This window comes from Amblyomma maculatum, chromosome 4, assembly GCF_055883805.1.
Source record: "Amblyomma maculatum isolate TAMU_Amacu chromosome 4, ASM5588380v1, whole genome shotgun sequence".
Lineage (NCBI taxonomy): Eukaryota > Metazoa > Arthropoda > Arachnida > Ixodida > Ixodidae > Amblyomma > Amblyomma maculatum.
Window position 1 is genome coordinate 183,815,933 of NC_139347.1, and position 72,089 is coordinate 183,888,021.

The following is a 72,089-nucleotide window of genomic DNA, read 5'->3' on the forward strand; positions in this document are numbered from 1 at the left end:
GGCTAGCGTAAGCAATCACCCGCATCAACACCATCTTGACACTGATCGAGAACTGCACCGAGGCCAATGTTACTGACGTCGGTATGCAATTCTGTGTCCGCCTCCTAGTGGCCAAGTACGGGCGTTGTTTGGAGTCGCTTGCAAAGCTCCTAAAAGGCCCTTTGCGGCTCGCCGACCCAGATGAAAGATTGTTCGTCCTTTGCTAGACTAGTCAGTGGTTCGGCTACTCGGGAGAATTCGTGCCCAAAGGGTATCTAATATGCAGCACAGAGGTTTATAAGTGGGGGTCGGAAAAGCAGCTATGGTAGCCGCCTTTTCTGGATCAGGAGTGATACCCTCATTTTTCACGACGTGGTTGAGAAGCTCTAGTTGTTGGAATGCAGAGTGGCGTTTTTATAGTTTTAGTGAGAGGCCGGCTCAAAGATAGCTATTAGCATGGCCGTTAGCTATTAGCAAGCTATTAGATAGCTATTAGCAAGGCTATTAGTAAGCAGTTGAGATGTTCCTCGTAGGTCGCAAAGAAATGACAATCGCGTCAAGGTGGACGAGACACGTCTGCCATTTGAGACTGGCTAGGACACTGTCCACCTTTCTTTGAAAGGTTGCGGGAGCAGAGAACAAGCCGAAGGGAAGTATTTTAAATTTGTACAGTCCTTCAGGAGTAATGAATGTGGTCTCGGAATCACGTTCGTCTGCCAATACCCACTGCGTAGATAGAGCGATGAAAAGTATCGGTCATGGCGGAGTCGGTCGAACGAGTCGTCGATGCGAGGCAAGGCGGGTAGATGTCCTTTTTAGTAATTTTGTTGAGCGTGTTGTAGCCAACACAGAATCTGAGTACTCCGTTTTTTTGGCGAACAGCACAACTGTCGAGGACTATGGACTTGTGGGCGGCTGCGTCCTATCATCGCGGAGAATTTCAGCAACCAGCGCCCGAATAGCCTCTCGTAAATTCACCATCACTCGGTAGGGGTGTTGGCGGGTAGAGCGCTCGATGGGAGCAACTGTAATTTGGTGCTTTGCTATGGACGTCTGTTTCACTTGGAGGTGACGGTAAAGCAGTTATCGTAAGAGTGCATAATTGTTTGCAGGTGGCGTTTCTGGGCACGAAACACAGCATGATTCATGTCAGTTTGAAAAGTACGTATGTCCGGTGCTATCGGGAGTGGCCTTGTTGACCAGCGGTAAGGCACAGTGGGAGGAGGGCGCACAGACTTCGTCACATTAAGCGACAGCAATACCCTGCGGTAAATAGCGGTATTGGGCACGAAAGTTCAATAAAAGCTGTTCAGTTCGCCTGTTGTCCACGGCAAGAACCCCCCGATCGAAGCAGACTTGAAGGCTCAACAGTAAAGTCACGTTCGTTTCCGCGAGGTCTAAAATAGTGGGTGGGTTGTGGCATTGCACTGTAACAAAGAAGCTGCTGCGTGGAGGTAGAGTGACCTTGGTCATCGCACACTCTGAAAACAGACCTGCCTTGTGGGTGATCTTCGGCAATTGCGCACTGGGTAGAAAAAGGTACCATCAGGTCATGGAGGTCGATGATCGCGCCGTTTTCCTGAAACATTAAGACCGAGAATGAGGTTTTTGGAACACTCTGCGAGCTCAGCGAAGCAACCCGAGATTCACTCGTAAATATTTATGCTTTATTAATGATGCGCCCCTAATGGTACGCACACTCTCAAGCACCCTTAGAGTGAGTGGGGGCAGCTGCCCAGTCTCAAATGAGATGCACTCGACTTGCGTGGCAAGCTCAGCCAGAAGTCAACTACCTTGTACTCACAGAAGAGGGCGGCCGTTTGGTGCCCAGCTTTCGCCGGTTCAAGCCAGAGTAAGAGTCGGGGTTAGAAGTAACAAAAAAAATTATACTTAGCAAGAAACGATAGAGAGGAATACAAACATGGTTCAAAGAAGCATTGATGGTGATTTATTCTAATTGCCTTTATTTTGCTTGATCTGCTTTCCAGTGTGAACTACGTATTGCACAGTGAGAGACGAACCCTCATAAAGTCAGCGCTTTCGTACCATTTGTGAAGTTATTCCTTCAAGTTGTTGGCCACAGATCATACTGCCTGTCGCGTTCTGAAATTACACGTAGCGAAAAGTTCTCGAAGACTATTTACGTAAGCTTGAAAGTTATCACCGGGTAGTGGTTTGTGCTGTCGAAACTGGTGACAATCCACCAGGTCATTTGTTGCCATTGGGAAGAGAGCATCCAGCGGTGCGACAGCAGCATTGAAGCGGTCCTCGTCAGCACTTGACATGACAGTTGCCCAAGGACCTGCGGTGCTCCTTGTTGCGCCGAGGCTATGGTACACACGCTGGCCTTTTATTCCGAGGGAGTTCCGAAGTATTACATTGCGATGCTTGGACTGTGGCTCGTCGCCTCCGACCGCTTAAAGGAAGTTCAGGAAGACCAGGTTCCACTATTACCAATGTACTGCAGGTTCGCCTGGCGTACGCAGGAACGGTGGGGATGGCCGGAACGATCCGCCGGACATAATTCCTAAAACGCAGTTCTCGGAACGGAAACTATATTCGTGTCCTCGTCGCCAGTCGCCATACTGTGGTGTCCGATACCGGGACGGAGGGAGCGAACATGTGCAGACGGCAGCTCATGGTAGACTGTTTATTTACAACAGGGATTGTGAGCGTGTGGGTTCAAGAGAAGACAGGAAAACGTGGTGATGATGATAGCATGGCCTCTTTAGAAAACAAAACTGAAACTTCTGGGGCATACACCTCAGTTCAGTCGTTCAGTCGTGTCCTACTCTTCGTGACCCTATGGACCATGTCACGCCACACCTTGGCATTGAAGTCAGCCAGCTGCACATTATAAATTGTCCATACTTTCGCCATTGATGATTCTGTGTATGCGAAGAATATTTTGGCTGCCTGGTCATCATAACTACATTTAGGCGCATACGCCTGTACAACCTTCACTTTATGCTAATTTAAGATGTATGCAACTCTTTCAATACTGATATAGAGGTCATCTATGATATCAGATATATACTTATTTACAAGGAACCCTACTCCTAGTTCTCTGTTGTCCTTTAAACCTCGATAACACAATATGTGCCCGCTCTTTGGTATAGTATATGCATTACTTGGCCTTCTAACCTTACCAGGCCCTTTGATATCCAATTTCATACCCTCCAGTTTCTCTAAAAGCACTCCCAATCTATCCCAGGGTTCTAGCATTAAACGTTGCCAAGGTCAGTATTCAATCGCGGCTTGTCCGGAGCTAGAAACGTTTAGCTCTCTCCGCTGCGTCGCAGGTCTGACCGCGGCAGTGGTCAGTTGCTCCGCAGCCGCTGGAAACTGAAGCCGGGCATTTTAATAGAGCATTCATATTACTGCACAAGGGTGCCCAAATTCTTTTCCGATGAGGGAGTGAGCTTCCGAAGGAGTTTCTTGGATTCAGGTTGCACCACAAACCAGTTTATGTAAATTCCATCGACACGCGGATTTTCTTAATCCGAGGAAGAATTGCACGACACTGGAGTTCAAACCACGGTCCTCTTCAGTGTGAGGCGGGTGTTTTATCTCTACGCCATCTCTGCTCACCGGTAGTTGGACGGTATTTTGGATGGTAGATTTTGATAAATTCATGGTCAGCTTTTTTAAACAACAGAATAATGTTGTCAACCTTTAGAGCGTGAGAAAACACGCCACAGAAAAACTTTTTATTGCGATAGCGATACTACGCCAGGTTTCAGCCCATCGCGTAGTCCCGGGAAGGGCCACGTTTGACCACGAACAGCCGCAAAGAAGACTAACGCGAAGAAAGGCCGCCCTTTAATCAGCATTAGAAATAACCTCTGATTACGCATCCTCCATTGGCATTCAACTTTTTGCGTGTAAAACAACATAGATGTCTGTCGCCAACCGCTGGGGACGCCGTAAACTTACTTCATATCCCATTCGTCTTTCTCTATCAGACACTCCTATAGAAGAAAGTCCGAGGATGAAACTTCTAGGCCTAACAATTCACCAATCAGGATCAGCGACTGCTTGGCTTTCTCATGCGAAAAAGCAAGCACTTCAGACTATGAGTTTGATAAGAAGCATTGTGCCTAAAACGGGTGGCGCTGGCTCGTCTGTTGCACGCCAGTATGCGAGGGCAATTCTGGAGCCACGTATTATCGAGCCCAGCTCAAGCATCTCACAAGACCACAATGGGATCGCCTTGAAGCCGTAAACCGAGAATCTATGAGGACCATAACATGCCTTGCACCACTCCCTCCGGTAATAGCTTTACAAGAGAATGCGCAGCTCAATACCATCGATGAGCTGGTGCTGCAGCGCCGTGATGCTCGCAGACTCAAATCCGCTTTGCCCCATTCCACGCAAGTACTGAGGACATATGCAACGTCACGCAGTATTCTTCCGCCACCTGCGCTAGTTCTTCCTCCCTGGAAATTTGTACAGTTAGGAGACAACAAGCCAACTGATATCCGCAGACCAACGTCTGCCAACTCGGCATCGTTGCTTCGCAAGAGATTTGAAGAGCAAGATACTCACCTGCTTCAAGGGTTCATTGTCGAGTACGTGGATGCAAGCCTGCAAGGTTGTGAAGCCAAACCGCAATCCATGCAGAGCTAGCCATGCAGAACATAGCCTGAATCAGACCTCTACACTTCAGCTTTCGGAACCACTTACATCTTTCTGCGCTGAGCCCGTGGCAGTTCAGGAGGCGCTCTGCTCCATGGCTTCCATAACCATGCTCCCTGCGGCGCACATTTTCATCCGCATTGACGCACTTCAAGCATTACGTTTACTGCGACGTGTCAGCTGCTGCCCTAAAATATGTCAAGACATTCACCAGCTTGCCGCGCATCTTGCACTCAGTACGCATTGAGTGGGTCTCACGGGATTTGCTGCTTTCCCAAAGTCAATCAGATTTAGTGACCCGCCTCGTGAACCAAAGCTTGAAGTGGACGACACTACCCTCCTTTTATCAAGAAAGGAACACCTCCGGCACCGCACACGTGCACTTATCCCTCCGTGTGCAACAACCCTTCCCCGCGGTCTCACCCGTGTAGAGGAGGTTGCGCTTAGGAGGATCCGGGCAGGTGTCGCCCTCACACCAGCTGTCACTAGGACGTGGTCTCACTTCCGACACTTATATTCCCGCCCAGGTTGCTCGATCTGTAGAAACCAAAATGCTGAAGCCGACATTCACCCCTTGTTGTGGGACTGCCCAGCACTGAAACCAACATGAAACCAACATGAACCACCAGACGATAGCTGGCCTTTCAGCAACCAATCCTGCCTCATATATCGCTTAGACGCAGGGAACTCATCGTTGCTCACTCCTGGAATTCATAAAATCAGCTAACCTTTTTTCATTCATTTAATCATTTATTCATCCCTCATCTCATGCCCTTCTGATAGCCTGAGGCAATAAATGTCAATGAAAAAAAAAGACGAACACGAAGAAGAGGAAGAAGACGAAGGCGAAGTAGACGAAGAAGAAGGAGACGAAGACAAAGAAGACGATGAACAAGACGAAGAAGACGACAAAGAAGAAGAGGAAGAACGCTCGGTCACCTTGAGCTAATGCTTTCGCTCCACATTCGGTTCAGCAGCACTGAACCCTTCTCATTTACATGTGGACTGGTAGCTTATGATCTCGCGTCCTACTCTTAAAGCATGAGCTTAAGTGTCCCCAATAATGTAGCACCTTATACCGATAGGGCCTGACAGTGGAATAATGTAGCAGGCAAAAGAAGCTTCCGCAGTTGCTATCGCAATTCCACTAGGGTGAACCAGAGTTGAACCACAACTAATGTTTTTAACCATTACTGCTAATATAGGGGAAACGTCTGCCACAAATGTTTCTTAAAAGGGTAAATTCAGTCTGACCCTTACTCCTTTGCTTTAAGCGAAAAAATTACTTCTTAGACTTCATCTCTTACAACTAAATCTCGGCTGCTATACCTATGAATATACACGCAGGTTTTTCTACTGCTGTATAGCTGAAGTAAGCTCTGGCGTTTTACTCTCAGGTCCTATTAAGCTCTGTAGCAATGGCACGTCCCAAGGATCAATCCGCTCCCCTTTCCTTTTCAACCTTGCCTTGGTCATGCTACCTCCTAAATCGAATGCTACCAGAGGCCATCCCATACCGTATACGCGCACAATATCACCCTCTGGAATTCAACATATATTGATGACGAAATTGAATCCATACTTCATAAAGCGGGGGATGTCATTGAACGCCACGTAGCTGGAGCAGATCGTTCATGCTCCCCTCAGAAGTCTGAGCTGCTCTTGATGCGAGGCCCACGCAGCTTTGACGATCATCCTCCCATCTGCATTAGAACTAACGGCCAGCCCATGCCGGAGTATTTTCCATTAGGTTTTTGGGGCTTCTTATTTGGAGCAAACGGAAAAAACACCGACACTCTAGCTAAACTCACAGCCGCTGTCTCGCATACTGTTCGTCTCATTCAGAGCATTGGTAACATAAAGGCATGCGGGAGGCTGACTTACGACTTTTGGTCAGGCGTTTGCTATCAGTAGTTTAATATATACCCTGACTTACCCTTACCTTAGCTGCCAGGAACGGGACCGCTTTGATTGCCTTAATCGACAGGCATACAAAGAGGCTCTTCGCCTCCGTCACCGGGTCCCCACCTGCAAATGCATGACATTAGGGGTCTATAAAACTGTAAAGGAGTTCATGGAAGATCATCTTACCTCTCAGTACAAGCGCCTCACTCACACCCCCCGGAATGTCACAACCTCCACAAGGTAGGATGAGGCTTCGAAGCGACCTTTGCTGGTAAGGCGCAGCCTCCACCTCTTATCCACAGTAACATCATTGTAACCCCGCTTTCTAGGAACCTGCAGCCAATGTATCATATCGTTCGCAGAAAGGTTGGCTAAGTCCCTGCAAAAAATATTCCACAGATTGGACAGCTGTCTGTGTCGTCGTAGCAGAATACCACAATCATGATTCTATTTCGCTTGTTGTATTAAACCACTCTGGATGCAATAACGTTAGCTGTTGGGCCAGTTGGTGCATGTTGAACTTAATTCCGTCCGTGTCTACCTCCTTGTTCTTGTGTACGCGTCTTTGTGTTTCTGCTGGCGCCCCTGTGATTAAGTTCACTCTGAATGGCCGTTGGTTGCGTGCTTCATCGCCGCCAGATTATCTGAAAGGCCAAGGAGGTGGTCATAGCCTGGCGATAGCCTCCACCTTTGCAAAGACCATCTTCAGTGGCTCCAAATCTGCAACTCGTAACTTCGCCAAATGCCAAGTCTCCCCCGCCGTCTTATCCCTCCTCGATTCCACCAATCTAACTCCATCAGATGCAACTGGTCTGTGTGCCAGCGCACTCATCCCATGCAGGGAACGAGACGGCGAACAATTGCGCCCGAGGATTCGTCGACCGGGCTGTGGCGTCACCTGTTATGCGGACGGTGAGAACCCGTATGCTACGTTTCATGGCATCGCTATTCCCTACAGTTGAGGCAGACTTATCTAACCCTCGCACATATTTCCTTTACGAAACCTCAAACCGTTGTGTGGAGGAAACTCCAAACGAACACGTTACCAAACCCCGGGGGGAGATGGCTGCTCCTGGCCCTACAGGGCTGGGACTGGTAGGTCAACGCCGCTTGTGGTGGGGGCTAGTCTGCCACAGGATTTGTATCAGTTGTAGACCGTTATTGTACCTGCCACCGCTTCCGTGGTGAATGACGACTGTTGCGACGCGTGTCTTTCTGTCCCTCTTCTTTTGCTCTATTTTCTTTATTTTATTTTATAATATTTATTTTTTATTAGCTACAGAACCAGTAGCAGGCCTGTGCAGTTCTGTTTCCTTCTGCTTACAGTGGCAATAATAACAAACCCCCCATATATTCTAGCATATATCCTGAGGTGGTGGTGGTGGTGGTAAGAACATTTATTTACACAAGGGCCAGGAGGTATGTTCGGATCGGCCCATAAGGGACCGATCCTTACAAGCACTAGGTGGAGGTCCCTAGTTGGGGACCCCAGTGGCGGTTGCCGCCGCTCGGGCGCGTCCGACTAAGGCTTGTTGGGCCTGTAAGTCGTGGCAGCCGAGCAGGACCGCCTCCCAGTTCTCCCGGGTTGGGTTGGGGATGGGGGGAATAGCCGGGTTGGAAGGGCAGGCCCACACCATGTGATAGATGTCAGAAGACACCGCTCCACAGTGTGTGCAGCTGCCACTAAAGGAGGGGTCAAAATGTTTTAGGGCTGCCGGGCACAGCAATGTATTGGTGAAAAGGCGGAGAAGGAGCCGCTCATCCGCCTTTTTGAGACCTTTACATGGGCTGGGATAAAGGCGATGACAATTTTGATAGTACGTCGTGATATCTTTGAAGGTGTAGGCCGGATTAAAATCGGGTTCCTGATCGGGTAGGGAGGAGAAAACAGACCGGTGAGAGAGCGCGCGGGCGGCTGCGTCTGCTGCCTCGTTTCCTGCCAAACCCTGATGAGCAGGGGCCCATATAAGGTAGCGGTGTGCGGGTTCCGTATCCCGTATGCAATTTAAGTAAATTTTATAGGCTAGTAAGGGAGTCCAGCCTTGTCTGACGTTCCGACAGGCTCCTCGCGAGTCGGTAATTATGTATTTTGAGTCGGAATGAGAGGCCGCGAGAGCAATCGCCACCTCTTCTGCGTGTGTTGTACTTTGTGCTCTGAAGGTGAGACCGTTAATCGTTTTGCTGTTGCGAACTACAGCGGCCGTGTACCATCCCCCGTGGTGAGGGCCGGAGGCGTCTACGTAGTATACACCTGTTTTGTTGCCATAATGTCGGGCTAGGGCTTCCGCTCGTGCCAAGCGCCGACCATTATGATCTTCGTGTGACATATTCGCTGGCAGAGGTCGCACGCAGAGGGCGCGTCTCCACAATTCTGGGATGCGAAACCTGTCTTCTATGAGTGTGGTGTGTTGGATATGGAGTCGAGCAAGAAGGCGGCGACCCGACTCCGTTTGCGACAAACGCGTGTACTGATTTGTAAGGTGCGCCTCCCGGAGCTCCCGGAAAGTATTCACCACCCCAAGGGCCATAAGACGGCTGTTTGAAGTAGTGATGGGTAGGTCTAGGGCACGCTTGATAATTTTGCGAAGGATAACCTCAAGGGCATCCTCCTCTTGTTTCCGTAGGTGGAGATAAGGTGTCGAATATAGAATCCGACTGGTCACGAAGGCGTTTGCCAGCCGCAAGGCATCCTTACTTCGCAACCCCCCGCGTTTGTTTGAAACCCGGCGGACCATGCGGCCCACCTGGTCCCCCACCTTACGGAGTTTGGCCAATGTAGTGTCTGACCGTCTGTGTTTGTGTATGTAGAGTCCGAGTACCCGTATCTCGTCAGCTTCGTGTATGGGACCACTGTCTAAAGAAAGAGTGATTTGAGTTGTGCACTTTCGCGAGGGGCGGAGGTGCACAAATTCTGATTTTTGTGGGTAACACTGAAGACCACAGCGACGGGCGTAGCGGTCTACTATCGTCGCCGCTGTTTGCAGGCTGGTTTCAATGTCCCCGATACTGCCATGCGTGGCCCACAGGGTGATGTCATCGGCATACAGGGCGTGCTGCACACCAGTGACACCATCGAGCTGGGCAGGCAGGTGCATCATAGCCAAATTGAAGAGCAGCGGGGAAAGTACTGCGCCTTGGGGGGTTCCCCGCGTGCCGAGTAGGTAAGGACCATGCTCATTATCTTGGATGCGAATGTAGGACTGACGATCCGTGAGAAATTGCTTGATGTATTGGAATGTGTTGAGACCACAGTCGGTCTGGCTTAGGTGGGTGAGTATAATCTCGTGTGTTACATTATCAAATGCCCCTTTGAGATCTAAGGCGAGTACTACCCGGTCATTATGGGGGCATTCGAGTGGGTCAAGGACTTCCCGATTGAGTTGCAGGAGGACATCTTGAGCGGATCTGTGTGGGCGGAATCCGAACATGGTGCCTGCGAATACATGTTTTTGTTCAAGATATTCAGATAGCCGGTCTCGCACCATCGTCTCCATTAGTTTGCCCACACAGGAGGTGAGAGAGATGGGACGGAGGTTATCTGTGTCAATTGGTTTCCCTGATTTAGGAATAAAGGTTACCAGAGCCGTTTTCCAGTCGCTTGGCAGGGGGGTGTCCCCGCGCCAAATCGCATTGATGTAGTCAAGGAGGGACTGGTATGCCGAGTCGGGCAGGTTCGTCAAAAGTTTGACGGTGACATTATCCCTTCCCGGGGCAGTGCCCCGTTTCATTTTGGCAAGAGCCGCCCGCAGATCATGGAGTTGGAAAAGTTGATCCAGCTCTGTGTTCTCTCTGCCTGCATAAGAGTATGATGATCCACGGGGGTCTTGGGCTGTACACAGATACTGGTCCCGGAGTTTCTGTGCCAGTTGAGTAGTGTTGCCAGAGAAAGCATGTATGGCTCTCTGCAAATGTTTCTGTGTTTCGGTTCGTGTTTGGGTTGGGTCGATGAGGGCTCGAAAGAGGCTCCATGTGCTGCGGCTAGACATTTGTCGCGCGGCCGTGTTGCATCTATCCACCCAGTTGGAGTCGGCGAGATGGGCCGCGTACTCAGCCGCTTTCTGGGTGAGCTCGGCAATTCGAGCTTTAAGCTTTCTGTTGTGTTTCTGGCGTCGCCAACGGCGGACGAGGCTGCGACGGGCTTCCCAGAGGTGTAGGAGGTGGTTATCCACGTCCGTAACCGCCTCTGAGAGCTGGATATGTGTTTCATGCGAGCGAAGGTGTGTCAGCAGCTGTTGGGACCATGCTGAGTAGCCCTGCTCGGAAATGGGTGTGTTATCAAGTGAGTCAAAATTTTGCCTGAATTTCGTCCAATCTGGGATACGGGCTTGTGTTGTGGGACGTTTGAGCGGGCGTGTGTGTATTGTAATGTTAAGGATGCAGTGGTCACTACCGAGGGTTTCCTCGGTGTTGAGCCAGTCTGCGTGTCTTATGTTGCGAGTGAAGGTTAAGTCCGGACACGTATCCCGTGTCACGGAGTTTCCTAACCGTGTTGGGCAGACCGGGTCAGTGTGGAGGGTGAGGCCCAATGTGGACGCAAGTTCCGCCAACTTACGTCCGCGCGACTCCTCCTTGCGATACCCCCACAGCTGACTGGGAGCGTTAAAGTCGCCCACGATCAGGAGGAGGTCGGCTTCTCACCCTGTATACTACCACTATAGTGCCTAGAATATACTAGGCACTATAACTACCACACATACCTTGAGTACCTTGAGCTTGCCCTCAGAACTCCCCTCCCGCCGGGCGTAATTCCGTCTCCTTAACGGTAGGGACCCGCAATTTCTTTCTCTTCACTGGTTGCCTCTGAGCGGGTTAAACGGCAATTGTTACCGAGAAATGTGTGTGCACGCAACCTAAAGGGAACCTACACTCACTGAAGGCAGGAGATGGCTACGGTGAAGGTAATTGAATAGTGTTACCGTTGTCATGTCCACTCACTGAAGGCAGGAAATGGTTACGGTGAAGGTAATCGGCTGACGTTAAATGCGCTCTTATTCATTTTTACAATATTTCCGCTTTCTGTCGCCAGGTGACGCTGCTCGGTGGACCCTACCGTTGAGAGAACGGAATCACGCTCCCGCAGGTTTATAGCTTTCGAATCAAGATTACTGGGAAGCCACGTTGCTCACGTCTGCCTAGGACACAGATCCTGGTCCTGACAAGAGCGCGAAGTCGCCGAGCGCGGAATAGCTTACGTGCACTTGGTGGGGCTATAGCCCCAGATTATATTACTACTTCCTGTCGACGGAAATATAGTGCATCCTCCTCCACGCGTAACACTAAATTGCGTAACACTAAATTTAGCTTCAAGTTACCTTAAGTGTGGCTGTCCCCGATGCCATAGCCTCCACCTAAAAATACACTGCAACTCCCTTCCCCAAAATCTAACTTGAGCGGTGGTGCAATGGTAAGACGCCAGACTACTGCCCCGGAGTACCTGGGTTCGATTCCGACCACCGGCGGCTGCGTTTCGATGGATGCAAAACGAAGTGGTGTCCGTGTGCTGTGCGTGTCAGCGCACGTTAAATATCCCCAGGTGGTCGAAATTACTCCGGCAACCTCCACTACTTCAACTCTTTCCTCTACTACTTCAACTCTCTCTCTCTCTCTCTCTCTCTCTCTCTCTCTCTCTCTCCGTTTTCACGCCCACCTTCCGGTGTCCACAGAAAAAAAGTGAGACAGTTACCGCGCCTTTCCCTTCATATAAATCAATCCCTTTCCTTACGTCGCAGCACAGGTGTCAACAGAACAAGTGTGGCAGATACTGCGGCTTTTCTTTCCATTGAACCAATTACGAAAACAGAGAGGCAGCTCATTGCTGTGCGCTGTCAGGACACGTTAAAAACCCCTGGAATTACTCCGCAGGCCTTCGTTATGTGACGTGTTTCACTCCCACCATCTACCTACCCTCACACGCATTTCAGGTGCTCACTAGGAGTCTCACAGATACGGCGCTTTTTCTTGCTTTTAAACCAGTTTAACTTTACAAGAACAATACCCCAGCAGCACACAACACGGGGCCCCTAGGACCCTTGGGGCAACCACTATCAAGCGGGCAAGCGGGCTCGCCCCTGTTTAACCCATTTGGGCATCATAAAGGGGTGGCAACGGCTAATTGGGTACGTATTCCCACATCATGCCCTCAAGTCTATCTCGTTGGGGATTTTTGGGCAGATTGAAAGCACACTTGGGCGTAATGTAAAAACAACCAGCGATAAATAAATGAGGCTGCCCTGCGGCGGGGTATGCGCACACGCTACTTACGTGGGTCCATTGTGGTGAGCTTGAGAGAGACTGGACGGAATTGTGGACTTCATGTAGAAATTTAAAATAGTATAGACTTCATGTAGTATGTAGACTTCATGTAGACTTCATGCAGACTTCATGTAGTATAGTATAGACTTCATGTAGAAAACCAAAACCAAACCAAATGAACCAAAACCAACTAGCCCAGCAGCAAGTGCTTCATGTAGAAAGTTCCTGGGCTATCCTAACGGGGCTGCCCACTCCAAAAATCTATAGGTTCTGCCTGCGCAGCCGCAGGGTTTAAAGCAGTCATGCCCGCTTGATGACGACATCGGTCTTTTTCCGGGCACCTCAGGACAGATGCGACGCAAATGTAGGCATTAAGTAGATAGAAGATGGGCTAATCCAAATTGGGCTGCCCAGTCCAACCCGAATAGGTTCTATTGGGCCGCATGACTCTAAACACGATGATGTGCGCACGTTGTCCGCACGTTGTCCGCACGACGTTTTGGGTCAATTGCGGGCAACTGAAATACATGTTAGCGCTCAATGTGGCACAATAAGATCAGCCTAATTGGGGCTGATCATTGAAGTCCGCAGTGGTTCTCTAATTGTCCGTAGCCGGCCTTAACACTCCCCAAATCCTTCATCCTATATTGAAGGACGGTATTTATTTATGTAATTCATATTATACGTGCTGGTAACTGTCTCTTTTGGAGTTTTCACATAACACTTCTAAGCATCATGTGGTAGCTAAAGACTACCTTTTTGACTCTTGCAACTATGTCAATTGTGCAGTTTTGATATGCACCAGTAATTTTTCCGCAATAAGAGTGTGTACTTAACTACCTCTGAACCTTCCCTACGTCATTATTCTTCGATGTGGAGCGCCTAAAAAATTTTAGACCAGTGGAAAATGTGGCATAGCCCATATTATAGCGTTGAAAATCAACTCCTCCTAGGTTGCCCAGAACAGAATAGCAGATAAAGAATTTGTGCACAGTGCTTCCCCATTAGTTATTGGAACTTGGGCAGTCCCGAAAATATTTGCTCGCACATGAGGCCCACAAGAGCCCACGCCTGTACTTTTTGGGTATTGGAGGGGTTAACCGACAGGAACATTAAAACGGTGGTCATGCAGCGGAACTCGCTTGTACAAAAGTAGCGGTTCATTCGTGATTTGGGTATCCTGGCCATATTCGGCTATCTGGACCGAATGTCGGCAGCATACCCGAAGTTAGAGTAGTCACCGGTTTATTATCCGGTTACGTTAATAAGCGGGTGTGTATTCGGTGGCGCTCATGTCTGTTTTAAATTAAGATCTTCACTGTGCCATGTCATGGTAAGGTCACCCTGCGAAGCAGGAGTCGGTACCGCGCATGCACCGAGCAACAGGTGCGTCGCGCTTGACCTCATAGTTGCGCCGCCACCGACCCAACAGCCACGCTGCTCCATATTCTCCGTGCTGGAACGCTAACGTGGACATGAATGCTCACTTTAATTTGCTCATATAGCTAGATTCCAGCCATGAATAAACCTGCACCCTCTGGATCCAATGGAGGCGAAAAGTAAAAGCGTCCGTGTGCTGTGCAATGTCAGTGCACGTTAAAGATCCCCAGGAGCTCGAATTTACTCCGTAGCTCTCCACTACCCCCTTCTTTCTCGAGATAAAGAAATATAGAGAAATAACATTTATTTGCAGGCTCAAAAGGTCGACCAGTCTCCTAGGCTCAGCTCTCTCCCAGCCACGTCATTCCCCTCAGCCATTGACCTGGATCTACAGCGGCCAGGTCAAGACGGATGACTTCACGTTGTCCTTTTTCGTCCTTTTTGAGAAGCAGTGGCTCTTAGGACTCATCTGTTTTGTCAAGTTCTCCAAATCTAGGACACTTCTATATCATGTGGATCATGTCCGCTATGCCCTCGTAACGTGTGCACCTGGGGATAAACATTTTCGGGTGCGACTTGCTGTAAAGCAGGGAGATTCGGGTATACTGCAGTTTGTAGCTTACGCCACATAACCTCCTCCCTTTTAAAGAGTTGCTTACAATGCTTTTGGAAATATTGATCTGCCTAATTTTTAAAGATTAAAGATATCTTGGTATATACGAGTTGGCAGTCCGACGGAGTGCTTGCTCTGGCGCTATCATGCTGCGTCTTTCCTAGGAAAAGGCCATCGCTGTTCACTCTTCGGCTAAAACCGCGCCCTGGGCTTCTTGCTGTGCTGAGCTGGGAAGAATCGGATCACCTAGCCACGCATGCGCGGACACCGTACCAGCTCATCGCTTTTGCATGGACTACGCCCCCGGATGAAGCTCTTATCTGGGACACACCAAGCTATTTAAGCAGCTGCACCGGATTGGCCGGTCGCAGTCCGACGGAGTGCTTGCTCTGGTGCCAACATGCTACATCTTTCCTAGGTGAGCATTGTTGCTTTCATTGTGAAAATTCGGTTTCTGCACTTCGCCGGACTGCGATAGTGCCTATTTGGTGCCTATTTATTTCGTTGATTTTTCTTTTGCTTACCATCATGTCTGCTGCAACCAGTGATACAAATTGTCCTACTTGCTCAAAACCAGTGCAGCGGGGCAAACCGAGCTTACAATGCAGTGAATGTAAATGTGTTTACCATACGGGAAAGTGCACTGGCGTGTCTAAAAAGCAGATAAAACAGGATTGGATATGCAACTCATGCGTAGATATTCAGTCATCTGAGCTTGAGGAAGAGGACGATGACTCTCAGCAGCCGACTCTTAAACAGGTCATATCCGCAATACGTGCATTGAGCACCAATCTTTCAGAAGTCAACTCACGAGTCGACAAGCTTGATAAGACCATACAACAGCAGTCTGCTAAAAATGACACAGTAATTGAACAGATCCAAGCGGAAGGTAAAATTATTGAAGGAATTGAACAGTCAATCGATCTGCTTTCAAATAAGTATGATGAGATGAAGACTGCTCTCAATACTCACAAAGTCGAGGTTGCAGCACTTGATAACCGTGCAGCAGACTTTGAATCTTTGCTGACTGCCAAAAACCAAGAGTTAGCGGAGCTTCACAACGCATTTACGAACCTTGACTCATGCTCTAGGAGGAACAATGTAGAGATACATGGGGTTGCTCAGACAGACAAGGAGGAGCTCCCTGTCGTGTTAAACGAACTAGCGTTGAAACTTGGCGTCTCTTCGAACACACTTGATCAGGTTGATTCAATGCACAGACTGCCTGCTCAGAAGAAAAAAATACCTCCCATAATCGTGAAGTTCAACACTCGGGCCCCTCGAGATGAATGGCTCAGTAAGAGATACACGTTAAGTTCAAAATATATTTTTGTAAATGAAAACCTACCGCAGTACACGAAGCACATGTTCTGGAAGGCGAAACAGACAGCTAAGATGCTGTCATTTAAGTTTGTTTGGATCAAAAACGGCAAGGTCTATATGACGAAGGCGGAAGGTCAGGGAGCTGTTAAGGTCTTAAATGAAGGGGACTTGTTGAACCTACACTAAAGATGTTCAATACATTTGATTCATTTTCTAATTGGACTGAGGTAAGAGCTGAACCTAGTGTTCAGAGAAAACAAGTACTGGACCTCGTTCACGTGAACGCAGAAGTATTAAACGTCACTGGAACTTACTAAACACTTACTTGGCTTAGCCACTTACATATCTGGACATTCTGTTGCTGTCTGAGGCCAATATAGATCAAGCTGAATCTGAAACATTTAGACTTAACGGCTTTAATTCCTTTTCGCGCTGTCGGGAATCGAGTAAAGGTGGAGGTATCATGGCGTATGTTAGAAAGAAATGGCTTACTGAAATTATTCCATTTGAATTTACCGCAGCTGAAGCCATCGCTTTCTCAGTGAGCAATTCTGAACTGAAATTGTTTGTCATTGCTATATACAGGCTGCCCCCAAGCTCCGACCTTCACACATTTTGCGATGAACTGTCATCATTGATTGGTTCGTGCGGAACGAGAACTTAGTGATAGCTGAAGATTTAAATATAGATATCAGCCAAACTCGAAAACGTGGCACTGCCGTTTATTTGGATTTACTTAATTGCGAGCTATGGAACTGAAAACAACATTCACAGTTACACTAGATAGGAAATCATGGGCAATAGGTTGACCAGGTCGTGTATTGACCACATAGCCTCGCGCTCTAATACTTTAGAAATATCTCCTGGTGTTATACATCAAAAGGTTGCTGATCATTATTTTACAGCTTTATCCATTTTTGACAATTCTCATCAGGATAGGAGGGAAGTAAACACAATAACTATTTTTGATAATGCGATAGTGGATGAATTAGTTCAGACTTCGGACTGGGACGGTCTAATTAATTCGAGTCACACAGAGGCATACGAGGGCCTTTTAAGGACTTTTAATAAAATATTTGCCATTACAACGCGTCAGGTCAAGATAAGACGCAGGAATCCGGAAAAAATGGATAACCAGTGATGTTTTAAAGTTATATGAAAAGGGCAGATTGTGGAACTCGTGCAAAAAGAACCCAGATGACTCTGCTCTCAAGCAGGAGTACCGTGCAGTTAGAAACAGGCTCACCGCTATGTTAAAACTTAGGAAAAAACAGTTCTTTACAGCTGAATTATCGCATTGACGGCGTAATGTGCTAAAGAAGTGGGACACTTTGAACGACCTGCTGGGCAGGCCCAGTCAACAATCTTTAGATGAAAAACTTATTAGAGCATTTCCACGTGAATCGCATCAAGATATCGTGAATTCATTTAAGGTTTCTTTCACCGCTTCGATAGATAAACTGAAACAGAATGCCCCTAAACCCCATCCGGGTTATATCGAATTGCCATTGCTCAACTTTGCTTTTCTTCCGTCAACTGATACAGATGAGCTGCGCACAGTGCTTGCTTCCTATTCTGCCCACAGACCTCCGGGACATGATAAAATTAGAGGGCGAGATTTGCTAAAAAACTTCAACAAAATAAAAAAAGTTAGAGCCATCATGCGTGTGGCGCACGGAATAAGATGGTCAGGGCCTGGCCTCCGAGATCTTCATAGCGCCGGCTCGGATCGGCAACGATGTTGACGATGAACTGCGACTGTAACTTGAGGCCCGCGCGTTTCGGCAAGGTGGCTGGCAGCACTTCTACGTCCCGGAAGGATTAATACAAAAAAATGACTATAGCAAGTTGCTCGATAACGCTATCGCGTTCCATTCTTAAAGGCCAAGCTTAGGCGTCCTCCAAATTTTTCAAGTATATTTTTTTGTTTGAAACCTAGTTTCGTTTCCTGTAAACACAAGGCTACGGGTAAGTATGTGGCTAACATAACTCTCATGTCACTTATGTTATGTTAAAGACCCCTGAAATTCCAGTGAATGAAAGCCATTGCGTGTTGTATATGCCGAGTAGGGTACATTTAGGTTTTACTTCAGGCCCCTTGAATTGGGGCTTCTCTCTTTTTGTCTATCTAAAGAGCGCCGTCGCCGTCTGATGTTGACGGTAAGGGCTACTTTGGTTGGTCTACACTACATCTTCAGATGCGGTGGACATTCGCGTAAAACACGTGTAAGTGCTTGTGTTTAGCGTCGCCGTGTGGTCAGAGGACTTGGAGTCCCCTTGGCTGGAGGTGCGTGCAGCCTGTTGTGCGGTTGGTGGCACAGGGACGCCACTGCCACTATGGGCAGAGATGGCCTTTCCCCAGGTTCACTTTTCGTGACCTGGGCAGGTGCATAAGGCTGTTGTGGTGCCGTGCCCTCTCGCGCCACAACAGAGTAGGGAAGTGTTTAGATTAAACCCGCTGTCGTGTTTCCTTGAATGTCATGTCTTCTTTTACTTTAATTTCAGTTTCTTATCTTGTTTCCATGTAGGATCTGACCACGAATACGCAGAATGTTTGCCTTCTCAATTTTCCACAACGGTGTACTTCAGCTTCACATTTTATTGCGAGAGCAGTACTACGTTAGGTAGAACCGTTCTTTAGCGTGGCCTGTGCTCCGTGCTCCATCGCGCCGTGCGCCACTCAGCCACAGCTGGCGCGCCGTCGCCGTGGCAACACCATTGCCGTAGCAACGCGATGATGTTCGCTTACTCATGCGCTCGCTCCGCGGCAGTTCCCCAAATTTCGATGCCTGGGCGCAGGCATCTTAGTTTGATTGTGGCGCCCCATATGAGCCAAACTGGGAAAGTCTGCTCCGGCTCCTCTTGACGCCATCTTGGGCTGTGCTGTGCGTGTTGATGCTGCAATGCGGCAGTGTAAAAGTGCTATTTCGCGGTGCTCTTGAAAGCTACCCGACACCTTGGTGCTATTTTGTACTTCGTTTCAGTGCGCCAGCAAACCATGTGCAATCCGTTTGGCATGGCGGTGCTGGTTGAAACAGCCATAGCGGCCGGGGCGACTGCGAAGGGCCGCGCTCCTTTTCCGCAGGCCGAACTCGTCAGAGTTAACTGTGAGGATGTATGTGTTGTATCTTTCACGATACATGTATTTTCAAATATATTTTATGATCGCAATTTCAACTGTACACATAAACACATCACGAATGAACCGTAGCTACCGAACGCGGAATACAAATACTAAGATGCTTTCCAATCATCGCCGCATTGATTTAACGTGAAGTGCGATCCATTTCAATATACGATCAAGCTGTCCTGCTTCAACAATGTGTACTTTCAAGTTAAACCGTGGTTCAAGAACAGCACATAGAAGAAGTAGCGTCTAAAGTACCATCCGTCCACGTTTTTATACAGCCTTGGTCCCGCGGCGCAACGACACCGTATCCCCATTTCGTACGAGTATCGTTTGCTCGAAGTATTGTTGAGAAAAACGTCGAAAAACGTGCCCTCTCAGCTTCTCCGTGAATGAAGAAAATAAATTCGCGATTCATTTGTAGCGGCGCCCACGAAAGCGGCGCCGTCCGCTGGCGAGGCGAAGGACGGCACCCTCACCGAGCGCTACTCCCTAGTCAACGCTAGGCCTAAATCGTTTCGCGTCGAAGGCACATTCGACGGCGCTTTGTGATTGCTCAACGCTAGAGTAAATGGCCTCTCATTAAACTGCCTTACTGCCGATCCCATTGTAGCAGTAAAAGAAAGATGTAAATATCGGTGACGCTTTAGCAACGGAGCCAGCGTGCAGACATGAGATGAGCAGCGCGCAGCACCAGTGGCAATGTGTTGCGAAAGTTGTTTGTATTGCAATTATCAATAACACGGGATGGTTCAAAAATCCACAAGAAAGATTTTTTTTGTCGGCTTATTGTTTAAGTAAAGAACAGAGTTTGGCATGCTCTTTTTGCGCTGGAGGAATAGATCCACCGTGTCGTTGGCGCGGAGGGCTTGCGGGGGCACGGCCTGCCCGGCGTGCGTGTTTACTACGGTGGAAGAAGTAAAGTAAGCATCATATTCGTGAGTCCGTCATTAGTACTAAGTCTATCTGGCGTACACAAAACGTTTATAGGCGTATTAAATCAGGATCGACTGGAAAGTGGTGAAGCAGAAACATACTACAGCCTTAACTTGGACTGCCGTTGCATGCTTCCCGCATACGCTCTCGGCAATCATCTTGTGATTTCTTTGATTGTGCAGTGCACGATCCCGCATTGCTGTCCCGATGACATTACTGCTAAAAGGGGCGCTACAAAGGTATTTAAGTCTCTTAAACGACAATATACCAAGGTGCAAGGCCGCTCTGCCATGCATGAAGCGCGCGAATGCACAGCCCACTAGGTACTGGCAACAATGGGCCGGCGCAAAGAATCTGTTTAGAGAGTATTTTCCTCCTCTCCTTCTTGCTCTCGGTAAAACGGTCTATAGACCGTTTTCCCGGTGAGGAGGAAAATAGCCTTGAGCCGCAGGGCACGGCGCCGCACCTTCTCTCTGGTATGTGGGGATGCGATGATAGCAGCGGGGGCGCCAGGGCATTCTATGGAGAAAGCGCACGCTCTGCGCACTCTTTTGCACACAAAGTGTCTTTATAGACGAAAAGTGTCTAAGCTGGTTAGATGATGCGAGCGATGCACTATCTTTGCAGCTTTATTTTATATTTGCTAGGCCTTTTACATACCCCCTTCCTGTTATTTTTTTTTAGCTCCTTTCTTCCGCCGGCCGCAGTTCAGCTGCTGAGAGGTGCCGCGGCAAACAAAATCTTTTTTTTATTCGGTTGTTTGAATTACCAAAAAGATAACAACCAAACGAAGATGATTAACAGAAAATGAATTGTTAAGAGCGGTGGTATGAGCGTGCGTCGCTCTGCGCTGTTCCAGTTCCAACTCTTTCATTTGGACGAAGCGAGCAGCCTCTGAATGTCATTACCCAACCGACAGTGTTTCGCCTTGGCTGCCTTTTGTGCGAGTTCGGAACACTGTGTTTGTAGAGAATACCAGTGCAACAACTCCAGCCTTTGGGATGGCATTCCTTACGGCAAACATTTACGAGAAGCCGCCTGGTAAAGATAAACTATTTCGATGTAGTCACCTGGAGGTTTATGAAAGTATGAAAGAACGTATCCCATTTTAAGAGAACAATGCCTAATCAATTGGTTGTCAACTTAGTATTTAGTGAAACAGCGCTTTAAAAAAAACACGCATCTCGTAAGCATTTGCTTCCGATAATTAATTGGAAAGCAGTGATTTCTTGAAGTAAGAAAATCTTTCGACGACAAATGACGTATAAAAGCTACTTTCGCTGAAGTCATTATGGGAGATAATTTAAGGTCACTATTCAATAAGTATTCCATTTTCCGTTTCATCTGGATGACAGCATGACGGCAGCATCAAAGAAACGCAGCTAGCGGCCAGTCAAAGAAATTGCAAGTAGCAGCTCCCGCCGTCGACAATTCATCGCCACTCCACTCACATACCGGTAACCGGTAGTTGAGTCACGTAGGAATGCTGAAATCCGATTTATTTATTTTATTTATTGTACCCTCAGGGCCAAAGATATTACAGAGGGGAGTAGGCCATATAGAATACCACAGTACATACAATAAAGTGAATGTTATAAGAGCGCAAACTCAATTTTCTTTAGAATAAACAAAATTAGCTAGTGCATCGCGAAAACGCTACTTATCTTCAACGGCTGCAATATTGGATGGAAGGCGGTTCCACTTGACGATGTCAGGGGAAGGAAAGACTAAAAAAAAAAAGCTTTGGTGCAGCATTTAGCGGTTCCGACCTTGTAACGGGGATCGTGCGACGCGAAATGTATTCAGGTGGTGAGATGTAGTCGTCGTGTAGCGTGTCGTAAGGATATATCTTGTGGAATAGAGTTAAGCGATTGATTTTTATGCTAGATTTTAAGGATGGGAGGGAGAGATTAGCTTTCATGGCTGTGATGATCGCGGTACGGTTATAATATGAAAGAACTGCCTGGTAGTGGGCGCTTGAATTCCTTTGTCACCCAACAAAAGTAGCCTAGGGCAGAGTAAAAGGATCTGAAATGGGTAATGAATCCTTAGGAATAGAACCCCAGTAGAGGTGTGCAAACTCCAGCATAGCCGATCCAGCAGTAAACAGTATATGAATGATCGGCTGACGAAACAAATGTAGTGAGATTAGCATTACTTCTAAATACGACATAAAATGGCGATATTCGCTTGCTTTTATTGCTCAAAATGTTACGGTAGTTCGTCCCTAGAAATCATTAAAGGATAAAAAATAGGTTAAATGGCCATGACTTGCTTGCTTCACCACCCTCGCGGCCAGTGTGGCGCCACCGCTTCTCTGTTGCACATAAAAGTTACACACTAATTGTAATCAGGTTTGTAGCCTTCAGCCGACGTGATCAGGAGTATAAATATATGTTATTTCTGACCGAATGGCTGGGCTTGCTGCTAAAAAGCTTTTTCTTCGTTCAGCAAGGTACTTTCAGGAAGCAAAAAAATGCTTTCGAAAGCTCCGAAATGCCGGTGTGCGCTACTTGTCGCGTGTTCTGCGGATGGAATCACGCATACCAGCATGGCGGCCGGTTGTATTAAACTTGGCCGCTAGATGGCGCCTCATACACAAAACGGCAGCGCCTATGACAAAACGGTCTGTAGGGAGCTTGCATGAAGCGATGCATGCTGGCTAATCCGACATGATGTCCCTGGCAGCAGACGACGCAGAACGGCACTGCCACACAGCCTCGTCTGCATGGTCGCGTAGGGCACGCAGACGATGCTGGCGCGATCGGACAGACTGACTGCGGGTTCTTCACGATTTAAAGAATACGTCTGCGCGAGGGCGAGAAGGCAAGGAATTTCTCTAGCGACACCGATGCGAATGGCTCGCAGGGGCCAACATATGCAAGATCAACGCCAATCCGGGGAAGTATTAAACTACTTGCTAGAACTAGAAATCATGAATGTCGGCGATGTCGAAGGGCGGCTAGGTCCAGACGCATAGTGCAGTCAGTCGTTCTCGCGTAGCTTGAACAGGTCTGTGTCGCACGCTTTGCATTTCTTCATAGCGTGCCAAATTTTTCAGGCACAGCGTCAACGCGTATATGTTCCCCAGGAATCTGCCGACACTTGCACGCACGTAAGGGCAGCGCACAAAAAGTCGCGTATTTGCTCTGTGAACCGTAAAAAACAACAAGGCACTTGCTCAATTCGGCATGGCTGCGCTGCCTGCCATCGGCTACCAGAGACAACATCATGAAGGATTACCCAGCATGCCTCGCTTCATGCAAGCTCCCTATATATATATATAGCGATGCGCTAAGTGAGCGCTGCTCACTCGCGTTCGCTCACTCTTGCGCTCGCTCCACAGGCAAACGATCAGACGGCATTGGAAGGGAACTCCACTGGTATCCCTGGGTGCAATGAAAAGGAATTAGCTCTCGTGAGCGGGGACATCCACAAAAACAATGACTCCTCATTCGTGCAAGCTGTTGAGCGGTGTCCCTGGGAGTTAAGACCGCAAAAACAAAATTCAACAAAATATTGGGCCAGAAGTTTGGACTTGGTATTCCATAGAGGTACCCCGGGAGCAACATACGCCATTAACAAAGCAGAAACCAAAACAAACTTCTTCACTGATCTTAAGAGCCTGTTCATTGAAACAAACAAAGTAAGTACATAAAATACACCATGGCTCTGTCTACGTTGATAAGCCAAGGTAAGCCAAGTATTGCTCTCGCAAAGCTTTAGCTTAACCACAGTTCAACCACAGCCATTTTTTCTGACTCATGTTCATGGGAGGAGCCTTTAGCACATATCAGCTGGCCCCGACAGCTCTTAGAGTCGTGAGCGTACCGCTGCAACTTGAAACAGCGTCGTGGGTTTGGTTATAATGCGTGACTTCGAGCTTTATGTAGCCTATATCTATAGATTCTGATAGTATGCTCAAGGCAAAGGTCAGGATAATGTGCTTGGTGGGCACCTATTTACTATCGCGTCTGATCATTATTCTGTAAAAATTGGTAACATTGATTTTTGAGGCCTTCCAGAAGTTCCACTGCAGTTATATATTTCAGGTCCCGGGGTTTAAAGAACGGTGTGAGCTTATTATGACTAGGATGTCTCCAAAAGCATTTACGTCTGACAGTTCTGTTGTTGGTGATTATATATTGAACTTCCAAAAGAAGGTCCCAATTTGCCAGTTCCTTTACTTTATAGCCGTCTTCCATAATATTTGTTAGCTTGATGGTAAGTAGGAATGGGAAGACAAGACGAGCGGTCGTTTCAGCTTGTTCGCTGTGAACGATGTGGAACGTTGGAAAGGTGGCGTATTCTTTTTTTTATATTGTGATCTACTTTGGTGCCCCTTCTCTTTCGGGGGAGGGCGAAGTGAGGTGCAAAGTCACAAAAATTATAACAATTGCATGTGTTCAGCCGTGGTGCCAGCCACCCACCATGAAGCCCATCAAGGGAATGGGACAGGAATTGGCAAGCAAGTCCTACCCACGCAAGGCGCACACCATGAATGTAACCAAATATGGCATATCACAAGGTAGTTAGCCACACAAGGTTAACCCTCGCCGTCCGGAGGTAGGTAGAAGTGAAGAAGATACGTGAAGACAGGACAGTTATAATAAAGATGATATTGTAGCATGCGCTAACGACGAAGACCCGCAGAGGTGTGATAGAACGAAGAAGTGTGCTAGTTCCATGACTGAGCTCTAACGCTGTTTCTGGACTCTGAGCCTGCCTCGGGCACAACTGTGAGGGGCCTCGTTTATGCGACATTTCGTGGAGCTTCTGGGTACGACTTTCATGCATCGGACACCTCCTACAAGTCGGGACCCAAGTCCGGGACGCACGCCTCAGATAGAGACCCCAGTACATCAGAACAGTCTCCGATTGCAATGTCTTTGTCCCGAGCGCGGTCCTCTCTCTGACCACAAACTAACAAGGAACATTGGTGTAAGCGCGATGAATCCGCCGGTATCGTCAACTCCGGTCCTGCTCCACCAGCAGGGAGAGCCACCACGTTTCCACGGCTTGCCCCATGAGGACGCTGAAGACTGGCTGGAGCATTTTGATCGAGTGGCTGTTTTCAACGCCTGGGACGCGGACTCCAAGCTGCACCATGTCTACTTCGGGCTGGAAGATTCTGCGAGAGCATGGTTTGAAAATCACGAAGCCGGACTCCGCACATGGGACACATTCAAGGCGGAATTCGTGGGTACGTTCACCAGCACATTTCGCAAGAAAAAACCGGAACTTCTTTTAAATAGCCAAATATAACATTCGAATGAACGTGTGACGGTATACACCGGAGATGAAGCGACTGTTTCGACGTGCAGACGCGACCATGTCGTATGATAAGAAAGTGCGCCTTTGATGAAGGGTGTTAAAGAGCAGTTATTTGCCGGCCTGTGCGAAGTCCACGAACAACAATAGGCGAATTCATCAGGAAAGCGACCCCCACCGAAAAGGCGCTTGACGTGTGTTCTCGGCAATATCAACGTACTACTGTATACATGATCGCCGCCAATGCAAGTGAAGGCTACAGTTTTCGACGGAATCGCGGCGTGATACAATCCGGGCGATAGTCCAGGAACAGGTGGCTAAATACCTGCCGATTCCGTCACAACCACAAGTCGCAACAGTTTCTGACATTATTCGGGATGAAGTACAAGCGCAGGGCGTGCCCGCTCCCGTTATGCCCGCATTCGTCTCAGCTACACCGCCACCCGCCACCCCATACCTTGAATTACGCCATGGTCTCCAGGCGCTACCTGCCGCCTTCGACGCCGTTCTACGAGTCACGCACACCGGCCACCCATGGGTCTTCCGGACCAAAGTACGCCGTCGTGGCTTTCGAAGGACCGATGTCTGGCGAACACCCGATAACCAACCGTTGCGCTCTCATTGCGGGGAAGCTGGACACATGTTTCGCCTCTGTCTCTACAGGGAACTCGGCTTCCGTGGATTTCCTCTCGATGCCCGTCGTTCATTGCCTGGATAGCGGCCACGCGAAATTGCAGGACACCTTTTACATGCCTACCCGGGCCCAAGCTGCCTGCGATTGCCGTCGCCTCGCCGGTACCGCTCTCATGGGCGCAAGGGGCAATCCTAAGTCCCCGAAACTAGCTGCAGCAGCCTCTGGAGATGCGGCTGCTCAAGTACGAAAATTCCAAGATAATCCAGATACGCACTACAGTTATTCGCCGCACACTAAAGTTCATTGCACACAGACACCAGCAGATCCGACGCCCAAACAACCCGCCAATCCCCAACGTAACCACGACGTCGACCTCCGAATCACCACTCCTTCAAAACACTGAAGCCGAGACCGGACGCCTTGAAACTACCGCCGCACGACAACACAGACTGCCGACCTACAGATCTTTGTAGATGGCACAGACGCCACAGCTCTCGTCGACACTGGCGCTTATTCAGTTCTGAGGGGACAGTTCGCAGCAGCTCTCAGAAAGGTCACAACAGCATGGGATGGCCCACAAATACGCACTGCTGGTGGGAATTTAATTATGCCCACGGGAGTGTGCACGCCGAGGTTCACTGTACAAGGGCAAACCTTTCTGGCGACGTTCATCGTGTTGGCCCAATGTTCCTGTGATGTCATCATCGGCATGGACTTTCTAACGGAAAACGGGTCAATTATCGATTTGCAGAATCAGTCGGTAAGATTTTCAATTGGGAATGCCATCAAAACCAGCAGCATGTTCAATTCTGCGCTTCAAATCATAGATGCCCAAGTGAGTGTGCCCCCACGTTCTAGCATTATGGTGTCCATGGGTTCTCTCCCAATGCAAAATACAGAAGAGGTATCGTCGAGACCAAACAGCAACTGCTTATAGGAAGAGGCATTGCAGTTGCTAGGGCAGTTTTTCTTAAAAAGTGGCAAAGTTGATGTTCTTCTCACGAACTTCAGCAATGAGCATCAACATCTGAACAAAGGGACAACTATAGCCTATCTCGATGCCATAATTGACACTAGTTCTGCACGAAGTTTAACGAGCGCTTCAGCAGCAGAATCCTACTACAACGTTCACTGAACCGCTGTACGACGTAAATCCGGCATTACCTCCGCAGTATCAATAAAAACTACGCAACCTGCTCAGTCACTACTCTGATGCGTTTGTCAGATCGACAAGAGTTCGTCGAACGCACCTTGCAAAGCATCGCGTCATTACAGACGAAGCTGTTCGACTACACCACCAGTCGCCTTATCAGGGTTCTGCAAAAGAACGTACTGCTATCCGAGTACAAGTCAAAGAAATGCTCGATAATGATGTCATTCGACCTTCCCGCAGCCCTTGAGCTGCACCTGTGGTAGTTTTAAAGAAAAAAGACGGCACACTTCGTTTATGCGTAGACTATCATCGAGTGAACGATGTTACGAAAAAAGATGTTAATTTCTTGTCAGAATAGATGACGCCTTAGATCGTCTGTGCAACACAAAGTACTTCTCCTCCATTATCTCAAGTCAATGCTGGCAGATAGAGGTCGCTGAGGGGAACCGAGAAAAAACGGATTTCATTACACCTGATGGTGTATACGAATTCCAAGTTATGTTCTTCGGCCTTCTCTCCGCGCCCGCAACCTTTCAGCGACTCATGGACAGCGTTCTTGGAGATCTGAAGTGGACGACTTGTCTTGTATACTTGGACGACGTAATTTTGTTGGCCCCGTATTTCGAGGAGCATCTTCGGTGACTGGACGCAGTACTAGAAGCGATCCAATTGTCGGGCCTCACTCTGAAAGCCGAAAAATGTCATTTCGGTTACGAAGTGCTCAAGCTTTTAGGCCACGTCGCGAATCAGGGGGGCGTTCTGCGGGATCTTGAAAAAACTTGCCAAAACCGATTTTTCTGACTCCGCGGGACCAGAGCGAATTTCGACGCTTTCTTGGATTATGCGCATATTACCGGCGTTTCGTGAAACACTTCTTCAAAATACCCACCCCTTCCACTTCTTACTAAGGCTGGTATACTCTTCACGTGGGGAGAACAGCAAATGCAAGCATTTCAAGAGCTTTAACGTCATCTGCAGCCACCTGCAGTTCTAGTACAGTTCGATGAAACGGCAGACACAGAGCTGCACACCGATGCAAGCAATGTCGGTTTGGGCGCTGTCCAAGTACAGATACAGCGCAGTCAACAGCGTGTGATCGCGTTCGCTAGTCGGGCTTTGTCTAAGGCAGAGGCAAACTACTCTGCCACTGAGAAGTAATGCCTCGCCATCGTGTGGTCTATTTCGAAGTTCCGATCATACCTATACTGCAGACCGTTTAAAGTGCTGACCGACAATCACGCGCTTTGTTAGCTGACAACCTTTAAAGACCCTTCAGCACGTCTCGCAAGATGGAGCCTACAACTTCAAGAGTATGACATCACTGTAACCTACAAGTCAAGTCAGATCGTAAGCATTTAGAGGCGGATTGCCTGTCTCGAGCTCCTGTGCAACCAGCTTCGTGCGCAAGTGGTGATGACGACGCATTTCTGAATGCAGTCAGTTCAGCCAACTTTGCCAATAGTCAACGCAATGAACCCGAGCTTCGCCAGGTAATCGACTTTCTGCAAGGTGCCGGTAGCATGATCCCTAAATCTTTTCGTCGAACTTTGTCTTCTCTGAGTTTACGTGACGGCGTTCTCGTCAAGAAAAAGTTTACCGCCAATAGCCGCCAATACCTACAAGTTGTACCAGCAAGCTTACAGGACGAAATGATGAACCCACATCCGGCCACCTGGGAGTCACTCGGACGCTATACATATTTAAAGCACGGTATTTTTGGCCTCGTTTGTCAAGCGATGTCACACATTATGTTCGAACTTGCCATGACTGCCAGCGCCAAAAGGTTCGTCCTCTGAAGGCAGCCGGTCTTTTCAAGCTCATTACACCACCGTTCAGACCATTCCAGCTAATAGGGATGGACTTGCTTGGACCGTTCCTACTTACACCTGTTAGAACAGGTGCATTATAGTTGCTACTGACTACCTGACCCGCTACGCGGAAGCCGCTGCTACTTCTTGTGCTACCGCGTTTGCAGTTGCGAAATTTTTCGCTCTTCAAATTCTCCTCAGACATGGAGCAATAGAGGTCCTGATTATAGACAGAGGAGCAGCATTTTCTGCTGAGCTTATTCAGCATATCCTTATTCTTAGTGGCACAACCATCGCCGGACAACTGCATACCATCCCCAAACAAACGGCCTGACGGAACATCTGAACAAGACCATTGCCGATATGTTGTCGATGTATGTGGACGCCTATTGCAAGACGTGTGACGAAGTATTACATTACGTAACATTTGTGTATAATACCACAATTCAAGAAACGACCAACATGAATTTACTGACGAGAAGTAACGACCGCGCTCGACTCCATACCGCCTCATATAGGACCAAATTCTAAATGACGTGGTCGCTTCTTTTCTACAGCGTGCCGAAGAGGCCCGCCAACTTGTTCGAGTGCGAATTCAGAAAGCAGCAAGGCCGAGATGCAGAACGCTACAACCTGCGGTGGCGCACTGAAGATTATCTTCCAGGTGACCTTGTCTAGATTTGGTACCCTATTCGACGACGCGGACTCAGTGAAAAACTCTGGCGCCGTTATTTCGGTCCCTACCGCGTTCATCGACGCGTTGGTGATCTGGACTATGAAGTTATTCCGCATGAGGAACTAGAACCCCGACGTCGAAAGCATTCTGAAGTGGTCCACGTGGTCCGGCAGACGCCTTTTCATGCCAGACAACAGTGCCTAGACTATTGTGCCCCCACTTCAATTTAGCATCAGGCCGATGCTTCTCGAACGGGGGGGGGGGGGGGGAGGGGCTAATGTAGCATGCGCTGACGACGAAGACGCGCAGGGGTGAGAGAACGAAGAAGTGCGCTAGTTCTAAGACTGAGCTATAATGCTGTTTCCGGACTCTGAGCCTGCCCCGGGTGCAACTGTGAGGGGTCTCGTTTACGCGACAGTGGCGAACTATAACTTCCAGAGAGGCCTTACTCTAGCATGTGGACTTGTTCTTCAAAAGATGATTGCATACAAGTGTTCGTGAGAAAAGCTATTCTGAAGAGCGAGAAGCAGTCATTACTTTTATATCTTTCCATTTGTATTTGCATCCTATTGACGTGTTAATGAATGACGCATACTTTTGCCATGATACTTTAAAAAACACCACGACAGATGTGTCGGGCCTTAGCTCTCTTCTTTGTTTACACTGATCCGATTCTCGCATGTTGCGTATCTTATTTTGTTCCTTTGTTCACCTTTACTTCGAGCGTCTACGACATATAGTGGCTATGTCACACCATTACTGTCGTCCTCAAAATGGCGAAGCGGGTATCAGTAAATTCGTTGATACAAAAGATTTGTGAAAAAAACAGGTTTCTCTCTGCTCTCAATTGTTCCCAATCTGCGACGAGAGGTTTCCAACGTCGTTGGTCACTCTGGATGACTGACGGCGTAAACGATAACCTGATTTTTGCAGACAAGTGACTGTTTCAGCACGGTTTGCTGAAGACATGCCAGTTAAAATCTCTGAACGCAGTGGATGAACAAAATGTGAATAGAAAGGCTAATTTTTCCAGCAGATTTGAGAACTGTATGCACGCTTACTAGAAACCAGCGAGTAAGCGTAAGTAAAAGGGATGACATCCCTTAAGGTTTCGTCTTGTGGGTCCGTTTTCTAAATGTTTGACAAGGAAGATGCAATAAAATTTTCAGCTATCATGCATGGACCTAGAAATCCATTTAAAAAGCTTTATTATTCATCTTAAGGTGCAAGTTGAGATTTAGAGCGTATTGTAATGACTTTAACACTGTAGGTTTAAAGGGCCCATTCTTTAGAAAATAATTTACTGATATTGACTGCTAAACCTAGTTAGCCGAAATGAAAGCGTTATTTTGCCTGTTTTTGCTTTCTTTGGGCTTAAGTTTTGGCATGGGTAAATAAGGTTTTGTGGCGACTAAATTGCTGAGACTATGTAGTTGAGGACACCGTCAACTACAAGAGGAAACACGACGATGTTGTGTCTATCGTCAAAGGTCAGCAGGTGGTACACCTTATTTTGGTACCATGATTAAGCTTTATGACCAAGCTATCACCTCGGGCGCGTTGAAGATCAAGCGGCTGGTCAGGCTGACCTTGGCTGATACAAGGCTTAATGAAGCTTCTGCTTCAAACGTAGCTGCGGCTTAGCTCGGCAAAGTCCGGTTATACAAGCAAGAGCTTTGTTATGCTTTCTTATACTGCGTTTTACATCTAGGTTAAACTCATGTAGTTGGCCTGGATTTATTTTACAGAGTGGAAGCTCGACTAAGAATGCAGACACATTTTGTTGTTGGTTAGCTCTTCTATGACACGTAGGTGCTGAGGTTATTTTAATGGGAAGGTCCCGGGAGGCGAGCCAGACAGGCAGCGGTTTCAGTGAGAGAAATGGTAGGCCAAAGACTGGAAGGTTGTATAGCATTATGTCAGGGAATGTGGTATATTTGTGGAGATATGTACCGAAGCATGGAGAAGAAGAAGAAACAGGTGCGTGGAGTAGATAAAGCAAGCGCCCCCAGCTCCATGTGCCACGCGCTCTGAGAAGAAGCGAGCAAGGCTGGCTCAAATGGGACCGTGTCGATCCAAAAGTCTTGAAGGGCTGGATTCTAGCTTCAAGGTCCCAGCTCTAAGGCGAAGCCCGAGTTGGCAGCACCTGCCGATTCAGCCACGTCACATGGCCTCGTGATGTGACACAACCTAACGACCAGTCAGTGCTCGGTCATGTCACCCGCCATCTCCTGTGGGCTCTCACTCCCAATGCCATCGCCAGGTTTTCAGTAGATCGGGACTTTCAACGCTGTTGGCCTAAACTCTATAGTGACAAGGTTGTCTGCTTTCACTTTGTCGCCGCTGTGGGCAAATGATCGCTGCATTGTAACGTTTACAGGTGGTAGTGAGATGCACTGGCCGGGAACTGGCTGGCCATCTGGTTGTGTGACATCGCAAGAGCACATGATATAATCGAGACGGCACGTGCGCTGCCAACTCATGCTTCGCCTTTGAGATGGGAGGGTAATACTGAAATTTCGAAAGCACGCACGGACACCGTCCCGTGAGCGGGGTATTTTTTTCCCTATGGCCTGAAAACAAGTGTACTTTATTGGACCACTGCAGATTGCCAGCTGCTCCTGCGATGCAATAGAAAAATAAATCTGATAGTCTTAGGTTTACGATTAGTTTACACAATTTTGTACCAAAGCTGCAATGTTAAAACTTTTAGAGGAATCGGTCTAATATTCAGCAGTGATTGGGTACGTACTTACTACAAGTTTCCGCTTTTGAGGAAGCGAATCAATATGTTTGCAATTACGTCTTAAAAAAAAACTTGCCAGGTGCAGAGCCGTCCTATTCGGCCGGGGGCAAGGGTGAGGTAGTTTGCGCACGTAGCACCCTGGTGGCCTGCTTTTACGCAGGCCTTTTACTTTCGTGGTTTTGCATCCTTGTGTAAAGTCGTCTTCAAATTACCTTAGAGTATGTCGCATATATATAGGGACTGCAAAGCAACCATAGTTCTCCATAAAGAAAGTAACAAAATTCCCATAAAGAAAGGTGTTAGGCAAGGAGACACGATCCCCAAGTGCTATTCACAGCTTGCTTAGAGGAAGTATTCAGAGACTTGAATGGGAGCAGTTAGGGATAAGGGTAGATGGAGAATACCTCAGCAATCTGCGATTCGCTGATGACATTGCCTTGCTAAGTAATTCGGGGAATGAACTGCAAATTATGATTGATGACCTAGACAGGGAAAGCAGGAAGGTAGGCTTAAAAATCAATATGCAGAAGTCTAAGGTAATGTTCAACAGCCTCAGGAAGGAACAGCAGTTTACATTAGGTAGCGAGGCACTGGAAGTAGTAGGCGAATATGTCTACTTAGGACAGGTAGTAACCACAGATCCAGACCATGAAAAGGAAATATTAAGAAGAATAAGATTGGGATGGAGCGCATTTGGAAAGCAGCTTACCGGTATCGCTCAAGAGGAAAGTATACAACAGTCGCATCTTACCTGTACTCACCTATGGGGCTGAAACGTGGAGGCTAACCAAGAGGGTTGTACCTAAGTTGAGGACAACCCAGAGGGCTGTGGAACAAAAAATGGTAGGGGTAACATTAAGAGATAGGAAGCGTGCAGAGTGGGTCAGAGAAAAACCTCAAGGTACTGACATTCCAGTGGAAATTAAGAAGTAGAAATGGGCATTGGCAGGACATGTAGTGCGAAGAGAGGATAACAAATGGTCGCTTAGGGTAACAAACTGGATTCCAAGGGAAGGAAATCGTAGCAGGGGGAGGTAGAAAGTTAAGTGGGCGGATGAGGTTAAGAAGTTCGCAGGGGTCAAGTAGATGCAGCTAGCACAGAACAGGGCTAATTGGAGAAATATGGGAGAGGCCTTCGCCCTGCAGTGGGCATAGTCAGGCTGATGATGATGTCGCAGGTATTGATGCTGGCTTCACGGCAAGTCTTTGGTTGCTAAAGTTCTGGCAAAGAGATAAATGCCGTCCTGTAAATGCATTACACCGGCACTCGGGTTAACATTCTGAATAATTATAATCGACCTGCTGGTGCTTACGTGTCTTAAGTCTCAAAAATTCTGACTTGGGTAGAGTACCAATAAAGGAACCGGAGTTTGATATGCTATTAATAATAATTGATTGTCAGGAAAGCAACGGTGCAGTATCTATACACGGCTTGTGTGAACACCTGACCGTGCTGTATTAAAAGGAACGAAGATTTGAATGAAAGGGGATAGAAAGAAAGAAAGAGTTGTCAGTTATATCGCATTGCTGGCCTTTCAGTGATGTTCGGTGTTCTCCTGTCCCCAAATGAAGAAATCTTCCCGTTTGCCTGACCGCAACAAAAAAAAAAAAATAGTGGTAGTACCGAAGCCCTTCATGCAGTAGGTGGCTCCGATCTGTCAATGGTAGTCAGGACATCCACCAGCTCCCTGCAGGAAACCGGGCGTAATGCCTTCTCAAAGCTATACAGACTTAGCTACCCGCTAAGCGACCCCAGGCTCACCATTTAATTGGCTCCAAATATTACGGCAGTACTACTCATCAATAAACACGCACCTCCAGCACAACACACGTGATATTACCCCTCCGTGTGCGGCAACCATCCCTTGCAGACTCACCCGTGCAGAGCAGTTTGAGCTTCGGAGAATCGTCGTCGAGGTTGCCCTCACTCCTGCCACCACTCAGGTGGGGCCTCATTTCCATCATTTATATTCCAACCTAGGGTGTCCGATATTCAAATCCGAAATTAGTACAGCCGACATTTACCACTTTTTGTCGGACTTCTAGCACAGCAGCCTAAGAGAATCCGAAGCCTGGTGGCAGCAGATCTTTCCCCGAGAAATCCTGCTTCAAATATTGCCTGAGCGCAGGGACCACATCATCGCTGACTGCTTTAGTTCATAGAATCAACAAACCATTTCATTCATTTAATAATTTCTTCATTCTCCATCAGATACCCCTTGATAGTCTAAGGCAATGAATATTGTTAAAAAAGTGCCATAGTTGCTTCAAAACGGCTAGAAACGAACATGGAAGGGGGCTTAACAGAGCACCAAAGTGTAGCTTTCTTACGTCTAGCAACTTCTTGGTGATTCTGATATTGCTTACATTTGGCGCAAGTTATCCAAACCAGAAAAATACGGGAACAAGAAAATGTCGGCGCCATGGTTAAAGTCAAGCTGGAATACCTCAGCACAGACCATTGGCCCAATATGACTACTTTGTTAGCAATGCTATGCTTTATGTAAGGCTGGGCATTGTAAACACAGCAATATTGATATTGTGCCCAAGGTGTGTACAGCTTGGAAAGTTTTGGTGAAATTTGCAAGATACAAGCATTACAGCATACTTAATTGGCAGGTCAAACTTACCGAGTGCTACTATTTAATGGTCTGAGGCAATCTATCTTTAAATTCACAGCTAACTTTAATACTTCTCCTTTTAGCATGACAGTGATGCGGGGAAACTAAAACATTAGCTCTTTATTTGTGATGTTCGAAATTCCAACCGCTTTCGCCCCTACCTTTCTGTAAGTCGCCCGGTGCCTCCAACCTTTGGTGCCATTTATTAGGCGAAAGCCTTTATAGCCTCATCATTGTCGTTAGCGAAAGAGTCCCGTTTTTGCGGCGGCTCCGTTTGGTCGAGACGAGAGGACGTCATGGAGGTCTCGACCAATCACAGAGCACCACCACAGTATGCGCGGATGTGTGCCTTATATAGCCATATGCCAATCAATGATTAATGATTAATATATGACTAGTTAATTATAATTACCCATTATCAGTATTTTAAATTTTTTAATTACTGCTCACTGATTAATAATTACTACTTGATGATTGTTAATTAATTGCTAATTACTAAACAATGACTGTTGCGTAATGAGCTAAATATTACTAATAAATGCCGCGCACCCCGGACAGTATGCGCGAATGCGTGCCTTATAAGGTAATATGCCAATCAATGGTTATTTACTCATAAAAGATTGACAAAAGACTTAAAACTTAGTACTAATTGTTAACTAATTGGTTATTACTAATAATGATTATTATTTACTGACTAACTAGGCAATTACTTTTTATGATAAATTAGTTATTATTTACTAATTAGGTACAGTTGTGTAATCAATTAATACTGCCACCTTAAATGGCCATATTGCAAGCAAAAGCAATTGCTAATTAATGGCTATCTAATTAATTAATAAATAAATGCATGCTTAATAATGACAAAATAATTATAATTACTAATTAGGGACAATTACCTAATTATAATAATTATTATCTTATTGTCGCCTTAAGCAGCCATATGGCTATCAATAACAACTTAATAATTAATGACTAATCAATGTCTTATGGAATAACCTGTAAATATTGATTGCTTATTGATAATTACTAATTAGTGACAGTTGGGTAGTTAACTATATAAATCCTAATGAATGCCGTGCACACGGTAAAATCGCATACCAGAATGCAGCACTCAGGCGTTCGTCTTTCATCACTTTAGTGGCCAAAGTGTCTTCGAATATTCTTTTTCATCAGGACAAACGTCCCTCATAACCTGAGTATACTTTGGGACTTAACAAGTACATTCATGCTAAACTCCTGTTCAAGCATTTATGTTCTAGACATGTACGGCCTATATAGATGGCATCATCATCGAAACCCCCACTCCCCGTTGTGTTTTCATGAGATTCGTTTATACCGAATACATACATTTTGTGACTACACCAAGATGTCAAACTCTAGCTCAAAACAACTTTACATAATTTACCTGCTGCTTTCAAAGAATAAACTTACTTATTTTCACAACTCCTTCCGCTGCCTTTTAAAACCTGTGCGTCTTTCTGAGCACATTGGATGCAACGGCAGCCGTTCGACACAGGATCAACACTGCTTATTTTATTCAACTTGTAATCCACAGAGCCGTTATATCGCCGGTCAAGGAGATAAAATAAATAGGGTACCCATTGTTATTAGTCGAACAGCCTCCGCTTCGAGGCTCTGCTGTACGAAATTATTCAGGACTCATCAACATCTCTTAGGACGAGACGTCGCAATGAATTTCGCGGTGACTACGGGTGCCCTTGAGGAAAAGGCAAGTAGGGCTTTAAAAGACTAGAGATTATCATCATCATCATTGTCGTCAGCCGGACTATACCGACTGCAGGGCGAACACCTCTCCCATTTTCTTCCAAATAAACCGCTCCTGTGTTATCTGGATCTACTCCACCACTGTGAATTTCTTAACCTCATCCACCCATCTAATGTTCTGCCGCCCCCTGCTAAGGTTAACTTGGAATCCGATTAGTTGCACTTGGACCCATCGGTTTTCCTCTCTTCGTGCTAAATGTCCTGCCCTTGCCCGTTTTTATTATATTTCAACTAGAATGTCAGTAATTTGAGTTATGTTTGTCTCACTATGCACGCATCCTCTCTTAACGTTACAACTACCATTTTTTGTGCCATAGCCCTCTGCGTTGTCCTCAACTTATGTAGAATCCTCTTCGTTAACCTCCACGTTTCAACCCATAGGCGAGTAGCGCTAGGATGCAACGGTTATAAACTTTACTACTGTACTTTATACTTTGTTACATGTTTGAGTGATACCGGTAAGCTGGTGGTCAGGAATAGTTTTCCAGATACGCTGTATCCCACTCTTATTCTCCTAGTTAGTTTGCTTTCGTAGTCTGGATCTGCGGTTGCTACCCGCCCTAAGTAATAATATTCGCCTACCAATTCTAGCCTCTCGTTACCTATTTTAATGCTCCTTTACCAGGCTATTCAACATTACTTTTGTCTTCTGCATAATAATCTTTAGGCCTACCTTTCTGCTGCTCCTAAGTTGCAATTGGTCCCCTGAGTTACTTAATTAAGGCGATGTCATCAGCGAATCGCTGATTACTCAGATATTTTACATCGACCCTGGCACCTAACTGCTCTCATTTCATGCCTTTGAATGCACTCTCTAAGCACGCTAGAAATAGTACTGGGGAGATCGTGTCTCCATGCCTAACACCTTTATTGATTGGAATATTCTAACCTTTTATGCAGAACTATGGTTGCTGTGCAGCCACTATAGATATCTTCCAGTACTTTCACATATGACTTACCTACACCCTGATCTCGCAATGCCTGTATGACTACTGAAATTTCGTCCGAGTCAAATGCTTTTTCGTAGTCAATGAATGCTATGTATAGTGGCTGGTTATATTTCTTTGCACTATTTTATTATTTGGTTGATTGTGTGGATGTGATCGATGGTAGAGTACCCTTTCCGAAATCCTTCTTGATCCTTTGGTTGATTAAAGTCTAAGGTTGTCATGATCCTATTAGTCATTACTTTAGTAAATACTTCTAAGTAACGAATAGTAAGCTGATTTCTCTGTTATGTTTCAAGTCCATAGCGTCCCCTTCCTTATAAATTATGTTAAAGTTAGCGTTCTTCCATGATTACGGTACTTTCGATGTGATCAGGCATTGCGTATACAGGGTGGACAGTTTTTCTGGCATAATATCCCCTCCACCCTTCAACAAATCTATAGTTACCTGATCCTCCTCAGCTGTTTTCCCTCTTTTCATAGCCTCTAATGCTTTCTTAAACTGGTCATTCGTTACTTGCGTAAAAAATGACTGCTCTTCGCAAGAGCCAATCCCATTTTTGTCCTGACTACTTGACTACGGTAGAGGTCTAATACAACTGCTCGACTGCCTCAATTATCTTGTATATGCTAGTTATGACGCTGCTCGCTTTGTCCCTCACTGCATACGTCTGATTTTGCCTGTGCCTAATTTCCTCTTTACCGCTTTCATGCTACGACCGTTCTTTAGAGCATGGTCATTTTCCCTCATGTTCTACTTCTTTATGTCGGCCACCTTGCGCTTATTGATTATCTTTCAAACCAAACGTTTTCCTTTTGGGCAGTCAGTGACCAATCAATAGAGTACTATATTCCGTGTTTTTCCCTTATATAATGAGCAAAATTCCTTCATAACCCTCAGTAAGTCGGGGATTTCCGTCTCTAGGCCACATTTTCAGAAAACAGAATGTAGCCATCGACGCATCTGATAAGCCTTCTAAAGAGTTCCGATGAATTGCCCTCAATTTCTCTTTATATCTGTGCGACGGATACACTGCTCAGAGCACTGGCTGCACAAAACTCGATGGGTTAGCTAGCTTACCGAAGGCTGGATATTGAAAGGCCACAGAGACGACCTAGAGAGCATGTAAAAAGGGCCAATGGGCCAGATATTTCGAACTATCACGTAATAAAATTAGGATGGCATATCAGCATCGCCTTTCTACAACCTTTCCTATAGACAGCAGACAGCCAGGTCCAACAAAAAGTTCCATTGTCTTGATACACGGGAAAACATACAAACAAATCAGTACCAAATTTGAAATTTCATGTCATTACCTACTGGGTACTGGCTTCAGAATATGTTTAATAAAACTAGCTCTCACGATGTTTATAGATGAAATGAGCCTTTTTTTGGTTCCTTAATATATTTATACATTAGACACGCATTTGATATATGCACAAAATATGCACTCTGCAATCATTGTATTTTGCTCTAATGATTGCAACTTGGCTTTCATATTATCCGGAACCGCAATATCCTCTTCAGCCACTTATTTTCTTTAGTGAACGACGAGTAAAAGTACTGCCCAACGTCCTCTTTGCAACAAATGTGAGCAAGGATTCTGGCTGACCGCGTGTTCTTGCTAAGTGGCAACGATTGTCAGATTGCACCAAGAAGCCGCTGATTGCAACAGACTCCGAAGTTTTATCTCACCACTATTGTTATAGAGCTTGATACGAGACTCCTGATACAGAACAAATATTACAGGCAAAAACTCTAACTTTTGCTCTCATTGCGGGACTCACTCTAACCGAGGGAACTAACTGCTACTCGGACCCGTGTTTCTGACTGTCGAGCACAACCAGAGTAGCCACGTTCGTGCATGGCGCACTTTCTTCGAGAGTATCTTCTTGTGCTTACCCTGGTGTTCGCAGCTGAGGCGTCACAAGCAAATGTCATAAATATCACCCTTTACTATGAAGGGCTGTGCGGCGCTTGTCATGGATTTATCCTGGACGAGTTGCACCCTACATACGGCAAGCTCGAGCAGTATCTCAAGTTGGACCTTCTGCCATTCGGCAATGCCCACATGAAAGTCGTCAACGGCACGGTAGTCTTCAACTGCCAGCACGGACCAGACGAGTGCTACGTCAACGAGGTGCAGACGTGCGCAGTGAAGTACGTGCACCCCACGAGGAAGCTCCTGGATTTCATCGCCTGCATGTTGAGCCACGACGATCCGACGAAAGCGGGCGAGCCCTGCGCGCAGAAAGTGGGCACTGACTGGGGTGTCCTGAACCGTTGCAGCACTGGACCCGAAGGCACACAGCTTCTCTACGAAATGGGCAAGAGAACACGTGAACATCAACCACCTATCGAGTACGTACCCTGGATCGAAGTCAACGGAGTGCACAATCTCACAATTCAAGAACAGGCTCAGGGTAACCTCTTCGGCTTTGCATGCGAACTCCTGGAACCCGACCAACCAAGGATTTGCAAGAAATCGAATCCATATTGCTTTTATGGACAGTGAGTGCTATATATATATATAAAGGGTATATATATATATATATATATATATATATATATATATATATGTACATATAAAGGGTCATTGTACAACCACTGTTATTAAGAAATGTTTTGTTTCCACTAACGCGTCTAAGCAGTTCCAGTATTAAAATAGTCGGTGCGCTTTAATATACATACTAAGACACAATATCTGTGCGCCATTACAACTTTTGTTATATGACAAACAAGCTTCAGCCACCATGAAACACTTGAACAATCCCTATACTTCCTGTATAGCGGCTGACATTTGGCATCTTTGAACTACTGTCCTGTACTAGTAAGCAGATAAAATCTTGGTGCCAATACTGATGCTTCTATATTTTTTCGATAACTTGGCCACTTTTCTACGGCATATTTAAAGCAATGAATCACATCAGAGGAAAGTGATGTTCATGTGCCCTTTTGGTTTACAATATTGCAATCCAGAAACTGGAGAATTGAATGGCGTGGCTTGGTATAAGCACGAGAAAATGCACCATACGGAGTACTCGTAAAACGTGGCAACATGCAATATAATGACTTCATTTTGGATAGGTATTTCTCAATTAACAGACTCTCGGCCTTCCTTCTTAGCGTTTATTCTCTTCAAATTGCACATTGGTCAAAACCAGAATCCTCACAAAAAAGATATAGAACTCAGCAGTTCTATTACAAGTGTACTTTTCTGCTACGTTTTTAATGGTTGTGGCATATAGTGAAGTTTGATATGTTTTCAGCAATATCAGTGTGGCTATTACCCCGAATATGAAGTATCGAAAACATGTGCACTTTCCTAAATGATAAGGCTTACTGCATAAGCCTTCAGTTCGAGTTTATGAAGGCCTTCATATATTAGAAAGAAGCTGACAACCCTATATATCAGCAAGAAAAGGTGCCAAAACTGGAGGCTATTATTCTTTAAGTCGAAGCCACTGTAAAGCGCTCATATACAACTTTCTCGGTATCAGTATTGTTTTTCAAAACAGAAGTTGGAGGCTTGAAGGCCCCCTTGACATTGCTTGTAAAGTACCGTGATCAGAAACATCAGCTTGAATGAACCTTAATAGCGTATGGACAACTTTGCAAGTGTGTGCGCACATACGAGAACTTTTTCCTTGAAAACTAAGCTCCTCTCTATGATCTGGCGACAAAACTGGCATTAGATAATTGCGCGCTGTTCGATACATTGAATGCAAAGGTAGAGCCTATAGATTATGTTTTACTCCTTTTTATTACGTTGTGACAAATAATTTAGATTCTTTTCACAAAGGAGTAAGTGTGAAGAAAAAACAATAAAAAACAATCACCCAATTGTATTTAGATTTCATGACGTCTCATTAAACAATTTTCTTATTATTGTAGACAGTCTGCGATACGCCGCCCTCAGTCGAGTTTATCAGTAGTCAGCTGAGTGTATTTGCTGGCCCAACTCAGCATTTCTGGCAGTGTCCTTGCGGAGGATGGGCCTTGATTGAGCTAATGTGTAATTATTCCATATACCGTGGAGATATTTAGGTAACGATTATGGGCACACATTACCGCTACCTTTGAAGGCATGACGCGACAGATCTAGTAGCTTCCGTCGGCAGCTCCCTTTGCGGTTCCTCGATCCCGTATATATATTATCTGCACGAGTAATTACAAGTCCCTCAACGTTTCCTTCTCTTATCTCGCAAATTCATATCAGCACACAGTCCTAACCTGCACTCCACCACTCGACCTAGACGTAAATGCCCGCTTTACCTTAGCCTTACAAACTGGCCTGCGTGACCTAGGAGTAACGTGCTCGGCTCGGCGTTCACCAGCCTTAAAAAGTTGATTTCTATCCCACTCTTCCACCCAAATGAGCAACCACAGTTGGCAGCTGCCCCCAACTTTGCGGCAGAATGTTATATCATTACAACTTGCCGCGATGCAAAAGCAAGGCGCACGTTTACTTTGCGAGGCCAGTGCACGTTAAAGAGCCCTAAGTGGTCGAAATTTCTGAAGCCCTCCCCTATCTCTCACAGCTTCAGTCGCTGTGAGACGTTACCCGTGAAACACCCAAACTGACCGTTAGATCATTACGTTACTCACAGCTTCAGTCGCTCTGAGACGTTACCCGTGAAACACCCAAACTGACCGTTAGATCATTACGTTACCCGCCCATTGCCAAATCAGCACCCGGCCATGTCACCTGCCAACTACCACGCTCCAGTGCCGTGCCTGTGGTTTTTATCGCAACACAGACACCGTGTTTTATGCAAAACTGGGCCTTTAATGCAGTCGCGATAAATATTTATTGCATTTGGTGAACAAATTGTTGTTTAAAACATTTATTTAAATGAGTGAATATTTCGTGGCAAGGAAGACTGCAAGTCGTCTTCTTGCGAAGTAGAGCGCTGGAGGTTAAAGCTTATTTAACTCTTGACATCCCCCTGGCAGCAATCTTCTGGTGAAACTGTGTTGCTAAACGTTGTCTTCATCCCGTCGCCTCATAGTAGAAATGAAGAGACATATTATATATCCTGTAAAAAACATGTGTAGCAACAAGGGTCGAACCGGAAATCCTGAAGGAAAGAAAGGGAAAATAACACTCTAACTTGTAGTCCCAATAATTGATAAGGCACTGTATCAGGTCCGATGTCGCTCGATGGTGGTCAAAGTACATGACAGCAGAAATTATCACCAAACAAAATACTTGAGGTCGAAGCTTCGGGCTATCGACGCGCTCTCCTTCAGATAACATTTGTTTTCAATGGCCGCCGGCAGATACCAAGCCTCTTGCCCCTCAAGGCTGCTAAGCATCCTCTGAGCCCAAGGCAATGCAACGATTGTGAGATCATACGGTCTGATCCGTTCAAGCGCACGACGCCGGCGTTGGCACACTGCAGTCGACAGGAGCTATGAAAGTCATTGATGTCTTTTGAGGACGGTATGTCGCTCTAAGCTTGTTCGCCATAGTGACGCAACTGTGGTTCCCAATAGTAGGGACATCCATCAACGTCACTCTCTATTACGAAGGGCTTTGTCCTGACTACCATGAATTTATTCTCAATCAGCTATGGCCAACATATGCGAATCTCGAAGAGTACCTACAACTGGATCTTCTACTATTTGGCAATGTAGATATGAAGGTATTTAACGGCACCGTCACCTTTCAATGTCAGCACGGCCCTGATGAGTTCTACGTCAATGAGGTACAGACATGCGCTGTCAAGTATGTGCATCCTACGAGAAAGCTCCAGGACTTCATCGCATGTATGCTTTGGCAGGACGATCCCACAAAGGCAGGCGAGCCCTGCGCACAGAAGGTCGGCACAGATTAGCCTGTCCTCGAGAAGTGTAGCAAGGGCCCTGAGGGAACGCAGCTTCTCTACGAGATGGGTAAGAGGACGCGAGGACACCAGCCTCCCATCGAGTATGTGCCCTATGTTGAAATCAATGGCTTCCACAATGAAACTACGTAAAGCGAGGTGCAGAGCGACTTGCTTCACTTCGTCTGTAAGCTACTAGAGCCCGAACCACCCAAAATGTGCATGAAGTCCTCCGGTGAGCGCTGTTTTACAAACCTTGTTCATCATCGGGTTTTCAACCAAGCCTATTTTCAGTAGGACTCTTAGGGCTGAAACGCCATTCGCTGTTAGAGCGCTGAAGATGCTTGTTTGTTATGCCTACAATCCCACTAATCATGTATTAGCAAAATAAATTTGTATTTTCAAAGTTATTGACTTCATGCTTTGCTAGTGGGGCTATACAAGTGACCACAATAGAGCCTATGCCTTTCGAACAGTGCCTGTGCTATACGGTGTCAAAGAAGGTCAAAGAAGCCTAGGTAGCGTAAATTATCGTCTAATTATACCTGCTGTCAGCACTTAGTGCACATAATGCGCGTACAATGTGTTCATTTCAGAGAGCTGCATTAAGTTAAGTTAATACCTACCATGAACCATGTGTGCGCTCCGGGTCCGTTTACAGAGATCAATTGAATCAGAAAAGTACATATACGAGATTCCCACGCCCGAAAGGCAATATAAAAACATTTCCCGAGACAACCTAGATGTCCTAGTGCAAATAATATGTTATCTAGACTGAAAACTACATTTAAGCTACAAATTAGTGCCTTTCGTATATTTAAAACTCATGCAATTGACTGGTTCCGGTCTCTTAACCATCCATGATCACTGCTTCAGCGACGCGTCTCGGAATACAAGATGCCTATCGCTTACAAACTCACAAAAAGCGTGTGAATTCTTAGCAATTATCTTAGACTTTTTGCTTGCTGAACAGTACCCAGAAGCGCACTGCGATGGCCACTTCCCCTCTCGCCAAGGCTACGTGCGTGCATCATCAAAGTCAAGGGCAGATATCAGCCACGTGCTTCATCTTCAGGGTAAGTACAGGACATAAGATAGCGGCAATTCGATATAGTGATAGCAGCTTTTTCTATAAGCGCGCTTGCATGAAAGAAACACGATGAGATAGCGCAGGCGAAGAATGACCATTTTAACTTTCATGGCGAGCAGAATCGCATCAGATATTGACTTTTATATTGAGGAGTCCTCGGAATTAATATACTTATGGTGTGATTACGGAAAATTGTGCATTGAAACGTGTTAATTTTTTGGGTGACATTCCAAAAAACATGATAACCTGGATTCCTCTCCTACGACGGCTGTACAAAGCCCAGGAGCACTTGGATATTAAAGGCATCCACATGCCATACCACTGAAACCGAAGCCTTCATGAGGCCAAATAGCGTTTATTGTACTACAACCCGCTATGCTGCATTTTAATACAGTGGAACGTCGAGCTAGTCGGTGAGACATGATGAAACACGCAGCAGAATAGGTGACAAGACATAGGGAGTCGCGCGCACGCACGCACGCACACACACACACACGCACACACGCGCACACACACACACGCGCACACACACACGCACACACACACACACACACGCACACACACACACACACGCGCACACATACACACACACACACACACACACACACACACACACACACACACACACACACACACACACACACACACACACACACACACACACACACACACACACACACACACACACACACACACACACACACACACACACACACACACACACACACACACACACACACACACACACACACACACATATATATATATATATATATATATATATATATATATATATATATATATATATATATATATATATATATATATATATATATATAAAGCAGCATCGTCCTTGTTTATGTGTGTGTCTGTGCGCCTCTTCCATGCGTTGTCACCTATTCTGCTTCGTTTTTCACCGTGCTGCATTTTACGCTTGAACTAACAGTTAAGTTCTTAAACGTGCTAGCACCAGTATGCAATGAGTTGTACTGCCTTTTTTTTTTGCAATACAGCCAGCCCAGTACACCTACTAATGTCCACTCTTCTCTTTTACCGGGTGCCGATATCTTTCTCGCCTTTAAGCATGCAAGTCACAACGCATTGCGCAGTTAAGGAACGGCTAGAAAACCCGTGAAAAATACTACAGGCCTTAAAATGTGAGTTGTTTCGTGAGGCTGACCCATGCCACAAAGTTCCTGAACCACTCGGCAACCGGCACTTCTTCCTCTTTATTATTACCTATATCACAAAATATGAATGCAAAGATATCTAGTCGCGGAAGGAATCAAGTTGTCAAAGAGAACTTTTTATTTACGTTGCCAAAGCTATGCAGCCACTCTGCTGCTTGATTGTTTAGTTGATTGCCAAATTTACTGCCAATGCTTCTGTCAAATTCTCTCTAATAGGTCATCTGTCAACATCTGCGCGGCGCATCTCCTTTCTGCTATTGTGTACTATGCAGGCCAAAAGACTTTGGGAAATCGTAGAGCACACCATCCTTGTTTTTGATCCGCAGGTGTCCTATGCAGTCGAGGTCAAGAAGAAAATGCTTCTTTCAAGTCCTTTAGGAGATGTCCAAGGAAAAATAACCTGCTTAGACGTTCAAGGAAGCGTGTTCGATTGTTTGAAGAGATGTACTTGAGAAGCTACTGTCCGGTCCCCTGCTCGTCCTTTGTGATTTTGAGCGCATCGCTTTGTTGATGAAGAGATGGGTTTGCCGCCATAGATAGCAGTCAGCAAATAACTCCTAAAGAAGTCATTTTTTTAATTTTACTGAAGGTACAAAATCATCTTTAAGAATCATGTGCCAAGTACAGAAATTAATTTAGTAATATATATTGAGCAACGCTCGAATTAAATAATGAGCCCTATGCTAAACAGTCTTCAATATGTTTGTGCCTGGAAAGTAGTTACGGCTATATGTTAAGGTACATTATATGGAACCTTGTTCAACTAGGCTTACTTGCAGGTGTTCAGCCTGCAAGTGGTCTCTTCAAATTGAAAACTTGCCGGGCGCCTCTACTACGCGGGCAATAAAACCTTCTTGTAATCGACAGTTCGCACATAATTCCTGCTACGTTCTGAGTCTGATGGTTCAGTTCTCTTCGGCAGAGAGCAAGTCAGTTGCAATGGTCCTATCATGCTACGATGTTTTTTCATGATCAATAACATTTGAGTGTAATGCGTGTTAGCAAACCCAGTGTTGCAGCTCATTAGCCCTATAAGAGCGCCTGCATGTCGACATATCAGATGTATCAGCAAAATGGAACAAAGGTTTAACAAATTACAGTGTCCTCTCCCATTGAAATTAACTTGGAGTTGTTTTCTCTTGTATCGCCCAGTCTGCTATGGCTATATTCTTCAGTCACATGGTTAGTAATGATTTATTTTTAATTAGTGGCTTGAGAATGAACGTATTCATTAGGAATAATTTGTTGATCGTTTCGTAAAAGGCCAGTTTTCAAGAAAGCGCTTTGCCGAAATATTATTAGTGCTACGAGTGCTCTACACTGATTCTCAGATGGGGTTGGTCGGTTCGAGCCCTCTGTAGATCAATCTAATAAATCAGGGATCCCTGAGAACAGCATTCGTCCTCTTCGAAACTCTAACGGCGAATTTCATATGTGGAAAACTATTTCGCTAGGGAAGCGCGCTACATCCTTCGAGCAGATTTCAAACGAGCCTTTCAAATGCGCGAGGAACAGCAGCTCGACTCATTTCGGCTTCTTCAGCTTGTCGTTTTGTGAACGCGCTACTTTATACTCAATTCATTTACTCTGAATACCAGACACCCGCAGGAATGCGCAGAAGCGCGCAGACCACGAAAAGCTTTTGGGCAGCAGCGGGGATTCGCTCTTCGAAAGGAGGCAGGGTGAAAAGAAATTAAAGAATATTTTAATCCAGTCTTCATTTCGAGCCCCGAAATAAGAAAAAAAGAGAAAATAATGTGTGCGACTTGGGAGGGGGGGGGGGGAGGAGAATTCAGCCAAATTTGCATCTGTGTGACTGTTCATGGTTTCTTTGTTTCTGGCGAGAAGCAAGGCTTTTATATTACTGATTTCAAAACATTGTTAGTTGTCCAACCTTAGTTAAACATAGCTACAAAGCGTAATTAGTAAGGCTCAATTATACTTGACATGAGCTGTACAAAGACGTGTTTCGTGTATTACTCTGCTTGACTCGAAGGTATGACATTTAGACTGAGCTGAAGATCAAACTGGCGCATTCTGTTTAACCTTTTGCACCGGACGTTTGTGTGCTTTCACTGAGTAGAGTTACCAAGGTGATATTCAGGCAGCTTCATTTAATGGCCTTCAAAAGAAAGCGTCCCGACTCCCTCTGCTGACTCAAGTCTCTTGCACACTGCAGACGCAAATCCCCAGAGAGGTGATCGCTTGAGAGAAAACTCCAAGGTGCGTCTGGGAACGACGAGAAGCACTGGTATTACAAGGGAACAAAACACTCTAAGCAATCAAAATCAAGTGGTAGCTAGGTTCAAAAATTTCAGTCAGCTGGGTTTCTAAATGGTCTGCTTTTTTTGCAAGTAGTGTTCGCTTCTGAAGCCATTAATTAAAACGTGAGGTAATTTATCCCTATGAACTTTGGAGCACGAGCAAATACCGGAGACTAGGCCAGGCGAGTCTCAGTAGCCCACATTGATTATTTGATTTCCCTTGGCTGGGACACAATATTTTAATATGTTGGCTACAGTAAGCTGGTGCACACAGTATACATGTTGCTATTCTCCTTAAACATCTGAATACATGTACACGATACATGCGCAGCCATTCTGCACGCGAATAAATCTGAAAAGCCGTAGACTTGAGTGGTTGTGCGCGTTACTCAACCACACCTTCGGGAAATGTAATATAAGCTAGGTGAATGAGAGAAAAACAAGAATGACGAGAACCATTGTTTGTCTGCGTTCCTATCAGGAATGCAGATGGTGAAAACGCAAACTCAAAACACGTTTCTTTTTAGAAGACTTATAATATGCTTGAAAAATTGGCCACGCCTGCTCGAAATTAGGTTTTTAATCCTTACCTCGATTATCAACAACCGAGAAGAGAGAGCGCATGAATGTCTGCAGACCTTCGAATGAGCGGGGGAGGGGGCGAAAGGGTGCTTGTGACTATCCAGATTAAACGGGCAGTCGTGCCACTATAAATTTATCTACTCTTCAAGAAATACCCCGATATGTGCTCTAGGCGAAGGAACCAAAAACACAACTGTTTGTGTTTTTAGTACCTCAGCAGCACGTAGCAACGTTGAACACATTCAATAATCTCGTGGATTCTATGACCTTGATCATCTAGGAAACAATGGTCGCGAAGGCTCTTCGAACCCGCTCGATTAGCAAAACAGGTCAGCATCACTCTCCCTTCCACGAGAGCGCTATGCTATGAGCGCTACACGATATTTGTTACACGCGGATTTGTGCAGTAAGGGCAATACAGACCTTTTGAGAGCCCCAACGGTTGCTGAGCAGCCCCATCTTACAGAAAAGACAACTAAGAGACCAGCAACGATAAACACCAGGTCAATAGCGGAAGCCGTTTTAGGTGAAAGCCACTTTCCTCGGCAATGTTTTCATGCTAAGTATCATTCACCTGAAATGAATTTTGGGTGGAACAAAAAGTTGAACGTTGCAGTCCAGCATGCGCATCGTTCCCCAGGCTGGAGTCAAATAAATAAAATTATACGGCTTCTAGTCAGCTTCAGTAACTGCAAGGTATTGCCCACTGTGCACATTCACAACAAAACACTTCTTTATAAGTAATTACAGCACGTCTCGATAGAGAATTGCGTATTTAACAGGCGGAAGTTAACCGAAGATGCAAAAATATACTTCTCACGGAGCCATGTGTTCACAGGTAAAGCGCCGGCGTATAATTAAACAAAAATTATTTGGAGCAAAGAGAATTTGTTTTTTGCGCATCCTTTATAGCTTATGCTCGCCTCTAAGACGGTATAAAGAATGGTACAATGCCGGCGGAAAGAGCGTTGTTATCAATTTTCTGCATCGATACGTTGCCCGGAATTGAATACATAGTGACGGACGGTGAGTAATGAAATTTGAAGAAACAAACATTAAGTTGGATAGCAGAGCCATGAAGCTAACTTGGAAGTATGCTCCAGCTCTAACAATCGGATGGGAACAATAGCGAAGCTAAAAACTAATTATTATCTGCCTAACATACAAATGAACTAAACCCAACTCATACACAAACAGGCCTAATAGGTTACCACGCCACGTATAGCTGAAACTTTCACCACCAAATGAACGTCGTACATATTCGATGAAAGCGCTGAATGTGATGTATAGCACCGTGGAGGACCTCAAGTATATAATAGACTGTTGTTGCCAGAAACATGTAACACGCCTGGGTCTGACCAAATAATGAACACCGATGGGAGATAAAAGTATGACCAAAAGGCTAAGCGGCGAAAACTCCCTCCCTCTGTGCTATTGCTGCATTCGACCATGCCTCGTGTTGAACTGCAACACACTCTTACGTTGCGCACTGCACTTCGTAGTCTCCATCAACTTTTCTCTGTGCGCAAAAAGCTTTATGGTGTCCTACTGAGATTGCCTATTTTAAAACTCTAATAATATTTTAACGATAACACGGAAGGGTATGTACTGCATGCACGTTTCTGTGATGTAAGCAGTTTAACGAGATTTTATCATATCTCGTTCCAACATGCAGCACAAAATCTAGCGCTCTAATATAACTTCGAGGTAAACGGCTCCACAGGCGGACTTTAATTCCGTTAAAAAACTAAAATCGAGAATAACGTCTTAGAACAGTCTACTGACTTTCAATGATTCAGATATTACGAAGCAGAGATGAGTAGCTCACAACTTCCTCCGTTGATCAAAAAAGAACAGACAAATGACAAAGCACGCATGAAAGCCTTCGTCGCATGTCTTTGCGCCCCTCGGGCATGAGTATCGTGCAGTGCAGACACCGAGGCGTTCTGAATATCCAAACTGGTATTTTAATTTTTATTCGAATTATGCTTTGACCTTTCGAATTATGAAGCATTGCTGCCAACGAAGAACTCGCACGCAGAGGTATACCAATGTGTATATCTTCCGTATGTGCAGAATGTAAAGATTTCCCCGCATTCGTAGTCACTGTATCGCAGTAATGCGACGCCCCACAATATCACTGATCACGCATATACCGTTCTGGTATTTACAGGTTTCTATTTCAAAACATAATGAGAGATGTCTCGACGCTGCCCCTACATGCGTGTTGTAAAGAAGGGTGGACTAATGTATTTTAAAGAAATTGACTATTGGACGATTAATAATATAATTTACTGTTCCAGCTTTTATTAAGGGCGATATTACTTTGTGAAACTGAAGTCAGTCCACGTCGAAACAAACTCACTTTTTAAATTCGTCTTATCAGACAATTTGACTCGGAATATTGAACGTTGAAAATACCTACCTGAAATCTAAAGGAGTTGGCCTTCACGCATTCATAAAATGGCGTCACCACGCGCTCCAGTGCAGCAGAAATAATAACATCTACATCAGCAAATAAGAAAAGATGTGTGTTTGATGCATACAAATCGGAAGCGAGCGACCTTTGGTGTTGACGACCATCAGTTTCGTACTGCGATCACTTCCTTAGGATAAACAACTAAAACGTTCATAGCGCAATTCTAGTTAATCAGTTGCCTAAAACTTTACCTCTGTAACGTACTTATGCATGCGTGTTTTTTTTCGAACCATTTGCTTTGAGGGTACCGAGGTATCTTTCATTGATTTTTAATTACAAATCTCTGAACACCAGAAATAATCACTAGGTTCATAGTGCGTGCCACAAGTCGATGACATTGAGGAATGATACTTTGGCGCCATGGTACACAAGACACCTTAACCGTTTATCAAACACCAAAGGTAGGCGTTTCCGAGCAGCGAAAAAATCGCCGACTGCTGACAAATGGTCCGCTTACGCCATTGCAGCAAAAGAATACACCAGAGCTTTGAAGGAAGCAAAATTTAATTTCTTTAACACCACCCTCCCATCGTTACTTAAAACAAACCCAAAACGCTTTTGGAATGTTGTGAAAAGCCACGATAATCAAACTATAACCCTCACTAACGAATCAGGTGATGTAATACCAAGCAGTCATTGTGCTTCTGTACTTAACCTTGCTTTCATCCATTCATTTAGCTCCGCATCCTCTAGCAGCTTTCCCCCATTCAATTCCCCTAATTTATTTTCAATGGACCCGTTCATATTTGATTCATCTGGTATACACTCGATTATTAACAATCTAAAAAGATCTTCGTGCGGCATTGATGGCATTACGTCCAAATTCTTGCAGGGCACTGCAGAATATAGTTCCATTATCCTAAGCATAATTTTCACGAACTCCCTTAACAATAGCTCTTTACCGAAGGACTGGAAAACAGGCAAAGTGGTTCCTCTTCACCAGTCCGGTGACAAACATAACCCCTCCAACTATAGACCTATTTCATTGACATCAGTTCCATGTAAAATCTTTGAACACGTCATTTTCTCACATCTCGCTAACTTCTTGGAATGAAATAATTTTTTTCATAGCAGTCAGCATGGGTTCCGAAAGTCCTTTTCTTGCGAAACTCAATTATTAACATTCTGCAATGATCTTAATACATTTCTGGACACTGGCTTTATTACCGACTGTATATTTCTGGATTTTTCGAAAGCATTTGACAGAATTAACCACCACCTACTCTTATCAAAACTCGGCAGACTAAACATTGATCCTTTGGTTTTAAACTGGATTCGAGAGTTTCTTTCTAACCGCACGCAGTATGTTACCACTAATGACAGTGACTCTTCTGAGGTACCAGTCGGTTCAGGGGTACCTCAAGGATTAGTTTTAGCACCGTTGCTTTTCTTAATTTACATCAATGACCTTCCTAATCAAATCTCAAGTTCCATCTGTTCATTTGCTGACGATTGTGTCATATACCACAAGATCGAAAGCAGTAACGATACAATAACACTCCAGCATGATCTGAATAACATTGTAAACTGGTGCGCGATCTAATAGAACTAAACACTTCAAAATGTAAAACAATGAGAATCTCTCGAAATCAGTCAACTTGCTCCACTTACGTACTTAATAATACTCCACTTGACCAGGTTAATTCATACAAATATCTTGGCGTGCATATTACTAACAATCTCACATGGAATCAACACATTGAATACATTACATCGAAAGCTAACCGCATTCTTGGCTATCTCAAGCGTAACTTTTCTCTAGCCCCAGCACCTCTAAAAAAACAACTCTACATCACAAATGTCAGGCCTATCCTCGAATATGCATGTTCAATATGGGACCCAGGATATGCCACTCTAATAAAAATCCTTGAAAGCGTACAAAATCGTTCTGTACGTTTTATACTTAACAATTATAATCGTACTGCTAGCGTTACTGATATGAAGATTGTGCTTAACCTTCCCCTTCTTTCTTCCCGTAGAAAACTATCACGTCTTTCCCTTTTTCACAAAATCTACTATCATAACCAGATACTTAAGTCACGTTTCATTACACCAGCGTCCTATATCTCCCCACGTGTGGATCACCGTTTCAAAGTTCATGTACCTTCGCAGCGCACAGTCACCTACTCATATTCATTCCTGCCAAGGACCTGTCACCACTGGAACCACCTGCCTGAGTCTTTAGTTGCTATCACCGACACCGATCATTTTCGCAAAGCACTAACAAATATTTCAGAAAGTGAGTTTATTCCTATATGAAAACTTTTTTTTTTTAGGTTTTGTTCCTTACTTCCTTTTCTTTCGCATACTGTAAGCTATCTGTTTTTGTTTATCTATTTTGTTCAGTTGCCATATTACTCATTTGTCTCTATTTTGCCGATCCAATTATGTTCTTCATCTTGTTTGTATTTCATTTATATAATGATGTGCAAAAGCCCCTCCCCTCTATAACGCTTCTTGTAAGCCCTGAGGGTACATATAAATAAATAAATAAATAAATAAATAAATAATTAAATAAATAAATAAATAAATAAATAAATAAATATCATCCGTCTAAGAGGCGTGTGCCCCTATGAAGGATAAAAATGAAAGGAATATAGTTCGTTACTTGTTCCCAATTTCTCGTAGAATCCCCTGGTTTCCAGTAGCGATGTGTCAACTAGGAGTTGTGTAAAATTTAGGCTGCAGCTCTGTACGTACCCGCTGCGGTGGTGTAGAGGTCAAGGCGCTTGACTACTGTGCCCAAGTATGCAGGATCGAGTCCCGGCCGCGGCTGCCGCTTTTCGATGTTGGTGAAAAACAAGGCTCCGGTGTGCTGTGCATTGTCAGTGCACATTAAAGAACCCCAGGTGTTCTAAATTTCCATAGCCCCCTACTGCGGCGTCTCTCATGGCCTGAGTCGCTTTGGGACGTTAAACCCCATGAACCAAACCAAGCCTCCTGCACGTGATGCCGCTTTAAATTTTTTGAGCGTACCAATAGGAGTGCTTACAAAAACAAAGCAGTGCAAATCACCTGTTAAATTTGTTGGTCGCATAACAGCCCTATCTCACCCTATCTTTTACGTAAAACGATATAATTAATTCGGTCTAACAACCGTCATCATACTCGTTTCGGCTCTGATGTTGTCGGGAGTTGTCAAATTAGGCGTTCGACAGGCCCATACTTGATCGACAAGTGCTGAGTAATGGATGGGTAGTGTGAAGGATGGTTAAGTCGAAGGAGAAACGATTTTCAAATTGGATGAAATACAGCGATTTGAAATTAGGGGTTTTGTTAATAATGTGGGTCAACTAGTTCTGAATTCTTTCGGTAAGGAAAGGTTGTAGTTTGGGGCAACAGTACTGCAACAAATATACATAAAATTTCCGTCCTCCAGAAACGAGCTCTCCGCGCAGTTGGAAATGTGTTAGCCTTGAAACACACAGCACCACTTTTTCGTACACACATTAAGGCGCAAGATATATATGCGCACAAATTACTTCGCACCTATAAACGGGCCATTAAAGGTACCTTAGACCTATCTTTAGATTTAACCCAACTAACAAAACCTTCCAATGCCTATTGTTTTCGTAATCCATCAAACTGGCTGGTTCGGTCAACACGAACTAATTATGGTGAAATGACGACTCAACATATGTTACCAACACTACTAAATCAGTATGATGCGCTTCAGATTGATATCGCACAACTGTCGCAAAAGAGTATAGCTGAACTGTTTATATAGCGTCGTTTACTGCCCCGTACATAATGTATCGTAGTATAATATACTATGTGTGTCCTAGTAATTGGAGTCTGATTATGTACACCTTTTTGCTTATGTATTTTGCATGTTCATTTTTCTTTGATCATGTACACCTTTTTACTTATATATTTTGCATGTTGATTTTTCTGTATTATGTATAAGTGTATTATGTATAATTAATGCAGTCAAATTATGTATAAACGTAAATAGTGCATCGTTCGTCAATGCTACTGGGTGAACGGAGCACAGTCACACTGCAATAAAAGCAGCTTTTTCTTCTGTCACCCTTTTCCGCGGTGCATTGCATGTGAAAATAAACTCATTGATAGATTGATTGATTTATTAATTGATTGATTGAATACCGTAATATCGCCTGTTAAAAAATTAGGAGGACGCTTGAGCCTCACCTTAACAGTGTACGCGAAGGGTTTTAACTCCACCTTTTCATTGCGCAAATGATTCTTGATTTTTCTTGTTTAAATCGTTATAGTTTTGAAAATATTATTACTGTAACGCCAGTACACATCCCAAACAAACGTTAGTAAGTGATACGTACGAGATCGTGCTGCCTGGATTATTTTCTAACCCGCTGGTTGGGTGCAGTGGTCAGGGCGCTCGAATACTGTGCCCAAGGATGTGGATTCGAATCTTGGGCACGGTGGCCGCAGTTTGATGGAGGCGAAAAAGAAAGACGCCCGTGTACTGCGCGATGTTTCTAAAGCCCTTCCCCCCCCCCCCCCCCCCCACTCCTTTAAAGCGTCTCTTATAGCCTGAGTTGCTTTTGGAAGTTAAATCCCATAAACCAAACCAAGCCTTCCCGCTTGGTACCAACGACATTTCGTGATCAAAGCAAGAAAAAAGCACTTGATGCCTTATTCGTTGCGGGCCCGTTTGGCATGCAGAGTACCTGGGTTCGAAATCGGATGGTGACAGGTTTATTTTATTCAGTATATTTCATAGCTTTACTTTGTATGTAGGGTGCTTGAAATTATCGCACGACGGCAAGTGGTTTTGATATCATATAACCCTGTTGAGTAATAAGGATGTTTCTGCACGCTGCTACTACGACGCTGACGACGTTTCGATAAAACATGTATACGCTTCACGTATACACTTTCGGGATCACCGGATGGGGTACTTAAAACTAGGAAACAAGCTGTTGTGGTGTCAATTGCGTAGGAGGAGAAATACCGTTAAAAACTCGAAATTAGTATGCACAGGAAGATGTGATTGGATCAAACCTTAAGGGGCTGGTCCTGACAAGCACTACTTGGAGTCCCTAGTACGAGACCCCAGTGGCGTCGGCCGCAGCGCGGGCGCGCTCCACCAAGGCCTTTTGGGCCTGATGGTCAGAGCAGCCAAGGAGGGTCACCTCACTGTGCTCCCGGGTGTGGTTGGGGTAGACGAGATAGAAGGTTTGGTTGACCAGGCCCACACCATGTGGTAGATGTCTGCCGACTTCTCAGCACAGTGTGGCCGCTGCCCAAGATAGAGGGTCAAGTGTTTTAGAGCTGCAGGGCACAGCAAGTATTAGTATTATCACAGAAGCAGTGGAACTGTTTAAGCAGATTTACTCACAACTAAGCAAAAGGGCAGACAAGATAAGGAACGCAACCGACTGGTGGGCGAGAACCGAGAGCGAAGAAGACGAGCGCGTGAAAGTCTCCCGAGCTCGCAACATGGCGGCGCCAGTAAGACAACATTGCGGCATCGCCCCGATGCCGAGTGGCGCGGTCGAGGATACCCGTAGTCGACGAGGGTGCCGCGTGCACATCAAGAACTTAAAGGAAGCAAAAAAAAACACACGTAGCTTGATCAAGCGGGAGTAGAAGGGCTTCATTCTGGCGGCATGTAGGACTTCCGATTGTGCTTGTGTCGGGATGAGCGAACAGTTCTTTGCGGGGTCACTTCGCAGGTGACGTCGCTGAGTTTGCGTTGTATTTCGTACGGGCACAAGCGGCGCACAAGCTTCTCGGAGTGAACCCGCTGGCGAACAGGTGTCGACATCCAAACCTGATCGCCAGGTTTGTAAATTAGCTCCCTGCGGCGAAGGTTATAAAGTCGAGCATCTTTAATTTGCTGTGTGCGGACTCTCAGTCTAGCCAGCTGGCGAGGGCCCTCGGCATGCTGCACGAATCGTTGGGTGGGAAATATCTGGCAGTAGCATTGCGTCCAGCATGGTGATAGCTTCGCAACCGTACACCAAACGAAACGGTGTGAAGCGGGTCGTTTCCTGGACTGCGGTGTTATACGCAAATGTTGCATACGGTAGTATGTGGTCCCAGTCCTTATAATATTCGTCGACGTACATAGAAAGTATATCGGCGATGGTCTTATTGAGTCGCTCAGTAAGGCCATTCGTCTGAGGGTGGTAAGCTATTGTTCTGCGATGCCAAGTGCCACTGAGCTGCATCACTTTCTGGGTTAGAGCTGAAGTAAATGCCGTGCCCCTGTCAGTTAAAACGATCGCAGGGGCACCGTGACGAAGGACTAGATTAAAGATGAAAAAGTTCGCAATATCATAGACGTGCCGCTGGAAAGAGCTTTCGTCTCACAATAGCGGGTTAGATAATCTGTGGCGACTATAGTGTACCGGTTGCCCAATGATGACCTAGGAAATAGCCCGAGCAAGTCCATACCTGACTTGGTGAAAAAGTACTTGCGGAGGAACAATAGGCTGCAGCAGACCAGCCGGCTTGACAGGTAGTATCTTCCGAGGTTGGCAATCACGGCACGTCCTAGCATAGCGCTGAACCATAGCGGCAAGCATGGGCCAGTAGTACTTTTGTCGTACTCGTGCCAAGGTGCGAGAAAAACCGAGATGTTCGGCAAAAAAATCATCGTGGCATGCCTGCAAAACGTCGGTACGGAGCGGCGTTGGGACAATCAGCAGATGATGAATGTCTGTGAAAGCGTATTTTTTCTTGTAGAGGACGCCGTCACGCAAGCAGAACCACGACAGGCCATGCGTGAAAAGGCGAGGCGGCGATGAGGCGGTTCCTTCGAAGTAATCGATGAGGGGCCGCAGTTCGGTGTCGACTCGCTGCTGTTGAGCGAGATCTGGCGTCGAGAGAGCGCCGAGAAAACCGGAGTCATCTGTTTCAATTGAAAAACATGGGATAGCGTCTCGGAATAGGCAGTCAGCGTCATTGTGTTTCTTGCCGGACTTGTACACTATAGTGACGTCGAACTCCTGTAAGCGGAGACTCTAGCGGGCTAACCGGCCTGAAGGATCTTTAAGGTTCGCTAACCAACAAAGTGAGTGGCGGTCGCTGACCACTCTAAACGGCCGACCATACAAATACGGCCGAAATTTTGTTACCGCCCACACAACTGCAAGGCACTCCTTTTCGGTAGTAGAATAATTCGCTTCGGAACAAGACAGGGTGCGGCTGGCGTAAGCTATCACCCGCTCAACGCCTTCTTGCCACTGAACGAGAACTGCACCGAGGCCAACGTTACTGGGGTCGGTATGCAATTGTGTGTCGGCCTCCTCGTCGGAGTGGCCAAGTACGGGCGCTGTTTGAAGGCGCTTGCGAAGCTCCTCGAAGACCCTTTTCTGCTCGTCGGCCCAGATGAAAGGCTCGACGTCCTTTGTGAGATGGGTCAATGGTTCCGCTATTCGGGAGAAGTCATGCACAGATGTCCTGTAATATGCTAATATGCACAGAGGCCCAAAAGTCGACGCACGGAACTTTTATCAGTGGGGGTCGGGAAAGCAACTACGGCAGCCGTCTTCTCTGGATCACGGCTAATTCCCTCAGCACTCACGACGTGACCCAGAAACTTGAGCTGTTGGAATGCAAAGTGGCATTTTTCTGGTTTTAATGAAAGTCCGGCCCCGCGGATTGCATTCAGCACGGCCGTCAATCATTTGAGGTGCTCCTTGTAGGTCGCAGAGAAAATGACAACGTCAATGTAGACGAGGTACGTCTGCCATTTCAGGCCGGCTAGGAAAGTGTCCATTATTCTTTGAAAGGTTGCGGAAGCGGAGCACAAGTCGAAGGGAAGCACCTTAAACTCGTACAGTCCGTCAGGAGTAATGAATGCGGTCTTCTCGCGATCCCGTTCATAGACTTCGATCTGCCAGTACCGACTGCGTAGATCGAGCGATGAAAAGTATCGTGCGTGGCGGAGTCGGTCGTACGAGTAATCGATTCGAGGCAATGGGTAGACGTCCTTTTTCCTAATTTTGTTAGGCCTTCTGTAGTCGACGCAGAATCTGAGTGCTCCGTCCTTTTTAGCGACAAGCACAACTGGTGAGACCCATGTGCGAGTGGACGGCTGGATCACATCATCGCGGAGCATTGCATCAACCTCCACCCGAATAGCCTCTCGTTCTTTCGCCGATACTCGGTAGGGGTGTTGGTGGATAGGGCACTCGGTGGGATCAACCATAATTCGATGTTTGGTTACTGACGTCTGTTTCACTTTGGAAGTGACGGCAAAGCAGTTACAGTAAGTGCCCAGAATTGCTTTAAGGCAGCGCTTCTGGGTATGAGACAATGCAGAATTCACGTCAGTTTGAACAGTATGTCCAGTGCTCTCGGGAGGGTTCTCGATGGCCTTTTCGTGGCGCAATGGGCGGATGGTGCGCTGACTGTCAAAATAAGCGATAGCAGTACCTTGCGGTAAATGGCGGTATTCGGCACTAAAGTTCGTTAAAAGCAGTTCAGTTCGTTTATTTCTCAAGGCAAAAACCCTCCGAGCGACGCCGACTTGTAGGCTCAACAATAAATTGACGTTTGTTTCCGCGAGGCCTTGAAAGGCGGGGTTTGTCGCACTGCACTGTAACAAACAAACTGGTGCGTGGAGGTAGAGTGACATGGTCGTCGCACACTCGGAAAACTGGCCTGCCTGTGTAGTCGTCGCTGTGCTGTGTGTACTCGTCGGAAATTGCGCGGTGAGTGGAAAACGTCACCATGAAGTCACGGAGGTCGATGATTGCGCCGTTTTCTCTAAGAAAATCAAGGCCGAGAATCAGGTCCTTGGAGCACTCTGCTAGCACAACAGAGCAACACGAGAAAGTTACGTGGTCAATCTAGACACGAACGACGCACACTCCGAGCGACGTTACCACATGTCCTCCGGCTATCCTTATTGGGGCTCCGTGCCAAGAAGTCAGGACTTTTCGCAGAATGGTAGCAAGGCCATGACTCATAACGCAAAAATCAGCGCCGGTATCTACAAGGGCAGTCGTATTGTGGTGCGGCGTGTCAGGGATCATCCGGCTGACGGGTCGTTCGTTGCGTCGAATTGCGGCGTCGAAGGTAAGCTTCCGTGATCGTCGGGAGGTCGTCGGACTCATTGGTCGTGCGGTGCGTCGATTGGTGTCGTCGGAGGAAAGCTTCGGCGATCGTCAAAAAGTGGTCGGACTGTTGGTCGGAGCGAAGAGTCGGAGGTTTGTCTGTGTGATCGAATCCGTGAGCGGAGGATGTTGTTCGCAGTGTTCATCGATGGCGGCCCTACCCCCGAGGGTCGCCGTCTTCAGTTTTCCCGGAGCGGACTTGGGGACTGCCTGAAGGAAGAACGGCGGATGGAGGAAAACTGTTTCGGCGATGGTGACCTGGACTGGCGTCACTGAGGGACGCAGGTGGGACGTTGTCGCTGAGGTATTGGTCGATATCCTGAGGTTGTTCTCCATAGCGCGGCCGTGGGGAATCAGGGGGAAGTCCGCGCACGCCCATCCGACGGTACGGGCAGTGGCGCAGAACGTTACCAGCTTCGCCGCAGTGAAAGCACGAAGGCAGTTTGTTCGGCGTACGCCACGCGTGTGCTTTGCGAACGGGTGGTCGAGCTTCAGGCACACCAGTCGAAACTGGATATTGGGGTAGAGGACGAGCGGGAGGAGCAGGGTTGCAGAGTGCCGATGGTTCAGGCGCAGGGGTACGCAACGCGTCGCTGTACGCCATGATGTGTGGCGCAGGCGGCTCGGGGGATGGTACTGATGGCACTGCTTGGCGGAGCTCTTCGCGCACAATATCCTAGATGCTTTCAACACGTGTCTGTTGCTCGAGAAAGGGCAGCTTTTGCAGCTTTTCGCGAACGATGCTTCGGATAAGTTCGCGAAGGGCTTCACTGTCGTTTCCGCCATTGGCAAGCGGAAGTCTAAGGCAGCGATGTTCGCAGAGCGATCAAAATGTACAGATCGCTGATTCAAGGAAAGCTCGATGCTTGTTGCTTCTTTCGTAAAATCAGCCACAGTACGTGGAGAGTCACGTACAAGGCCAACGCACAGCTGCTCCTTGACGCCTTGCATAGGCTGGCGTACCTGCTTTACCTCCGACATGGACGGATCCGCCCGGTTGAAAAGGTGAGTAATTTCTTCTACAAACATGGCGTCGCTTTCATTAGGCCGCTGTGCTCGGGACTGTAGAGCGAGTTCAGCCATCTCTTTTCTTGCATCGTTGCCAAATGTCCCGATCAACTGCCGCTGGCAATTCTGCCAGGGGGTAATGGTAGCCTCATGGTTTTCGAACCACATCTTGGCAGCATCCTCTTGTGCGAAATAAACATTCTGCAATTTCCGCTCCTCGTCCCACATATTAAACACAGCGTCCCGATCGTAGCTGGTGATCCAGTCCACAACGTCTTCAAACTTTTTTCTGAAGAACAGCGCGACTTGGACAAGGACGGAAGGAAGACAACACGGACAGGCGCTGTCTTGCAACTGATGTTTATTGCTCGGAACGTGGTAATATATATATCATGTTCCAAACAACAAGAGAAAACACAGAAGCGATACACAGTTGATTATACACTTGAAAACACGTGTGATGCCACCATGTCACTTCCCTGTAGCTAGGTATCTAAGTTCCTTTGCTGACAACGCCAAGGACGGGCTGCTGACACAGGCGTCATTTGACCATGCGATTTGTGCGGCCTCAATAATTTCGCGGGTTATCTTGTCCCGATGCCTATTTAACAATTTTGTTTTTTGTAAATGAGGCTGGCAGTCGTTACTTTTACAATCTGCAATGGATACCGAGATGCCCTTTAACGGAGTTCAAAACATTATTATTACGTTCTCTTAGGCGCTCGTTAAGGCATCTGCCCATCTGGCCGACGTACTGTTTGCCGCAAGATAGTGGGATGGAGTAGATAACACCATCTTTGCATGCAACAAATTGTTTCTCATGTTTTATAGTGCACTTTTCTCGTATAGATTCAGCGTTAACAAGCTTGCACAATTTCCCAAGCTTTTCGGGAGCCGAGAAAACAACTCTGACATTAGCTCGGTGGCTTATCTTCTTTAGCCGGTGGGAAAATTTGTGGATGTAGGGAACGACTGTCGTCTTTTGTTTTTCTTTGGCGGATTCGGCCGTTTCCTACGTTTTGGTTTTGCTTAAACACGCAAGCAACGATTCAGAAACAGACACGAGCAGTTGCTTGGGATATCCTGCCTTCACAAGGCGATCGGGTTGACGGTTGAAACATTCTTTTACGGAATGAAGACATGCTTTGTTTAAGGCATTTTGTATAGCACGACTTAGCCACGGCGCGTTTTACGAGCTTAGAGTGCGACGACGCAAACGGAAGCAATTGCTTGTTGCTGCGTGGTTCATAAGATCAGCAGGTGTGATTTGGCAGGAAGCTGAGTCGGAGATCAAGAAATGTTATCTTATTATCTTGAGGTACTTCATGAGTCAACGTGAGCGGGTGAAGGCACTGAACAAAAATATCTTGAACCTGGTGCATGACGGAATCAAGCTCTTTGTCATCGGTATTTAACAAAACAAGAAAGTCATTAAGAAACCGAAAACGCTGCAAACATTTCTATCCTTCTAAAGGTCGTTGGAGCATTCTGTCTTTTTTTGCGAGTAATAGATCACTGAGCACGGACGCTACACATGAGCCAATGCACACGACTTTTTCCAGCAGGTAAAGTTCACCATCCCATGTCGCATAAGTTGATTTTATATACACTTGTAGTGATTCTAAGAAGCCAGCGACGGAGAGGCCTGGCTCCTTTTGGAAGGCGACAATCCCTACTTGTCAATACGTTCTTCGATGCACGAAACAGCTCGTCATGCGGCAGTGAATAACAAAGATCTTTGACGTCAAATGAGCAAGTCAAGATATTTTTGTTCTTTTTGGTTTCTGAAGCCTGGATTACATCCTGTGTCGTTTTCACCAGAAATGGATCGTCTATGGTCAATGAATTTAAAATCTTCTTAAGAAATATAGCTACAGTTTTTTGCCAAGTGCCGTTTTCAGACATCCAGTATGTGGCGCCGTCTGTCGGCGTCAATGGGGGTCTGGGCATACGCAGTTGAACGCGCGGTGGCGGATCCCAGTAGTGGATCGCGGATCGCGGTAAGCTAAAACTCTCTACTATTACCCGGAAGCGGCATTCCGGTGTGTACGTCTTAGCACTGAAGAATAGCTGCAGACTGAGTCGTTTACACTTGTCGATAAAATTTTTCAAGGCATAAAGGTTATGCTTTTCACGTAGTTTCTTAGCTTTAGCCTTGACTTTAGCCAAGGAGACCTTCTTTTCAACACTAAAGCACGACAGTACGGCTTCGCGACCCTTAGTTGCATAAAGATGCGACGGGATCACTAGGAAACCTTCTTTGTCAACCATAAGCAAACGCAGCGAATGTTCTTTAGAGTAGGACAGAGTTCTCCGCACAGGAACAGAATTCACAGGAACCTTACACCGTAGCAATGCATCGACTCCTTCGGACACACACCTGTCTGATTCGGCCACGGGTGCCAAACTGGATACCTGTCTCACCAAGCCCAGCAGTTCTGCTCGTGACCTTCTGGGTGCGGTGGAGTACTTCTGTCCCTGGGAAAGGACACAACGCACATCGGTGGGCAGTGAAACGTTCCCTCAGGTGTGGATGACGTTATTCGCCTTGCGCTTCTTTTCCGGCTGTGAGGCTCGGAGCTGTAGAAGTGCATGCTGCCAAATGAAGTGAGCAGTAGTATTGGCCAGGTCAGAGAATTCTTTCCATTTCTTCCTTGAGTGGGCCGGGGCCCAAGCCTTGTGAAGCTGGAGATAAATGCAGTGCCGGTAAAACCGAGCTTGTCTGTTCCATTCAGATTTCGGGATCTGTAAGATTCGTGAGCAGTAACCTTGCGATGGCTGGAAAACCCCAAACAACTGCAGAAGTTGCCTTGGAAAGCGCCTTTCCGTTACGTCAAAAGCATGGGTTCGAGCTTGGAACAGGACGATGGCGACGTAGGTGACGTAGGTGACAAGAGCACAAGGATGGACAGACAAACAGTTAATAGGGCCCGATGTACAAGAAATGAAAGTTGTTAGAACTGATGCTTGGGCGAGGTGGTATGCCATTTTCTGAAGAACAGCGCGACTTGGACAAGGACGGAAGGAAGACAACACGGACAGGCGCTCACTTGCCACTGATGTTTATTGCTCGGAACGTGGTAATATATATAGGAGGCTCCAAACAACAAAAGAAAGCACAGAAGCGATACACATTTGATTATACACTTGAAAACACGTGTGATGCCACCACGTCACTTCCCTGTAGCTAGATATCTAAGTTCCTTTGCTGACAACGCTAAGGAGGGGCTGCTGACACAGGCGTCATTTCACCATGCGCTTTGTTCGGCCTCCATAATTTCACCGGTTATCTTGTCCCGATGCCTATGTAGCACTTTTGTTTTTTGCAAATAAGGCTGGCAGTCGTTACTTTTACTATCTCTGCAATGGATGCCGAGATGCCCTTTAAAAGAGTTAAAAACATTATTATTGTGTTCTCGTAGGCGCTCGTTAGGCATCTGCCCGTCCGGCCGACGTACTGTTTCCCGCAAGATGATGGGATGGAGTAGATAACACCATCTTTGCATGCAACAAATTGATTCTCATGTTTTATAGTGCACCTTTCTCGTATAGATTCGGCGTTAATAAGCTTGCACAATTTCCCAAGCTTTTCGGGAGCCGAGAAAACAACTCTGACATTAGCTCGGTGGCTTATCTTCTTTAGCCGGTGGGAAAATATGTGGATGTAGGGAACGACCATCGTCTTTTGTTTTCTTTAGCGGATTCGGCCGTTTCCTTCTTTTTGGTTTTGCTTAAAGACGCAAGCATCGATTCAGATACGGACACAAGCAGTTGCTTTGGATAACCTGCCTTCGCAAGGCGTTCGGTTTGACGGTTGAAACTTTCTTTTACGGAATGAAGGCATGATTTTTTAAGACATTTGTATAGCACGACTTAGCCACGGCGCATTTTAAGAGCTTAGAGTGCGACGACGCAAACGGAAGCAATGGCTTGTTGCTACGTGGTTCATAAGACCAGCAGGTGTGATTTGGCCGGAAGCTGAGTCTGAGATCAATAAATCTTATCTCATTATCTTGAGGTACTTCATCAGTCAACATGCGCGGGTGAAGGCACTGAACAAAAATATCTTGAACCTGGTGCATGACGGAATCAAACTTTGTCATCGGTATTTAACAAAACAAGAAAGTCATCAACAAACCGAAAACACTGCAAACATTCCGATCCTTCTAAACGTCGTTGGAGCATTCTGTCTTTTTTGCGAGTAATACATCACTGAGCACGGGCGCTACACATGAGCCAATGCACACTCCTTTTTTCTGCAGGTAAAGTTCACCATTCCATGCCGTATAAGTTGATTTTATATAAACTTGTAGTAATTCTAAGAAGCCAGCGACGGAGAGGCCTCCCTCGTTTTGGAAAGCGACAACTCCGTGCTTGTCAATACATTATTCGATGTACGAAAACAGCTCATCATGCGGCTGTGAATAATACAGATCTTTGGCGTCAAATGAGCAAGCCAAGATATTTTTGTTCTTGCGGCAAACAGTACGTCGGCCAGACGGGCAGATGCCTTAACGAGCGCCTAAGAGAACACAATTACCGGAGACGTATGACATCTCTCGGAGACGTACAGACGTAGACGTATGGACGCCTACTGCGCATGCGTGAAAATTGATGTAGACGTATTCTGCTGACACCGGGCAAAACACGTTTTAGCTGTACGTATCGCCCATACGTCAAACGTATCGGTAGACGTACATGCAGATGATGATGATGGCTATCCAATAAAAGAGATAGCTATTTGTAATAAATACTTCAAATAATGTCACTAAAATGACACATGCAGATCCCCCGAAGTCATCATGTTGACGTGTTAGCTGTGTTTTGAATAATTATTAATTTGAGCTCACTTTTATTCACTTTACCACCTGCAGCAAGGCTGAACAATCCAAGCCTAGTTGCATTAAATCCGTTTGTTTTGGGGCTCGCATGGAGGAAGGAAACAACTGCTCGTGTTTGCTGCTGTTCGGTCGTGTGCTAGAGTTTGCTCCCGCTAACGGTGCAACCTGCCCACGTTACTTTACATTATGCCGACAGCATCCTTCACCCTTCACGACAGGCCGCTTTTAAGCACCCTATCATGGGATGAAATTGAAGGCATGCATGAGATTTCAACGGGAGCGCGATATTCCAAAGCCTCGAAAAAACTTACGTGAGCGTGGTACCCTTCAACATCGACGCCAACAACAACACAGTGTTCAACAGGATTTTTAGATTCTAGAAAGAGGATTTCTGAGAGCTGCAGTTAGCTCTGCTAATTCCAAATGAGGTCATCATTGCGCAGCGTGTCAGGGTCTCCGGCTCCGAGGCACCTTGGCACAGCTCGAGCTTTAGTTCTGTTATCTACTCTACGATATGACAAGTGGCTTGATCTGCAAGCTCTTCAGCGATTCTCCGAGGTAAGTAGTGCATGGTGTGGTGGCTGTGGTGGCTTGGCGGTTACAAGCCAAATTATTGATATCAGTGCTTTCTGTGTCAAATAAATATGCCCGCCTAAACATGTAAAGCAAAGCTGACTGGCTGTGGCGTTTCAGTAGACATCTTTGAATGCGAATTAGCGCTAATCCTGAGGTTCAGAGCTTATCAAAACAGCCTAACACTTGTGCGACCGCTTATAGCGCTTTCAAATTAAAAAAGAAATGCCGGAGCGGATTTAAAGCAATAAATTTCTTATGAGAAGCGGGGCGGGATGTCGTATCATCCCGCGTGCACACTGCTACGCACTCTCGCGCTATTCATTCCACATCATCCCCATCAGCTTCCATGTGTGCATAAACGCTACCGAGCCTTCTACTCGGTATAACTACGTCAAAACCCTACCATTTTGTAGTTGAAAGCCACCAGCGCTCATGCTCCTAGGGATGATGGCATGGGTCCCAATGCTCTCTGGCGCGTAACGGCGTTGTGTCGTTTCTAGCAGGCGAGCCGTTTTGGCTACTGTAAAACATAATATACATTAACGATTGCAGTTCACTCGTGCCCAGTCACCGACTGTCTGCTGTAATCATTCAGTATTTTTTTTTTACGTCAATTAACTTAGGCACACTTGTGCAAAGGCATATATATACATATTGTAGGGGTGTGTTTATTCGGTGAACCCAGATGATTCCAGCCGCTCAGGGGAGACTCGCAGCGAAGCGTCAGGCGTGGCGAAAGAGCAAGGCAGCGAACAACTTCTTCGTCCTTGAGAGCGGCAGCACGCGACGCATGTCAGTGGTTATATCGATGAAGATTACCACACTACAGTTTCCCCCCGGGCAGAGAAGGAGCCATCCTGGCGACTCATGGTGCCGAAAGGACAGACGGATCGTAGTAGGGCTTGATTCGGTCCACATGAACTATTTCGCGTCCACGGCGACGCAAGTCCGCAGATGGCATAACGGGCTCAACTACGTAGTTCACAGGAGATGTTTTTTGAAGGACTCGGTATGGACCGTGATACCGAGCAAGAAGCTTCTTTGACAGGCCGGCGGTTGTGGCAGGAACCCAGAGCCACACCAGGGAGTTGGGCGCATATGAAGGCGCCTCACCAGTGTCACGATGGTGTTTTTGTTGCCACTGATTTTCCTTTGTGAGTGAACGAGCGAGCTGACGGCATTCTTCTGCATACTGGGCGGCGTCCGAGAGTGGCGTCGATTCAGAAACATCAGGGCGGTAGGGAAAAAGCGCGTCCATTGTGCAGGTTGGCTCGCGCCCGTAAAGAAGAAAAAAGGGAGAGAATCCAGTGGTGGTCTGTATCGCAGTGTTGTACGCGTAGGTTACGAAGGGAAGAACGTGGTCCCAGTTGGAATGAGCGTCGTTGACGTACATGGCCAGCATGTCACTCAGAGTACGGTTGAAGCGTTCTGTCAGGCCATTCGTCTGAGGGTGGTAAGAAGTAGCGGTGCGATGAATGATGCGACATTCTTTCAGTAGGGCCTCGAGAGCGTCGCACAAGAAAACGCGTCCGCGGTCACTGAGCAGTTCCTTCGGAGTCCCGTGGCGAAGAATCAAGTTGTTGAGAATGAACAAAGCAACGTCTCTTGCAGAGGCAGAGGGTAACGGTGATGTTTCAGTGTAGCGAGTCAGATGGTCTACTGCCACAATAATCCACCGGTTTCCAGCAGGAGTAGTCGGAAGAGGGCCATAGAGATCTATGCCAACGCGGTCAAACGGACGAGCAGGGCAGGGTAACGGCTGCAACGAAACAGAGGACTTCTGAGGAGTTTTTCGGCGTTGACAAGATTCGCAAGCGCGCACGAAATGTCTTACGAAGCGGTACATTCCACGCCAGTAAAATCGCAGACGTAGGCGCGTGTAGGTTTTCAATACGCCACCGTGAGCACATTGTGGGTCACCATGGTACGCAGCACAAATGTCGGCGCGGAGATGACGCGGGATGACTAGAAGCCACTTCCGTCCATCAAGCAAATAATTGCGGCGATAGAGAAGACCGTCACGAATGGAGAAGTGGTGGGCTTGGCGGACGAGCGCTTTGGATGAATGACCGGGAGTAGGACTTGAGAGAAAATTCAAAAGTGCATTGATCCAGGGGTCATTCCGCTGCTCGGTAGCCATGTCGATAGTTGTAAGAGTCGACAAATCGTAGGCACAGACGTGGTCAGACGAATTATCTCTAGGCAATGGCGAGCGGGAAAGAGCATCCGCGTCCGTATGCTTCAGGCCTGATCGATAAATGACATGAATGTCAAACTCCTGGAGACGAAGAGCCCAGCGAGCAAGGCGACCGGATGGGTCTTTCAGAGAGGCAAGCCAGCACAAAGCGTGGTGATCGGTCACAACGTAAAACGGTCGACCATACACATAAGGACGAAATTTTCCGATAGCCCAAATAATGGCCAAACATTCCCTTTCTGTGACTGAATAATTAGATTCTGCCTTTGTCAATGTTCGGCTGGCGTATGCCACAACATACTCGCTGTAACCAGGCTTACGTTGGGTAAGGACGGCACCAAGCCCAATACCGCTGGCATCAGTGTGGATCTCCGTAGGCGCAGCCGGATCAAAGTGGCGTAGAATGGGCGGCGAAACCAAAAGGCGGCGTAAAGTGTCGAAGGCTTTATCGCAGGCTGGAGTCCAGGCGGAAAGGTCGGAGCTGCCGGCAAGGAGCCGGGTCAGAGGAGCGATGATAGAGGCGAAGTTCAAGATGAAACGTCGAAAGTAGGAGCAGAGGCCGATAAAGCTCCGAAGCTGCTTCAGGGAGGTTGGCTTCGGGAACTCTGCAACTGCGCGAAGTTTGGTGGGGTCGGGAAGAATGCCGTCCTTAGAAACTACGTGGCCTAAAATTGTGAGTTTTCGAGCGGCAAAGTGGCACTTCTTCAAATTCAACTGAAGCCCAGCGCCGGCGAGACACGTGAGGACATCCTTTAGGCGGAGAAGGTGAGAAGAAAAGTCGGCAGAAAAAACTACGATGTCGTCCAGATAACAAAGACAGGTCTGCCACTTGAGTCCACGAAGAACAGTGTCCATCAGGCGCTCGAAAGTAGCCGGGGCATTGCAGAGGCCAAAGGGCATAACGTTGAACTCGTATAATCCATCCGGTGTTATAAAGGCAGTTTTCGAGCGGTCATTATCAGCCATCGGTACCTGCCAGTAGCCGGAGCGCAAATCCAAAGAGGAGAAATACTCGGCTCCCTGTAAACAGTCCAAGGCGTCGTCGATTCGCGGCAAAGGATAGACATCTTTGCGCGTGATTTTGTTAAGCCTACGGTAATCGACGCAAAACCGGATGGAACCATCTTTCTTGGTGACCAAAACAACCGGAGAAGCCCATGGACTGTTAGATGGCTGTATGACGCCCCGGCGAAGCATGTCGTCCACGTTGTCAGCAATGACTTGGCGCTCAGAGGCCGACACGCGATAAGGACGCTGTCGTAAAGGTGCGTTTGTACCAGTGTCGATTGCGTGCGTAACGACAGACGTGCGACCCAGAGCAGTGTGAGGAAGGTCGAAGGCAGAAGTGAAGTTCTGTAGAAGAGCAGCGAGTTGATCGCGTTGTGCGGTTGGGAGATCTGCGTCAATAGCTTGTTGAAGAACATCGGGTGGTGTCGAAGCGGTCGCTGTATCGCAAGAGCTGAGCACATTAACGTCTAATGAAGTAGGCGTTGCAGGAAGAGTATTTACAAGCGCGGGATCAAGTTCTTCAATACGACCGAGACACTCGCCGCGTAGCAGGACGGACGGGCACGAAAATGGATTTGAGACGTACATTGCACTAAGGCCATCTTCGAACTTGAGGACCGCAAATGGAAGCAGGAGGCAGGGATGGCGTGAAGCGGCGTCGGAAGGTGTGAAGAAGACAGTCGAACTAATAACGCTTTCACAGGAGAGTGGAACGAGGGCAGCAGAAAATGGAGGAATGTCTGTGTCACTGGCGACGAGGAGTTTTGCAGGCCGGGTAGGGACGTCACACAAGACGGTATCACAAAGAGGTAAAAAGGAAACTTCCGCGCGGGCGCAGTCAATAACGGCATGATGAGTGGAAAGGAAATCGTAGCCCAGGATGATGTCGTGTGAGCAGCGAGACAGTACAATAAACTCGATGGTGTATAAGACGTCTTCGATGAGAACACGGGCCGTGCACGCCGCTGAGGGATGAATGCGCTGTGATGAGGCGGTGCGAAGCGAAAAGTCGGAAAGTGCGGTGGTCACCTTACGAAGACGACGGCAAAGAGCTTCACTGATGACTGATACGGCAGCGCCCGTGTCGACTAGAGCGAGTACTGCGACGCCGTCGACAAACACTTGAATTACGTTAGTGGGAGAACACCGAGGACTTGAAGAGTTCGAACCAAGCGCAGTTCTTGCCCCGGGAACTGCGACTGTTAGTTTCCCTCAACGGTGCCGGTAGAACGTCGGAGTGGGGACGGGGAACGGCGACGAGGGGAAGGTGATCGGCGAGTTGTGTACGTTTGATTGTCACGAGATACAAATTCGGAACTGGGCGGATTTCTCGGCGAGGGCTGGTCTGTATTGTAGGAGTAGTTCCATAGTTCAGGTCGAGAAGGTGGAAGGCGTTGGCGGCAAAGGCGTGCGACATGGCCCGGCAGCCCGCAAGAGTAGCAGATTGGTCGGTTGTCCGCGGTACGCCAAGGGTTCGTAGGGCGTTGGCGTACCCTTGGAATAGGGACATGGAATGCAGACCCAGGCAAAGGCGAAGGAAGGTTGGAAGGAGCGGCCTGGTAGGAAAGAGATGCTGATGGCATGAGCGGCCTGGCCGCAACTTGGGCGTAAGTCAGTGGTGCCGTTACTTGCGCTGGCACGGGGCTGGGCGGCAGCACAGGGCTGGGCGGGAGCATGGAGCTGGGAGGAAGGACGTCAGCGATGGGATCTTGAACGGCACGCCGTATAGTAGGGGCCAAAGACGGAGCCATGTCAGGAACAAGGCGGCCACTATCCTGTAACTGAGGGACCAGCGATAGCTGGCGGGCGACCTCTTCTCGAACGAAGGCTTTGATTTGCTGAAGTAAAGGGCTGTCCTCTGATGGGGTAGAACCGCCCAGCGCAAGTGTAGAGATGGCGTCGTCTCTAACACCGGACCGCCGGGTAGAAGCGCGCTTCTTACGAAGCACGTCGTAGCTCTGGCAAAGCTTGATCACGTCACTCACCGTGGCAGGATTTTTTACCCAGAGCATTTGGCACGCGTCGTCAGAGATGCCTTTCATGATGTTCTCGATCTTATCCGCTTCAGTCATTAGCGGATCGACACGCTTGCATAGGTCCACGATGTCCTCTATATAACTAGTGAACGACTCATCGACTTGCTGAGTGCGCTCACGCAAGCGTTGTTCTGCCCGGAGC

General features: G+C 46.7%; 1 long non-coding RNA gene and 2 pseudogenes across 1 annotated transcript; all 3 read left to right on the forward strand.

Annotated features, from left to right (window-relative positions):
• The first annotated feature begins 15,141 nt into the window (after positions 1–15,141).
• LOC146193806 (uncharacterized) lies at positions 15,142–46,995 on the forward strand. Its single transcript, XR_014706484.1, has 3 exons — positions 15,142–15,185; positions 44,597–44,699; positions 46,230–46,995. It is a non-coding gene; the product is annotated as an uncharacterized LOC146193806 (long non-coding RNA).
• On the forward strand, positions 39,660–40,653 carry LOC146193807 (gamma-interferon-inducible lysosomal thiol reductase pseudogene; annotated as a pseudogene).
• On the forward strand, positions 42,497–44,021 carry LOC146193808 (gamma-interferon-inducible lysosomal thiol reductase-like; annotated as a pseudogene).
• Positions 46,996–72,089: the final 25,094 nt, after the last annotated feature.